The sequence below is a fragment of the Diplotaxodon limnothrissa genome, linkage group LG18 (assembly GCF_057381915.1).
Source record: "Diplotaxodon limnothrissa isolate DT_005_m linkage group LG18, D_limnothrissa_male_GT1.1, whole genome shotgun sequence".
NCBI classification, from domain to species: Eukaryota; Metazoa; Chordata; class Actinopteri; order Cichliformes; family Cichlidae; genus Diplotaxodon; species Diplotaxodon limnothrissa.
In genome coordinates this window covers 32,274,818-32,337,387 of record NC_140613.1, presented here as the reverse complement: position 1 = coordinate 32,337,387, position 62,570 = coordinate 32,274,818, and the positions used below count along the sequence as shown (strand labels likewise).

Here is a 62,570-nt window from a genome sequence, read left to right as displayed (position 1 = left end):
TTCAACAGGAAGAAACTTCTGGCAGAACCAGGCTCAGGGAGGGGCGGGGCCATCTGCTGCAACTGGTGAGAGAAGGAAGACAGGACAGGTCCTTAATGATCCTTAATAAGGAAATGCAAACTTTATCTTAGAAGCATTTTTTTTTACAAGGTGAGTTATTTTGTTCCTCTTGATTAACCACCTGCAGCTGAAGAATGAGTAACTTAATTTCAACACTGAAAGAGGATTTCTTAAAATCTAGCACCAGCACCAGTCATATAATTCCCTTGCAATCTGTGTCCTTAACCTTTTTTTATTTATTCATTTTCTTTGAAACATGGAGTTCTGTTGTTCCTGCTCAATGTCAAAATAAAAAGGACAGAGAGAGACAGTGAGAGGGTGAAAAAAGCCCAAACTCCAGTACAGTCAGGAGGTGATGTAGGAGGAAGAGGATGACATAAGAAAGAATGGCATGTGCAAGAAGGGCTGAAATATATCGGCGCTGGGATGATGGGATGGAAGTTAGGGGTTCTGGTGAGTTAAGGGATAAATGAGAGAAGGCAAGATGGATGAGGTTGATGAAGAGAGAGACAGAGTGAGAGTTGGAGGCAGGGGGAGTGGGTGGTGGGTGGATGGGGGGGGGGAGTGGTGGGGGGTGGGTGAATAGTGGGTACAAGGCTTTATTTAGTGCATGCCTGCAGGTGTTGCCTAGTAACAGAGAGGAAACAGATCGAGGGAAGAGCTGGAGAGCACACCTCCCTTTATCTTCTTCATTCTTTCTGTTTCTGCTCCTGGCCTTAGTCTGTTCCAAAACCCCAACACAGGCACGCACACAAACAAAGACACACAGTCGCTCTCTGTGTGTATGTGTTTTTCTCCCTTAGACACTGTCACAGCAAAAGCCCTATCCCTCATTAGCAGTCAGGATGGCTGCTGTCCTCCTGTCACGAAAGAAGACGAGGAAACGAGGGCAAGGAGAGGCAGGAGGAGAGAATTAAGGAGAAACAGACAGAGAGGAAAGAAAATGCAGTGTAAAACACACACACAGACACACACACACACACACATTCATCAAGGTTGTTGCCATAGCATTTGTTGCTCTGTTCCTCATTTTGCTGTTTGAAAGAGCGTTTCAGATGGGTGTTCTTCAGTTCAAACACTCGTCATATCTATCCAGCACGATGCGTCTTAATGAGTCTGTTTTATATTCTGCATGGTACTGGAGACCTAATAAAACGAGCGAGGAAAGCAGCTCAGTAGACTGATCGATGTGCAGTTGGATCTTCCATCCAATCATGGCTCTTTCAAATTATTTATCAGGGTTTGACCAGTCTAGCTACCTGTAGCCTTGTAATCGAAGCTGATCAGGTATAATGTGTTTAATGTACACACACACACACACACACACACAGACACACACACAGAAATGTGGCCACATATTTGAAAGAAGTTTCCTGATTATGTCTAAATTGAAAAATCACGCTCAGAAACACACAAATTGCAGCCGTGATGTGCTTAATGATCCAGGGATAAGTCTAATGTCTGGACTACTAATGAGAATATCCTTTTTTTTCTTTTTAAATATTACTTCAGTCTTTCAGATGTAGCGAAAGGCTACATCCTCTATGACTGTCTGACTGCCGTCTGCTGCTCATGTTCATGCATGCATGTCTTGGTGGCAGGGGAAGAGTGTGCTTTGCATTTTAACATCCCACCGCTCACTGCAGACATGTGCAAAATGCACAGTGTGCTATCATTTCTCTGTCTTTCTGATTGTCCTCTTGAAGACAGAGGCATCATCCTGTGTTAAATCCCTGAAGTGTTGAAACACAGCTCCTTAAAACGCAAACTTTATCTGCTTTAAAGCTCACACAGGCACATCCCGCCCTAAAAGACATAATTGAAAATCAATGTAACCACCGCCAGTGGAAAGCAGTCAGGATTGATTGAATTAATCAAGGCTCGACCTTGATGCAAATACACGTACGCGTGCAGAGTCAAACGAATCCACACCAAAAAGCTGTCTGGCTCCACAAAAAGCTGGCTTCTTGTGAATACGCCGAAAGAGGCTAAAAATACATTTTTCCCACATGCACTGTGCCATATAAAATATTTATAGTGAGTCCTAGTCTGCTAAGTATGGCAGAGATGCTACACAGAAAGAGAGGGAGGAGCTGCCAAAGCTCGCTGTAGCTTCCATCTCGGCGCCAGAGCTTACATAAGAGCTAACTGCAGTTTGAAAGAGAGGAGTAGAGGCTTTACCCTCTCTATCTGTATTTAACACACACACACACACACACACACACACACACACACACACACACACACACACACACACACACACACACACACACACACACACACACACTTGTTTAAACAGAGAGTGACTGAAAAAGACAGACAGGAAGGCAGAGGACTGATTCTACTATCTGTTTCTACAGGAATCTATTCTTGTCAGATCCCTTTTTATACACTACTATGCACGTCCTGATTTTGCCAAGCTTACAGTATGTGGCGTAATTCGTCACCCAAGGCCAAATATAACAAGGGAAGAGAAACGTGTATGAGAAGCATCCAAAATCATAACTTGGACTTTGTCATTAGACAAGAACTAACAGACTTAAAAACTCCTTTGTCCCACACGCCATCAGACTGTTTAACTCCTCTCTGGAGGGGAGAGGGAGGGGAAACAGGAAACAGGAGGACAAAGGAGGGGGGAACAACTAAGCTGTAGTGCCTCTTCACCTCACTGTACAATACCTTGTGCAATACTTTTTGTAAATAGTCAACAGTGCAATAGACTCAATACTTGAAATGTGCAATTCACTTGTATTTTTATTTTTTATTCCTATTTATTCTATTTATCCCCTTTGTATATTTTATTTATATTTGTCTCTGTATTTATATATATGTGTGTGTGTGTGTGTGTGTGTGTGTGTGTGTGTGTGTGTGTGTGTGTATATATATATATATAACAATTCTGTAACTGTAACTTCGGTCGTTGCTGTGCTTTTTTTTGGAAGTCGAATTTCCCAGAGGAACCCACCCGAGGGATTAATAAAGTTCTATCTTATCTTATCTTATCTTATTACTACATTATTTACATTGTTACATATGGATAACATCAAATCCAGGTCCTAGCTTGTAGCCCTGCACAGCAGAATATGCTGCTCTTAACTGTAATTTAACTGTAATTAAAGGTAGGAAAGGTAGAACACTACAAAATTACCTGACGATTTACACCAATCTACTTAAGTGTGTCTATTGTCTGGACAATAATGGGCTCCCATGCCTCATGAAAGATTACTCGTCAGAAACCTGACATGCTGGAATTCATCTAAAATAAAAGACCAGTATGCAGCTAGAAAGCTTTACAGTAGAAAACCCTTTTCTCCATTAAAAAGTATTGAATTATTTCAGAACAAACAAACAAGCACAACATGAAGAAGTCGAGACTTTCTGCCTCAAAGAGCCAAAAATAACTGAATCAATGACTAAAAGTGTTTTTCAGATGTCAGTTCAGAACAATCCAATCTCTGCTAATGTCCTTCTCATACTCTGCCATAATTATGTAAAACAATTGACACTGATATCGGCTGTCTCCTGCGCTTGTCAATGTCAGTCTGTGCAGATGGTCTCAGTTTGGACAACATTTATGCCATGACTAAACGTGTGTTCACACCGAACGCGATGGACGCGAATAAAACGCCCCAAACGCCCCTAATTTGACGCGTGCACATTCGCGTCTCAACGCGTGTCCAAGAAAAATCCATCACGCGTCAAAATATGATATTTTGACGCGCGTGAACCGGAAATGTGGGAGGAATAAGACAGGAATAAAAAGGACCCAGCTGCTCTCCAGAGCAGGAACAAGGCTGAGGAGGAAATGCTCCATTGGAGACTGGTGTGGCCTCTTCAGGGACACCAGGATGGCCAGCTCCACCGCCGATGGACCGTCCTGGGACCCGTCCCTCATCTGCCTCGGAGCCGTCCTCCCCTGTGGGCCTGTAAAACAGCACAAAACACAAAGAAATGAGAAGGCTGCTACTAGATTTTAATTTCAACATTGAAAAAAAAACAAAAAAAAACAATAACAGGATATAATCAGATTGGTTGTAGATATTTAGTAAAGGTGATCACAAGGCAATCCCACCGACTAAAAAGGTATCAGTGCTTGCTGTACATACCTGTGGGTGCAGCAGCAGGAGCTCAGGGACTGGGGAGCCAGGAGAAGCAACAGGGGATGCTCTCCTGCAGAATCAGTTGGCTCTATCAATACAGTATTAAATGTTAACAGGTTGAATATAATAATCGTAGAGTAGACAGTTGTCCCTCATTTATTGCAGCAGGGGTTCTCAGAATAACTAGCCCCTGGCTACACACTTTATACACTTTTTTCCCTACACACATGAACATTGGTCACAGTTCTCACAATTGATTCTCAAAGTGCAAACCTTTGTAGATTGCAAAACGTAAAAGTATTATTATGCCGCGGTTTGTCTTCATCTGCCCGCCACTTTCGTGCGCCTTTTTCCCTCGCGGTGCAGGTGTGTATTTCCGAATGAGGCTCATAGTTATGGGTGTTTTTGTGCTGTTTTTTCTATTGGACGTGATGGTTATCAAAACCAAACGTGATAAATTTGGCAAGCACAGGAGACACGACACGGAGCAGATTTGTCAATCAGGCTGCAGAATGCAGAATCCTATCCATACATCTGATACACTGACAGGGGAAACAAATCCATTATTTAACACCACATTACCAAGTGAAACACCAGTGTGTTGGACATGGAAGGATAATGTGTGCAGCCTGCATCAAATAAAATCCGATCTCCAGTGTCTCGGCACTGTAAAGCTTCATGGATGGAGCTGAGCATCACTGAATCTCGCTGTACCTCCTGCTATTTTTCCTCCTGCTGTGGAGGAGACGCCTTCTTCATCTTTTTTCCCCAAGAGATCATTACACCCTGTGGGAAACATGATCAACAGATAATATATAGTGTTTGATCTGTAAATCATTGATGCACTTCCAATAGTTCATACTTTTTGAAATCATGGATTGACTCACGTATGTTGAGGCAGAGGTGATCTATAATTCAAAACAGGCTTTTTGATGGCATCTCCCCGCAGATTTCTGCTCCTCTTCTTCTCTTTTCATTCTTCTAATTTCAGGCCCTTCCCTGCCTCTCTGGATCCTCTTGACAATAATGCCATCACTACTTCAGCAGCAAGTGTTTTTGTGCACGCTGATAGAGTTTGATGTACTGCCCATGTGCCTAATAGGGTGTATTTGTGTTCTCTCTCACATTCTGGGAAATTTACTCAGTACTGTGCGTCTGAGGATGGAGCAGAGGAAGTGGAAGAGGCACAAATCATATTTCATCTAATGATGCTAATATAATTGAGATAGAGATGAGAAGCCAAACCCCTACACTCCTGGCTGGGTGCCCTTGGATCACTGCTTAGCTAGATCGGATCAGCCTTAGGGACTGCGGCGACTGATTGTAAGAATTAGGGTAGGTTTGGTTGGACAGCATAGCCATCCCATCTTCTCTTATATCTCTTACTTCCTTTCTTGTTTGCAAGCCCCCCCCCCCCCCCCCCCCTTTTTAAATCATGCCATGCCATTATGTCATTTGCCCTGGATAATCCTCTTTTCTGTTACTTTGAATAATCAAAATATACAGAATAAAGTTAGTGTTTTTTAGTGTAACCCAAAATGAGTGACTGAGTCCATAAACTCATCAGAAAAGTGTTCACAGAGGTCAAGAATGAGGGCCGTCCCCATAGACTTCTAAATAACTGGAAGTCTTTTTGCAACCACAGCTATCGCCCCCCTAGTGGGCATGAAAACAAATGTGTGGGCTTCATTACTCAGACCCAGAAGCCAGGCCTATCTTTTATACCATCTATAGTATGGATCAGTCTAAAATCAGTGTGTCTAGTTAAAGAAAAAATGTTTTCATGTCTGTTTATTTTATTGGACCATGAATTAAAGTTGACCTTTAACCCAGTTCTTAGCTTGACTCCACCACTGAATAATTTGGAAAAATACTATAAAAGTTTGCCCGAGGCAGAGAGTTGGTGCAGGTAGAGGCTGAAGTGTGAGCTTAGTGCCATTATATAAACCCTGTGTGGTACTTTGCAAACTCTGCAGGTCATGCACCTCTTGACTTTTGTAACCCGTCACTTTGTGAGGTTGCTGCCACACTTGGGATAAAGAGACAACTGTGCTATCAGTCGGCTTTTATCCCTGTTTTAATTATAGATCAGAGAGATTCACAGATTATACAAAGGGAGATGTTTTAATGGTTTACGTGAAAAGGGAAAGACCATTCCTGAATCGAGGAGGGGGCCTAAGGGTACATCTGTCACCATCGTACAATGCTGTGATTGCAGCCATTCCCCAACTCTCTGTGAATGGTACTCATGGCCATTGATTAGTGGTCTTTGATCAGTGGTTGTTGATCAATGGTCATGAGAATTTGCATAATTATGATGAAGGTGACCTCCCAGCCCATTGTTCCTCAGTGGGCTGGTTTCAGTCATTATGTAAATGTACTGTTTATAAGATTGGAGAAACCTGCAGTCAGCTGAGACTGAAGAAGTCACTTGGATGAGTGACGAAACGTTTCTCCCACTGAAAACGCTTCGTCCAGATGAACAGAATCAATCTTTTAGAGTTTTAATGGTTTGTTAACAGGAGTATTTGTCAAAAAAAAATTGAAAAAATATGTTGGCTTCCCTCAAGTCAGAACAACTTGGAAAATCATCAAAACCAAAAAACAAAACCATACACGAGTCATCAAGTTGTTAAAGTTAGAGGCAAACACACTTTGATCAAAGTAAACTGGTGATAAAAAAAATGTTTAATAGATGATCCAGATACTTCATATGAGTGTAATTTAAATAATTTAATATGTGGTATCAGGTTAGTTGCAGACCACACAGAGTGACTTAAAACACTCTGCAAAAGTCCTGAGTCTACCCTCATTTTTTTATATTCAACTTCCAAGCAGTCTTTAACAATGGTTTTCCGGGCTTTTTGAAGACTTGAAGGTCTGAAGAATTTCTTTGGACATGGGCTGCTTCTTCCCCCATTTTCAGTCCAGTCCTTGTACCTGATCATTTCCAGGTGAATATTTTTGTTTGTTTGTTGAATCATTTCCTTTTCTTTAGATGAATCTTTGAAAAATGCAAAACATAACAGGTATTCTTGTGCCAGCAGGATGATTCCCAAAAATCTATTAGCTGAAAACTTGAAATATGGTGTGTATGATGTGTCCGTTAAAAATTTGGGGAAATTGAACTGTAAATGGTAAATGGACTGGTTCTTATGTAACGCTCTTCTACTCAAGCACTCAAAGCACTTTATACACTTGACATGCCTCATTCACCCATAGTCATACAAGACATTTTTTCTACACCTATGTGCTTTCTATCTAGCATTCACAGTCCCACAAACACATCTGAGAGCAACACAGGGTTCAAACATAGGTTTGTCTTGCTTAAGGATACTTTGGCAGGCAGACTGGAGAGGCAGGGATCACACAACCAACCATGCATTTAGTAGATGACTGGTTATATCTCCTGAACTACAGCCAGATGGACTAAAGAAGAAGAATGAGTAGCAGGCCTAAAAAAACTATCTACAGCAGTGAACAGTATCTTAAAAAGATAGAGCAGGTCATCTACTAATGGGAAGGTTGGTGGTTTGATATAGTCTGCATGCCAAATATTCTTGGGCAAGATGCTAACCCCAAGCATAAGATAGAGTTCCAGATGGGATGGCTAAGTCAGGACTGTGTGAGATCGAGGAAAGTGCAGTTTACTGAGTATACACAGCCTCTTCAGTTACACCATCAGGAGTGTCTACTGGTACTTGTTAGGTTTTGTATTGTTGATTGTCATTTATGCTTAGAAATATCTACTTATATAGGCTTAGAGTTTTATAATTAGTTGTAGATTGGTAGAGGTTTGATCCTTAATAGTCTGTAAACTTTGTGCATTCCAGAGCACTCTGGGAGCATGGGAGAGGTCGTACCTTCTCTTATTGTTTTATGGTAGGATAAACGTATCTATATCTGTTTTAGTCTAAGTGCCTTTTGTTTAGATGAACTGCTGGACTTCCAGACCAGCAGGTTTAGGGAAGTCATTTATGGGGTCACACTCTGACCCCACACATACACACTTACCCAACGCACAGGCAAGGTACTCTTTGTGTGTATGTATACGTCGTATGTTAATGAACCTATGCATATTCATGTAACCTCAATAAAAGAGCAGTGTTACGGGGGAGCGGACGAGAGCAACTGGGGTCAAGTGAAGGAACAGCGTTTGTCCGGTTCTCTCCCGTGCACGAGAAACATGAAGAACTTTGCCTACTTCGTGTCTTGCTTTGCTGTGTAATTAGATTGTCTTCAACGTTCCAGCGAATAGGTTCAAGCTACAAACCTATCATTAATAATGGGAGTGAAGTTATCAGATTAATGTCTGTGAAGGTTCTCAGTCATCCAGGTCATCATAGTCAAAGGAGCTTGCAAAGAAAAGCATCTGGACTTCTTTAAGTTGCTTGAAGACGTTTCACCTCTCATCTGAGAAGCTTCTTCAGTTCTAAGGTCAAATGGTGGAGAGTCCCAGATATAAACCTAGTGGGAGTATCCCCCCACAGAGGGACAAAAGGACCCCCTGATGATCCTCTAATCGCCTGAGCCAAGGTGTGAAACTGGGTGTGGGTCCCAATCAGCCAGAGTTTCGGGTGTGTTCATTGTGAAACCTGGCCCCACCTTATCATGCGATTTCCTGAGGGCAGATGGCCCAGGATGTGAGTGGGCGTTAAGGCGTCTGGGAAGGGATCTCAAAACTGGATTATAGATGGCAGAGAGTTGGTGTCGTAAACCACCGCCTCTGTTCAAAGATGGTCGCTCACAGTGGACATAGATGGCTTCTTTCACTCCTCTTTCAAACCATCTGTCCTCTCTGTCCAAAATGTGAACATTGGCATCCTCAAAAGAGTGACCTTTGACCTTTAGATGCAGATGGACTGCTGAGTCTTGTCCTGTGGAGGTGGCTCTTCTGTGTTGTGCCATGCGCTTGTGAAGTGGCTGTTTGGTCTCTCCAATGTAGAGGTCTGGGCATTCCTCGCTGCACTGTGTGGGCTTCCGGTAAACTTCGATGTTGAGGTTGCCATTCTCTTCAATGTGCACAGCGCAGTCCAGGAAAGGCAGCTTCTCGGATGGGAGGTGAAACGTCTTCAAGCAACTTAAAGAAGTCCAGACGCTTTTCTTTGCAAGCTCCTTTGACTATCAGATTAATCTTAATCTTCTTTCTTTTTTCTTTCTCTCAAATTAGTCACATAATTCATAACCCTCAACTGATACAGCAGATCATAATTGTAGTTCTATTTAAGATTATTTCCAGGAAGCATTTTTGCAACACAGAAAATATCAACCAAACACAAATTTCCTTACTTTTTGTGCTTAGTTTGCATAGCTGCTACTTCTATTCCTATACTGGCCTGGAAATTGATTTCGTGTATATATTTAGGTTACACTTATACATGAAGTATACATAAAAGAGCTTTAAATAAAACAGATAAAAGCCTTCTTCATACTGAGAAGCAAACTTTTTTTTTTCTAACATAACTATATTCCACTATCCTTATTGCAGCGATATATCCTCTTCTCCCACTTTATCATAAAGATTTATGTTCACACAGAAAAGCAAGGTAAACTAGTATGTGGCTGGACTGTTTCAGCAGTGTTACCATCACGAGAGAAACGAGAGAAGAATGGCGAAAGCTTGCCGTAAGGTCATAATGATGGTGAAGACGGCAGCACTAAACTGGCTGATACAGTCAAAGATGAAGAGCTGACCGCATTGCACTGCACCCATAAGCCTAAACAAAGCTGTGACACCACCCATATAAAACAGCTTATCACTGTGTCCTTCCTCCTATTAAAATCTCATTCAGACGAGTTAAACCATGAAAACAGCTGCAGCGTCCAGATTTTCATGGTGTTACTTTAGCTTGTTGCACGCTGCCTTTACAAATAACACAAACACCCCTCTCTCTCTTTCTCCTTTTTGTTTTGTCTCCGAGCTTGGCTGAGGTTGTTTTGAATGTTTTCTGTGTCAAGGTAACCTTCAGGGGATTCAGTCTTCTTGTCTCGCGGCTGAATAATGAATGTTTTTGTCTTTTTGTTTTTGTCACTCAAGCAGGAGTGCGCTCAAACACATACACGTACATTTTGGACGTTCGCGGTGTTAACTAATCAGAAAATTAAGCTCCTTTGCTCGCCTCTGTGTCCTCAGAGTATTCAGCATCGTGTCATCAATATTGTGCGAGCTCTCTCTGATCTGTGCGCTCCAATGTGTTTCCCTCAGACTAATGAGCAGTGGGGAAATATCAACCAGACAAAAACAAGAGAGCTGAGGGATCAATTAACCACTATATGTCAGTAACGATGATAGCAGTGTGTGAGTATAAGGCATATATGTGCTCATTTAGTTCTTGTCAATTTGCATAAATCAGCAGGTGTGATTTCATTTTTTGTGCTCTTGCACATCATGTGACAATTTGACACTTTGGGTTTTGTGTAATGCAAACCCCATGTTGGCAGGTCAAGCAGTGGATTGTTGGTTTCCTGTATGTCTGGATTTATGTTGGTGTTTTGTAGCCAGAAGTGGCCATATTTGGATGAAAAGATCACACAGACAAACATCCATGCTAATTAGTGTTTGGCATCAAAGTACTACCAGAATTCTGTGAAAATGTGTGGAACGGTCTGAAGGCAATATTACCTTGCATTAAAATGCTCCAGAAGGTACCAAGAGGTCCACTTTAGTGACTTCAATGAGCTGAGGTGAGACCCGGCAGACAGCTGTTTGGCAAGGGTGCCAATCAAAGTGGCCCTAAATATAAGCCTTATCAAGATCCAGACACACGATACTGAGTTTTAATGAAATGCACCCATATGCAGTTGTTACAAAGGGTGAAATTAGACATTATAAAAAATGAAATCTTGCTTGTGTCAGGCCTCTAAACATGTTTTGCAATATTGTAAAGTTGGGCATTTTAAAAAGGGAGCTATGGGGTCTAATTTGGTTTTGGAGCTAACCTCTAAGCTTCAACTAAAAACAGGAAAGAAATAAGGAAAAAAAAAAAGTTTCAGTTTTTTTCATACACGTTTGGTCCGATTACAATCAGGACTCGAAATCTAATGTTGCGTTTTTATAAATTCATACTTTACGTCATTATTCTGTTGATGGAGAATTGGCCTGCAGCTGAGACAGATCTAGGGTATTTCACTACAGATCACCTTGATAATGTACAAATTTTAGTGTGCTCTGCAGTTATTCAGGGCACCGTGTTCAACGCACAGGAATGCATTGTGGTTTCTGGAAGCATCATTGTTTGTCAATGTGCATTTTTCCTCTATGCTGTCCACTTTTATTGAGAAAGCATTTGTAACATGATCTTGGAAGTTATTTTGTATCTTTTGTTTTTTTCTTTTTCCACCAATCAAATTCTCACCCTGCTCAGTCTGGGGTCAGTTTTAATTTTATGGATATATCCAGGTTCACTAAGATCCGTGAAATGGCCTTTTATACTTCAGCTTGAACTTACTCCTCATTTCCTCAGATACCTCTCTGTTCTTTTTCTTGTACACAAAAACATATAGATACGCATGAAAAAAGATAGTTTCAGGAAAATTAAATATCAGTCTTTTCATTTCATAAATCACAATTGTTTTGATTTTCATATGTTTCATTAATTTCATCATCCCTCTGCAAATGCTATGTTTAGTTCACAGCATTTGTTTCACATGTCATTTGACGTAAATAGCTCACACGTAACTTAATGACATGACAAAGTTTTGTTTGACTCTGTCATGGTCCTGGGTCGGTGACCCAGCGCTTTTAGTTTGTTATCATTTTCTAGATGATTGTTTAAGTTCTGTGTTATTTTCGATCTGCCTCTGAGTCTGCGTCTGTATCTGTCTGTCTATGGTGTCTCCCCATCTGTTTGTGAATCTGTCTGTTTAGTTCAATGTCTTGTCTGGTTCCATGTATCTGAGTTTCCTGTTTTATTGTGAAGGTCCGTGTCGTATGTGAGTGTGATCAGTTTACGTTTCCCCTGTCCCGTCAGCCCAGATTCCTCCCAGCTGTGTTGCCCTCCTGTCTCTCATCCCCTGATTACTGGTGTGTGTATTTAAGCCCTGTGTGTTCTCCTGCCTGTTGCCGGTTCGTCTGTGTAACTCCGTGTCAGTCTGTTACCCTGTGTTCCACGGTGTCCTGTTCCTCGTCTGCGTCTCTCTGCTATTCATCATCCGTTGTCATATGCTCCCAGGTCTGTTATTTTTAGTTCTCCCAGTTTAGGTGTCTTTAGTTGTTTGTTATGCCCCACTGTTTGTTTGCCACTACACCTCTGTAAATAAAACCACCGGTATCTCATCCACTGCCTGCATCTTGGGTCCTCCTTCTAAATCCACACGGCTCGCCTCGGCAGCCGTGACAGACTCACTGCTAAATATGGAATAAATAACTGGCTGGTATGACTGATTCCACTTATATCTATCATAAGAATCCAGAATCCTCAAACTCAAAAAGCTAACTTGAATTCAACAATCATACATTTTACACCTGTGCTTTCTCTGGTCTGTCTGTCATGAGAAAAGTTAGTGCAGGTACATCAAAAGAAAGTCACCTTGGCTGTATCCCAATTCAGGGTCTGCAGTAGGGGTGGGTTTTTATAATCGATTCATCGATTAAAATCGATTCTGGCTTGGATAACGTAAAATCGATTCATTAAAATCCTGAATCGATTTTTTTTTTTTTAATATAAATTTATTTTGCCCGAAATGCCAGAATCTCTGGTGACATCTCACAAAATTTCAAGAACCACCAAACAGTTAAGACAGTAAATGAGAGCAGGTACACGGATTCTGCACAGACTTAAACACACAGCGCAACCCGCGGATCAGAATCAGTGAGATGTCGCCTTTCTCACGGTCGGGGCTGAAAGCCGACAGCTCGCTGATTCTGATCTGTCGGCGGGTCCGCGCTTTGTGTTCACGCCCTTTATGAGCCGATTCTAAAGCTGTTAGTTTGATCTCTCTCCAAACAATATTGACCGAACCAGCAGCAGAAGAAGATCCAAACGCTTCACATAAACATCGTCATGAATTCACTCTGACTTTTACTGTTTTGCTTCCACCGCGATGCACAGCTCTCTCTCTCTCTCTCTCTCTGTACTTCAAGAACAGTTTCCCTTTCTTCATTATTCGCTTGCTTGTTACACAAATGGTAAATGGTAAATGGCCTGTATTTATATAGCGCTTTTCTAGTCCCTAAGGACCCCAAAGCGCTTTACATATCCAGTCATCCACCCATTCACGCACACATTCACACACTGGTGATGGTAAGCTACATTGTAGCCACAGCCACCCTGGGGCGCACTGACAAGTCTACTGTTGTTTACAGCGCTGTCAGCCGCTGTTTTTTTCCCTTTTACATTCTTCCGAAAAGAAAACCTCATTTCTGCTGTTCAATACTGAATAAATTTAAACTTTTTAAAATTATTCAAAATGCAAAACGCTTAACCGTGTCTCTAATAAAACCGCTGTAACTTCAGAGGTAATGTTCATATGTTGATTAATGGTTTTCTTTCGTTTTTGATGTACTGCAGAATATTTTTATAAAATCCCAGGCCAGGAAAATCACCTTCATGTTTTTCTGTGTTTTATCTTCAGCTATACTTTGACACAAAAGCATCTGCTGTGACGCTCACACCTTTGATAAAGTCTTGCGAGTGTCAGCTTCCTTTTTATTGATACAAAAATATGTAAATGTACTGATCTGAATTATAATATTTCTGACTGTCAAAATTTCCCAGATTTAAATCGAATCGAATCGAATTAAATCGAATTAAATCGAATCGTGGATCGAATCGATTCGGGACCTTGTGAATCGGAATTGAATCGATTCTAGAAATCAGTGACGATACCCAGCCCTAGTCTGCAGCCTTAAAGGCCGCATTTTAAGACCGATTACGTCACAGCGACGCAACGAAGGCTGTCCCAATTTGAAGGCTGCTCGAAATGCGGCCCTCAAATGCGTCCTTCATTTCCCTGAATTTCAAGGACGTGGCGGTGTAGACTTCGTGGCCCAACATATCCCAGAATGCATAGCGCAGCGGTGGGTGTGGATAATTTTGCTGAAAAAAACGGTGGAAGAGGGGCACCCGAAGAGTAAACTTTAAGTAAGTACTGAATATTATGTCATTTATTTATGTGCAAATGTTTAATAACGAAGAACATTAAAACATTACTGTTCGCCACATGTCTGCAAAGTTGGCCCTTGAGGATCGTTGAGGCTGCATACTTTGAGGCTGCAGACCCTGAATTGGGATACAGCCATAGTTTAGTTAGCTGTGTGAACTCACATACTTCCATAGTTAAGATAATATTTCTAAATGTATAAATGCTAACGACTATGGCTACTCTCTGTATGATTACTACAATATGCAGTAAAAAAGCCAAGCGTGAAAGGCTATACACTTTTAATGGTAACCTCAGCTGCTACTATCTTGTCTACGTAGTGGAAATAGAGAGACCGCCAACCAATTTTCAGATGCAGCAGAAAGAAACATCTTCCTGCTGCATCTGGTACCGAAGCTAGCTAGCAAGCTAACAGTGACAAGCCTGTTTTCTGTTATTGAAGGTACAACCACACATTACACTGGGTTGGGTGTTTTTGTATTAAAATTATCATCTTCATTGTGGACAAAGTGAGCATCATGTGCAGTTAAAGGCTTGGCAAGTTGCAAATTTTCCCGAAAATCAACTAACTACCATGACAGTCAAAGTTCTGGTAATTGCAAAATTTGCTATGTTTGATTTGAAGCTCTACATAGTCAAAATACACCATACATGGTGTAGTACATAAAAAAATCTACTGAAATAAGTATCTGAATTGAAATACACCATGAATATTTATATAAAATTTGTGGAATAAATATTTTGAAAAAGAGTTGAAATCAGCTAAAATGAGTAACATTTCCTGTTTGTTTGAACTAGTTGTGCTGTATTAGTTATTGATTATTGCAATAGATCAGCTGTTTTACATGGGGTTTTAACTCACTCTTTTTAATTAATGTCTTTGCTCTGCTTAGCTGTGCTTTCTACGTTCTTTGTAAGAGAAAGTAAACGTGAACACACCAAAGATAGGAATGCTATTATTTTATCACTGCTAAGAAAACGTGGCTGCACAGCTACGATAGGTAGAGTACAAGAGGTCAAACCCAGGCAGCAAAATTGTAATGATAAGCGAATTAGGTCTGATTTTACGGTTAATTTGAATTTGGCTAACACTTCTGCTTTATGGTCTTACTGTCATAAGCCCAGAAGTGCAATTTCTGATCATTATCACAACTAATGATCAGGAATGAGATCCAGTGTAAAAAGTAAATAAATAAAAAGATTTTTTTAACCATCTCACCTTAAACAAACTTTGCACTGTCTTTAACACATCCATCTACAGATGTCCACTACCCGCCATATGCGGGTAACCACACTTGGCCATACAGAGGGAACACTGTGTCTAGGAACTAGCCGAGGAGACAAGGATGGGTGATTACAGTCTGTCCTTACCATGAATGTCAGCTGCAGTAAATGAAAGTAGGCCAATGCAGGGGCCAGGCTGAGGACACAGCAGATGGAAGTGTGTCTTTAGGATGTTTGAGAGCATAGCAGGGACATTAAGAAAGCTCCCAGATGTGACATTAGCTCAAAAAACAAACCAACAAATCAGCAGAGGTTGAATAAGCTGTAACTTTTATTGCACATTCCTGTTTGGTCTTGCAATGACCTTTCACCTTTTTGAACTTGTAAGACCTCGGTCTGGACTAAACACTCAAGTCAGAAGTGGGACGAAGTGACCCAGGGTAACTCATCACAGGTCAGATTCCCTTAAGAAGTTTGATTTGAAGCATAGGGAGGTCACACTGAGCTCCGATCTGTGACTCGTGGGACTTCAGATGTTTGTGTTGACTGCATTACCCACAAACCAAATCGCTGTTTAGAGAGCAGGATCAATGGGGAAAGGGACAGTAGTGACATCATGGAGGGCACCAGAAAGTATTCAAGGGAGCACCATGTCACTTTCTTGACTCCACTTTGACACACTCCCAAAAATACTCCCTTTATAATCTCGAGGCTTCACTGCCTTCTGTCCTTCTTTGCTGCCTGTACCCTCCACCCCAGCCCCCTCCCCAAATCTCTGATCACACAAATACATAGGCTATCATTCTTAGTAGGTTTTTTTTTTCTTCTCGTTTTCTTGTGACAGTACCTGCAACATGCTTCAAATCTTCATTTTGGCAAACCACAAATAAATTAAAACACAAACATTCATATAACACAATGTGACATTTTTAGGACGCTTAGAAAGAAAAGAAAAATACATACAGTACAGAACCAAAAAGAGAGAGAGAAAAAATATATACCAAGAAAAGAGAAGCATTTGCATTTTTTTGTTTTTTTCCCCATATTTTTCCTCACTTTTCTTGAAAAAAAAAAGAGATACAGTAGCTAGCTACCAATCACATCACATGCAGATATATTACAACATAATCAGTTCACCCAGTTAGTGTCTGCAAACTACCGATCTAAACTATATCACAAAAGTATTCTCTTGAAACCAGCAAACACTCAGCTGTTTGAGATATTTTGTCATAATAATTCAGTTTACAGTTTTCTCTGCTGACAAAGCCGAGAGATCACTATACGACCGACCCTGAAATGACTAGCCAAATTCAAAAGAGGACTAACGCGCTTTCGTACATGATCACATACCAGATGGTGATGGTGATGTTTCTGTTTCTTTATTAATTTTTTTTTTTCATGATGGGAGTGTGACACACATATGTGCTCACACGTGCACTCAAACCCAGACTTGCTGTCGACCGCGACTCGAAGGGAGCGTCGGGACGAGATATGACCTGATCCGAATCGCAGATGGCTCTGCGATTTTTGAAAATCCCATGGTCGAGGACCGCTGAGCTGGGAGCTGGCTCCAGTACCCCTCACCTGCCTGCCTTCACCTTGCCAAACCCCCATCCCTCCAAAAATTAAGGCAGGAGAAGAAAATGACAAAATGTCAGAGCCGAGCGGGAGCTCTGACATCGTCCATCCATGTGCCCTCGCGGTCTCCTCTAATGACGCTCTGCTGAAATGTCAGACCAATTAGCAGCCTTCCCTCTGACATTTAACTGGCGGCAAGCAAAACAAACAGAGCTCACTGGACAGAATGGAGAGATAGCTAGTCTGCGGCTAGCGGGCCCCCTCAGCTGATTGAGACCGACGCTGTTGCAGCCGTACAGTTAACAGTAGATATATACTAAGTCCTTTTAAAAAGGTTGGAGCTCTATGCCTCTTAAGTAATCACGGCCGTCTTCGGACATTTTCAATCCACCTGACATTTCCAAGAAGCAGGCGGCGGTGATCAAAGCTCTCGCGATTGCCTCCCATCCCTCTGTTCTCCTGCCTTCGGTCTCTTGCTTTCAGCAGACATCAATCCGGCGGGCTCTCAATTTAAAGCACCACCCCAGCACGCCATCCTGTCTGTCTTCATTTCTAGGTGTTACCGCCGAAGGCCGCAGGTGTACGCTCCAAGTGTGTGAGCTGTGCAAAACGTCTGGGCGAGGCAAAGCGTATTTTCTGCCGACCTTTTCTCCATCGCTAGCATCCAATAGAGAGACGAGGCTGTGTGCGCGCAGATATTTGGTCACAGCTACACGCGTGTTTTACGCTAATAACAATCGGGAGCTGACGTCGACGGCGGGACAAGAAGGCAGGTAATCTAGCAAAAAGCCAGCACTCCCTTCAAGTCTTAGTGTCATTCACAGTAAATCATATTTTTCTCTGTTAAGTGTTGTCTCCCTTACTCAAACGCGCACACATACACACACGTACTGAGGTCTAGCCTTCAGCTGTACCATCTGGTATCTAAATCGCGAGAATTATAGTCTTCATTCCTCTCCTAAACACACACACACACACACACACACACACACACACACACACACACTAACAAGAACATGAGAGAGAGAGAGGTGACTGAGTGTCATTCTATTTATCATACATACAGTAGTTACTGCATAAAGCAGCATGTGACTCTTTTTCTCCATTAAAAATCAATATCCATCTACGCAACAGTGAGCTCTAAATTTAGCCACAAGAGATGGAGAGAAGGAAACAAAGCGAGCTAAAGAAAGAAACAGATAGAGAGAGCGAGAGAGAAAGAGAGAGCACAGCTCCATGTAAATTACAATCTTCATGTTGCGTTGAACTGTGAGCAACGGCACAGTCAAAAGAAAGGGGAAATGAAGGTGCGAATGAGTGAGTTTAAACGTCAGTGCGCTGCCCTTCTATAAAACATTAACAGCTTCATTTATATGTAAATGACCCGACAGCTACAGAGAGAGAGATGGCGGGACGTAATGCCAGTTCAAGAGAAGAAAGGAATGAGGGATGGAAAAGGGAGGGGAGAATGGGGGCGGGATTGCAAGGACAGGAGAGGGAGATGAGTCTCCTTCATTCAGTAGTCTTTCACATGGGTGGAAAAGTCCACACTGTCCGATTTGTCCCACTGCACATGCATGCGTGTGCATTTCAAAAAAGAAAAAAAATCCACCCACAGTAGAGCACACTCCGATGCACGTGCACACACTCCCAGCGGATGTCCAATGCAGCGACACACACACACACACACACACACACACACACACACACACACACACCCCCACCCACCCACCCACCTACCCACCCACACACTCGCAAGCAAACACTGCCCTCTCAGGTCTTTCCTAAACAGGGGAAAGAATCCCTGGGTGAGAGGGAGGTGAAGCAAAAGTTGTTTTCTAGGTGTAGGTGGAGTGACGGCGATGAATGGATGTCAGCTCTTCTGGAGATGGTGATCAAAATCCAAAATAACAAAAATAATTAAATAACACATAAAACCAGAAAAATAAAATAAAATCTTGAGTGAAACAGCAAAAGGTGAAAATGAGAGATTGTTGAGTTAGCGTGGTGTGTCGTTTTGCGTGTCGGGGCTAGCTGGGTTTGTCCGGCTAGCGCGGGGGTCGGAGGGACGGTGCCGGGGCATTCAGCCGTCAGAGACGGGCGGAGACACCCAGCCGTACTTCTCGTGGGTCTTCACCAGGGATTTGAAGGTAGCCTCGGCTTCCTTGCGGCTGAAAGCTTTCTTAGATTTTCCGGCTTTCCTACATATACGGCCCTGCGACAGATAAAGAAACAAAGGAAAAGGAAAGGGTGGGGGACAAGGTTAGCTCCATGTGTAAAAGATTAGTAAAATACAGAAGCAATTAAACAGCCGACTAATGAGGAGTCTGAACACATGACGTTTGTCGTTTCAGGCATGATGGACACAGACATTAGTGTTGTGTAATTTAATTTCAGTGAGCGACACCATGATAGTGGTGTAGCAAAACTTTAAATTGTCTTGGTATTAGAGCTGGGGGGAAAAAAACTTGATATAGCATAATAACACAGTATTTTGTGTGGCTATTTTGTATACTGAGACACCAAATATCGACATTTTAATAAATAAATGAAAATATGCTGGGAACACTACTAACAAGGGCTCATGTCATGCACCAAATTTAAATAAAATTAACCGAAAAAGCATCCAAACGGGACACACTTAGCTTAAACATTACCTCCTAGTTTAGAGCTAATTGCTCAGTCACACAAGTAAAACAGGAAAGCAACATTATTGAAAAAAAAAAACAGACCAAACAAAAACCAAAAATAGCAAACCGGTGGCTACTGGTGATTTTATTGAACATTTTCACATTTTGGTATCAGTTGAAGCTGCAAGACAAGGCGAAACTCTGGCTGATTGGGACCCACACCCAGTTTCACACCTTGGCTCAGGCGATTAGAGGATCATCAGGGGGTCCTTTTGTCCCTTTGTGGGGGGATACTCCCACTAGGTTTAAATCTGGGACTCTCCACCATTTGACCTTAGAACTGAAGAAGCTTCTCAGATGAGAGGTGAAACGTCTTCAAGCAACTTAAAGAAGTCCAGACGCTTTTCTTTGCAAGCTCCTTAAACATTTGATGTGTTTTACTGACAGTGTTGGTATGCACGTCTGTCGCATTTTATATCAAAAAACTCAAATAACTTATTGGACAAAACAGATATTAAAACAACTACATATTTTGAACCCAAATCACAACATTTTCCTAAATCTAATCAAGCAGTTTTTTATGCCTACATGTTACCAACATGTGAAACCTAATTTAATCAATAAATGAAGGCAAAGTTGTGACTTCACCATTCCTCTAATTAAAGTAACTCAACGGAAGAGGATTTGGGCCTCTGGGAAAAACAAAGAAAAGTGGGCACATCTTTTTTTTTCTTTTCCAGAATTCTGAGATTAAAGTCAGAAAAAAGGGTCAAATTCTGAATTCGGACTTTTTTCTCAGAATTCTGGAAAAGAAGAAAAAAAAGACATGCCAACTTTGTTTTTTTCCCCATGGTCCTAATCCTCTTCCGTGTAACTCTGCCTTTGGCGCTCTTCAAAAGAAAACTACTGTGTATCTCTGTGATGCCAGCAGCAGTATTTCCTGTCACAGAATGAGAACATTAATATACAAGATATATGAGCCATATTTTAGCCATAATTGTGAACAGAAACAGGCTTGCTGCTGTTTTGTTTGATATTTTATATTAAACTAAGCTGCAGCCTCACACTGTATTTAACGTGTTCGTGTTATTTTGTGTCCCGTTTCACACTCAATGCCAAAAAGTAAATATTTATTGGTACCTGCCAAGATGTGCTTCTGATATTATTTTGTCATAAATGTAGACTATTAAAAAGGTGTGTCTTCAAATGTAAAGAAATTATAAATTTGGCAGTGTGGTGATTTTTTTAAATAGCGATATTGATTTACAAGCTGCTGGCAAAGGTTGCACTCATGTATTCACTTTCTGATGGCTAAAGTGCAGCCTCTGCCAAAGACACTACTTTCATGCAGTACATTTGTTTGACTGGCTCTCTGTCTAGAGGAAACACCCAAATTATGAATTCCTTTTCACTAAATTGGATAGATCCAGAGCTATAAAGCTATTGATTAGACGTCAGCCATGATCTAAATCTAGGATCTTTGCCATTAGGTGGCAAATCTATTTTTTTCCCGCAGTATAAAACTTACGGAGACAGAGGCTTTCTTCTTTCAATGTATTTTGATAGCTGCTATTTTTTTAAATAAAATATTTTCATGTTCTTTTTTTATGACAAAAGTTCTACATTACATTTTTAATAAGCATGCGCAAGCCAAGTGTAGTGCCACAAAACCAGCCTTGATGACACTGACGATAAAATTCAGAAGATTGTTGTAACATAATAGACATTTACATATTTTTTTTGACAAAGTTAAAAGAAAAAAATGATTTAAAGCTAAAAGATTTTCAGTTTATGATGACAGAAAATTTAAAAAAGCCGCGATTAGCAGAATGCAACAGTTTAATATGTCAGCAAACTAAACTCAACATCTAATAAATAATACACATAGGAAAAAAAGGACTTTTAGGAATATCAACAAAAATCTATGTGAAAACTGACGTAAACCTTTCAGTTTATTTCCCTCCAGCTGTTTGTGGTATTATCGCAAGTCCAATTCATTGCAGATGAAAAAATCCTTGATTTATGGTATAATTTTTGCCTGTGCACATTCATTTTGATTTTTAAAAAGCAGAATATAATTTTGCAAAACTTCAAAAGGAAGCACATATCAATACTTTGTGGTCTGGATATTCAACGTCAGATCAAAAGGTTCATAATTGTCAGCAATCTTGTCAAACGTTTTATGAAAACAGTTTTTTGAAATCTTTCCAAACCATACACAGAAAGACAGAAACGCAGCCCACACATGCACATGGATGAAGTTGATGGTGAATGCACAGCCGCAGGAGGGATGTTGACAAGACAGATAGTCTGAAAGCAGGTTGACCAACAACAGATCAATGTTTAAAGGCGTGCAAAAAAAAAGCTTTTAAGACGTCAGGTTCAATCAGAAGTAAAAATACACCCTCTGGTACTCGGAGAAATGAGGAGATAAGTGAGGAGCAGAAGCACCTATGGCACTAAATGATGAAAAAGTGTGTATATACGTCAGAAGAGCCATTTAACTGCCTCGTGCACAATGAAAAGCACTGTGATATCTGACTTAAGGATTTTCACCAGGCACCATGCTGCTGAGGCCCTTCCTCCTTCACACGACTAATAATAAATGTGTGTGTGTGTGTGTGTGTGTGTGTGTGTGTGTGTGTGTGTGTGTAAGGGAGGATATGGAGGAAAGAAGAGTAGGCGTCAACTGAAATGATAAAGCTGCCTTTTCTGTTACTGGCAGTAAGTCTTCCCTGAAGAAAGCTGTGTAGGAGGATGAATGGAAAAAGAAACAACTCACTTAATGCTGAAAAACAAATATATAGGGAGACATTCAATGCCATGACACCACAGCCTGGACAAAGGTGTGACTCATACCAGTGTCACTAGCTTGCAGTGCAGAAAAATTATACACCCATAGCCGGAACATTAATCCGTCAGGTATACTACGCTTCTGTGGAGTCAGTTTTCTGCAGTTAAGGACGGTTGTCATTGTTGTAGGAACATGACATCTGAGAGCCTGAACAAAGTGGCCGTTATCTTTTTTTTTCAGTATTCCTTTTTCAGTCTGCTGCTTAATTGAATAGTTTTGGGAATTGGGCTCGTTTGAGTTCTTTCCAAGAGTAAAAAAAGAAGATTAATACTTCTCTGCATACAGTTTGTGAAGCAACAGCTAGTGGCTAGCTAGTTTAGCTTAGCACAAACACTGAAACATGCTAACATGCATCTTTAAGACCTCAGAAACTCACCAATTATCTTCCTTTTAATTGGTACAAAACATTAATAGCAGGGGTGTCAAACATAAAGCCCGGAGGCAGAATCAGCCTGGTGAGCACTCCAATCCAGCCCAGTGGACAGCTTAAGAAAATGTGACGTGCATAGATTTTTGAAATTGTATTTTCTTGCCCACCCAACCCCGTTGCCAGTCATACTACACAACATATAAACAATAAAAATATATTATAAATGTGAATATAATAACTACAGGACAGTCTGAGCAATAAATTACCAGAAGTTAGAAGTTAGTACTTGCAATAAACAGTCATTTTTGTTAGGGAATATGTTAGGAGTTGGGCCATACTATGCCAACACTTCATAGTAATTTACCTACACAAACACACACAAACCCTCTATGAGTTGCTTCAGTTAATATGAGTTACATGATTAGTACTTGTGGTGCTTTTTTAACTTGTGTTAGGGGCGATCGTGGCTCAAGAGTTGGGAGTTCGCCTTGTAATCGGAAGGTTGCAGGTTCGAGCCCCGGCTTGGACAGTCTCGGTCGTTGTGTCCTTGGGCAAGACACTTCACCCGTTGCCTACTGGTGGTGGTCAGAGGGCCCGGTGGCGCCAGTGTCCGGCAGCCTCGCCTCTGTCAGTGCGCCCCAGGGTGGCTGTGGCTACAATGTAGCTTGCCATCACCAGTGTGTGAATGGGTGGATGACTGGATATGTAAAGCGCTTTGGGGTCCTTAGGGACTAGTAAAGCGCTATATAAAATACAGGCCATTTACCATTTGTGTGTTAGCAAAAAACATTGAGAAAGATAAGCATTCATTTTTGGAGCTTGCATTCGACATCGTGTTCCCATGTAGCACCGTCTTACTCAAGGAGCCAAAAGATATCAGGTCGTGCTACTTTTTCTGCCTCATCACCAGCATTTAAATTTAAAGGGGACCTAATGGACCTTTGGAACCTGTGAAAACGGTCATGTCCTTAAACAAGATGCTGAATTTAGGACTACACTTCTAAATTGCAAATCCAACATTAATTCTCAGCTCCCCTGACATCTGGTGAACCGTAACCGTGCGCCATGCATACTTGCTCGGCTATTCTGGGTCAATAAAGAATAGCTAAAAGGAGGTGAGGTGGTAACGCTGAATGATCTGGAGATTAGGGTTAGAGTTTCCATTCATGTAGCAACAGTGGCCTCATTTCACTGCGAGGCTTAGCGACACTCACTTTGCCTCTACGTTTGTCACTCTGTCTCTCCAGCAGACACGTTTAAAAAAACCTCGTCCGATTACTTTCATCAGTCTTGACATCGATCCCAATTAGAAATGTCCATTATGACAAGTCATTTAATCTCATATTGAAACACTTGAAATGAAGTCAGACAGCTGGAACCAAGGAGAATGCGGCTGATCTCATCTGAAGATTGAAGACAATCGTGAGTTTTAAAGCTGATTAGTGCTTTGGTAGAAGAAACTTTACCATCACGGTGAATTTTTTTTCATTCCACTTGTTTTGAAGAACTGAATGCATGACTCACCGGGTGACTCACTCAGATGAGATATTATACGCAATGTTGCCTTGGGATTTGTTTTCTGTTTCTCTTTTACTAAAAAACACACTTTAAAGGACATTCTCTTCTTTTCTCAGACAATGGATCAACACATCCTTTAAAATGTAAAACAAACCGACAGGGTTTCACCTGATCAGCTCTCCCTGAAACCTGCTCAGCTTCCCTCTGCTGCCAGAGGCCTGAACACAGATTACCCAGGCTGACAAGCACAAATAATGTTCCGGTTGGCTTCTGTCAGGGAGGTGAGAGGTGTTATTCTCTTTGAAATCACATGCAGACTCATTATCCATGCGTCCCGCCATATAGTTGCTGTCACCACATCAAAATGGCGGGTTACTTCCTTGGATGGATATGTTAAAGGAAACCGGCTATTGTTAAAGAGGTGAGATTACCATGGAGATCGATGGCAGAGCAGAAGCTATCCCAAAGTGAACTGATTGGCTTGGATGTTATGTGGAAGAATTTGTGAGCAAGTGAGCTGCTTTTGTGTGTCTGTGCGAGACGAAATAAAGAAAGTCTGCAGCCGCCAGCCTGAAATACTCAAAGCGCAAAGAGGAAGTCTGTGAATGGGAGACTGTGAAATGTACACTGGTGCACAAGCCTGTATTAAAGGTTTTTGACTCCAGTATGAAACGGAAATTGAGTATCAATTACCTCTATTGTGCTTGCAGTCATCTGGGAGAAAGTCACAGTGTGACACAGGCAACGATGGACGGAGAGAGGAAGTAAAGAAAAGTCAGCTCGTGAGAGAACCAGTGGGCAATCAAATGGGTGTGTGCCTGTCTGGGTGAGTGCCCCGGGCCTATGCAGCGCCATGTCAGTGTTTATCTATTTCAGCTAAGCACTCGCTCATTGAGAGAGACACACTTGTGTAGAGTGGCTGCCGCGTAATAGAGATCAGTCAATGGGCAGACCAGGGAAGGCCCCAGTGATGTTGGGAAGCAGCTTTGAGGCCTGGGGGGGGGGGGGATTACATAACACAGACATGTGCTAAAAAGTGTTGGGATAAACAAATGGGGATCAGTGCCATCAACATCATCCTCAAAGGGGAGCCCAGTGGGACTGATGGCGAGGTCAGTAAAGGGTAAATGATTGCTAGTTTCACCAGTCTGGGTTCCTCAATCTGCACAGAATCACACACTACGTAATGCAGGCAGCAGTGGAAGAGCGCAAATCACAGAAGACGGGATGTTTTAAAGGGGAATTCCCCTGATTTTACACACAAAGTTACGCTTTGTCATCACGGCGATGATGACGGATTCTGTGAAAACAGCATTTTCAGATTCCAGAGGGCTAAACAAACAACCTGGCGATGTCACCTGTGCTATCTGAGGGTTGTATAAGCCTAACACGGACAGCGGAGTAAAATATCTCTTGCTTGGAGAGCTCTTTTTCATAAATTATACATTTTTGTAAAATCCTGTGGTTCCCACATCTCTAGTAAAATGACATTAACAGTGAAACCGTTGGAATAGTCCTTTAATCAAGGTCTGCAAGTGAAGACTCTTATCATTTATCAATTATGCTTCAGTCCAATTAATTAATTGTCCAACCTTGACTGATTTAGTTAAAATAATGCAGGTTAAAACTAAATTTGGCAGCAAAATAACCAATCCTCTTTTCAAGAGCATGGAAACTGTGTAAAGGTAAATCCTTCATTCAACTGAAAAACCAGGGTGAAAAATAACAAAGAAATTCTCTAAACTTTTAAAAATGTATCCAGTACGTATGACCAGTACTGTGACACCCCTTGTTCCCCTTGTTCCTTTTTATTTTGTTTCCAACGAGCCAGAATTTCTTATAAGTTTTTAAAGAGCTGTTGAGCAATAGTTCTCTAGGATTTCTGAAGTTCGTTTAAAGCTTTTCTTTGAACATCGGCCGCTTTTTCACTTATTTTCAGTCCACTTCTTATATCCGACCATTTTCAGAGGAATGTTTGTTTTTTTGTTTGTTAAGACATCTAACACTGGCCGATATAAATGCACCGTCGTTGTGTCTAGAACCAGTTTTAAATTGTGTCCTTAGGCACTTTGCTGCTATTAAAAACACAGCAATTTGTACCAATTTTTTTTAGTTAATGCTATTAAAAAATACCAATGGTAGCACAGATTGAGAGGCATAAAATGCTATTTTTGTACCAACAAGGTGATTCCCAAAGATCTATTAGCTGAAAACTTGACAAAGTTTGTATTGTCCTTAAAAAAACTTGTGAAAACTGCGTAAGTAGAGGACAAAAGAAGAAGTGACGGGCCTAAAAGACTATCTACAGCAGATGAACTGTATCTGAAAGTCATGTCCTTAGAAACTGGAAAAAAAAATCCAGCAAAGACCTGACACAGGACACGAGGATTCAATTCATCCATCTGCTCTTCACTGAAGCCTGGTCGGAAATGGTCCAAGTGGAAGGTTTAGGCTGTCTTGAGGTTTTTTAAAATGATACACAAAAACAGTTCTGAAAATCAGTGAGAGCAGGTCCTATGTTGGTTCAAATCATCATCAACATGTACAGAGGTCAGGAGAGACAACAATGAGTCATGTGTAATTGTGGAGGCTCTGTTGTGGTTTGGGGGCTGCATTTCAGTCAGTGTGTGTTGGGAATCTTGTCAAAATTGGTGGAATTATGAATGTGGAAAAGTCAAATGAGATTTTGATTTGCGTTGCAATGGCCAGGCTTTCATCTGATTGGCAGTGACTTCAGTTTTCAGCCTGACAATGACCCAAACACACTGCCAGTGCAGTATAAGTATACCTTGATAGACAATGGAACAAAATCAGGTGTTGGAGCATATGTGTTGTTGTCCAGATTACATCCTTTTTCAGGAAAGGTTAAACGTGCCTCCAATCCACGCCTGTAGGTGTAGTTGGTTAACACATTTGCCTTCCACGTAAAAGGCCCCCTTTTTAAATAATGGGAGGAAACACCCAAGAGGTCACAGGTTAGTGTACTACTCGTCCCAGTCCCAAGTCTTGATAAATGGCAGGGTTTCATCGGGAAATGCATTTGCCATAAAAACTGTGCTAAATCAAACATGCAAATCCATCGGCTGTAGGGACCACTTGGGAAATAAAGGAGCAGCTGAAAGGACAAGGCTTATTATACAACAAAAAAATAAGGAGGCCATGAACTGCAGAGGAGCTGACATCTTCACTTTAACCAAGAATGGGAAAACAACGGTTCACTGTCAAAACCACAGCAGTTGTTCTCCCCAGTTCCCAAACACTTACACAGCTTTAAAAGAAGACATGATGCAAAAACTTTTTCAAAACTTACTGCTTGCTTTAAAAAGAGACATATTTTTTTAAAAAAACCAAAGTTCTCTTTTTATTTTTGTGTGTGCTGCATTTGGTTTTTCTTTACTTTTTGCACAGTGACCCAGAGAAAGAGAAAATTTGGTGGAACTGCAGATTTTCTTGCAAATTAAGAGTAAAGGCATGTCTGCTTTGAGAACTTGCAAGAGAATGGATTATAGTACTATCGGTATACTGCCTGAACTCTACTACACAAACAGCAACATATCATTTACAAAATTGGATGTCATTACAAAAACACCTATATTAAGCTCGATTTCCCCCCATCCCAGCTGGTGTGATGGTGTGTGCGTGTGTGTGTCTATGCTTCCTCACGTCTGCAGGTGGAGACACATGTATCTCTGTTGACTCTCAGCTCAGCACCGTGTCATTCGTGTATCCTCTAACACTAAAAATAGGGAGGAAGCTTCTAAACTGGCCTCATCACTGTTGTTACAGGGAACCGGTGGCCAAGGACAAATAAATATATCCTGTGTGTTTAGTTATTTATAGACACGTGTGCGTGTGTTCTGTCTGTCATGAGTAAGAGACCATTACACCTCTCTGAAAACTAGGACGGGGTACATGCGAGTGCCTGTGGAGATGTACAAAAGAGGAGAAGACACACACACACACACACACACACACACACACACACACACACACACACACACACAACCACACACACACACACACACAGGAATAATTAATCAATATTGTTTCCATTAGCAAGCCAGATAAGGAAGACACTGCACCATAATTAGGAGACACTGCAGAGCTGCAACCTCCTCTCATCAAGCAGTAAATCAAGATGTACACACACACACACACACACACACACACACACACACACACACTGCAGGCCTTTTTTTGACCTCACGACCTCTCTTCATGACAGATTCTAAATGACCACAAATGACTCAGGAATGACGTTTTGTTATGTCATCAAAAAGGGGTTAGGGCAGGCCAATGCAGTGACAGTTTACATAAGGTTTAATACATCAGCAATGCCCCACTGCTGATTCCAAAACAGCCCGAGTCAGCGAGAAGGGGGGGTAGAGTGTACAGATGAAAGAGCTGAAACGCATTAAAGAAAAAACCGAATCTTATCTGGGAGGAGAACAGAATATCTACTCAAACTAAACGGTTAGAGCAGGCAGATGCGTTTAGAGAAGCAGCCATTTCCGCTGGAATTGAAGAGCTGCTGCTGCGGTGCACTGAGGATGTAAAAAAAACCCAGATTTGACAGGATTACATAATCCAGACACTCTAAGTCACTCAGGTCTACTAGGCAGGCAACCTGCCGTCTCTGTTTTGTTCATCCACTTATCTTCCTGCCCACCATCGCGAACGATAGATTAGAAAAGCCTAACAGGACTGCAGAGTTGAGTTAGACCGCGTTAGAGCATGCAAAGAGACTTTTCCATCGCATGGGAGCGGGTCTTTGTTGTCAAAGGGTGCTATCACGGAGGTGATAAAAAAAAGGAAAAGGAAAAAGGGAGAGCACGGCGCAACTGCAGACGGAGAGCTGATGCATAAAGGAGAGACTGCGTGAAATGGCCGCAGGAAAATCACATAAAGATGAATAATATTGACAATGAGGGGTTTGCTCACAGCAGAGAGGAGGGGTGTGAGGATCTAAGACATCACAGCCATGCATTGACAGAAAATGACAGAACATGCTATAAATAGGCCGGATGTAGAGAATGAACACTATTTTTAAATAGAATTATATTGTAGTTCGGTGGGATGTAGTTCCACGACGCAATTAAAAGACAAATGTGCTAATTCAGCAATCTTTGTGACAAACATGCCTCGAGAAGCTGAAGCGGAGGCTGTTTTACGTTAGAAAACAAAGAATGGCCAAGAACACAGATTTTAAACTCTCTCTAAGTCTAAAAGCTGCTGTACCTGCGTGTAAAAGTGCCACAATTACGCACGAAACATCAGCATCAGTAATAGTAATAGATCTGCTACAGATGGTTGATGATATTCCAAGCAAGGACCCTCACCCAGCAGCCCCTGCTTCTCCTCACCTGTCCTTTTACGAGGCTGGCAGCAAATTGTCTCATGACGGCCTCCACCGTGTAGGCACTGGACCATCCGCGGGGGGTCAACAGCTCCATGCATATGGCCCCGCCGTCCAGCACGTAGCCGTTCTCCAACCGGGGCGTCAGGACCCGCATGAACGGCGGCGAGAAGGGGAAATTATCGGGAAAGGTGACGTTGAGCAGTATGAACTCTGTGCTGGTCTCCTTCATGTCCTGCCACAGCGCCGAGTCCTTGTCCACCTGATGCAGCTTGACGTTCCAGTCGTACAGGTTGTCCTCCACCAGCTCCACCGTGATGAAGTTGTCTCCTAACCTCCTGATCTCCTGCAGCTCCTTCATCAGCCGTCGCGTCCGGACCTGGGTGCAGTGTTGCCGATGAGGCGGCAGCGGTGGTATCGAGGAGGCACTGGTAGCTTTACTGCCGCCTCCTCCTACGCCTCCTCCTCCTCCTCCACCGCCGCCACCACCTCCTCCCGTCTGCTGCTTTTCCTTCGCATCCCTGACCTGCTTATCCTTGCCGGACGGCTTGTCCTTGCCGTGCTGGTCCAGCTTCCTCGCTTTAATCTCCGGAGTGCTCAGGATGTTGGTCTCGTTGGCGGTCTGACAGTGTTTGCTGGTGTTGTTTTTCTGGTTTCCTTTGCTCCCCTTTAACGAGCCCTGGTGGTGCTTTGGGTCCTCGGTGTCTCGGTCGTGCAGACGGATCAGACCGATCTTTCGCAGTAGGGTGGCCATAATTTTTTTTACACACTCACGTTGCTCCGCCGATCCCCCCGCACAGGGGCGAGATTCACCCTTTCGATTGTGTTCCGGGCTAAAAGAGACGACCTTTATTGATGCCGATTATTAACCTTCTTATACCGCAATCCCCCCTCCTCCGTTCACTGCAGCCTCAGGATGAACACAACCGGGGGGAGCCTGTGCAGTTCTCTCCTCAGTGCTTCATCTTCGACTAAAAGCAAAGAAAAACAGAGAGACAACAAATGAGTCCAGATGGACAATCGAATAAAACAGCTTTCCTCACACAGACCAGAGGAATCCAGTCATGTTTCCCACAAGTGGACGGACATCACGTCTGTGACTGCAGTTGTTCGGTGATAGGACGATGCGTTACGCAGAAGCACAGATGTGATCGTGTGGGATATTTTAAGAGAAAGCTGCATAGTATCCATATTACCATGTCAAAAGCAAGAGGCTGTATAAGGAAAATCAAAAAGCCGCAGAGAGCAGAGGTAGAAAGAAAAAACACGCCATTGCATTTCAAGGTTGCTATAACCTGATGTAATGGACACACTGGATCCCCACAGGACATGATATAGAATAGCGACTGTGGAAGATCAACACACACACACACACACACACACACACACACACACACACACACACACACACACACATATAAGTAAATATATATATATATATATATATATATATATATATATATATATATATATATATATATATATATATATATATATATATATATATATGTTGACGTAACATTTTCGCTATAGGGACGCACAAGCTGGTATAAACACTGTGGAATATGTTACCCCTCAGGCTAATTACCATGTCAACCAGATACAGGTCTCCATAAAGCCGAACCTGGGCACACTTAAAGTCCCGCACTATGCATAATAAAACGAATTTTCCTTTATGTGTGTACTCCTGCCCACAGACAAACCCGACACTGCACACACACACATACACACAAAAATTCAGCCTGTTCTTACCGTGGTCTGCTGAAATTTCCGTTTAATGTCCCGCTCTGTGTGCGTAAAAGAACGGAAGAAACAAAAATACCAAAAAAAGGAGAGAGGGTTATACCATCCAGCTGATCCGCTGTCTGCGAGAGCTGCAGCGAGGAGGAGAAGGAGAGCCTTTGATGTGTGTGTGTGTGTGTGTATGTGTGTGTGCAGCTGCGGTAGCTTCGGCTTTAATGCAGCCGAGGACGAGCCAGCCCCCGGTAATCCTTCTTCAGCCGGTCTGCTCTGCACCGGCGACGTTACATTTCAAAATAAAAGCCCAGCTTGAAGCAAACCGTGTGTGATCATGTATGAAGGGGTAAAGGCACCGTGTTCCAGCTGACGAGTGCCAGGTGCAACACAAGAAATCCGATGAACAACCTGGATTTCTTATAGTCCAGCTTATCTGCTTTTCATGGTGAATTCAAAAGCAAGGGAATAAGGTGTGTGTGTGTGTGTGTGTGTGTGTGTGTGTGTGTGTGTGTGTGTGGCAATCCGTTACAAAAATATAGGGTGGGGTTTGAGGACAGTTTTCAAGTTACTAAATATTCATATTTTTATTATTATATTCCAAATTTAGCCACTGTTATGCAATGCGCCGTATTTGTTATCACAATATTGCTTCTATTTTGATGGAAAATGGATTACTTCCTGGTTTATTCTGGCTAACTTGGTGTTGGTGCTGAGAGAGGAGAGGTTAAGGAGAAGGAAGATGCCAGGATGGTGTAACGCGCTGCGTCACTGGCCTTTACTTTCACTTTATGGATGCCTTTTGTCCCCAGCTAAGTCAGCGCCAGGGTACTTTTACTCTGGGTAAAATTGCCCTAAGCGGAGCTCAGTATTATTTCTGAGTGTAATCAGAGAAGACGAGAGTTTTTAAACAGCTTTCTTTCGCTGTCTTCCTTTTTTTGTGTGTGTGGAATATCTGGATCATGAGGTCATAGTGAGGTCAAGAAGATTCTTGTTCTTTCGCAAAAGTTTTAGGACCACAGATTCTGCATCGATTTGTTGAATGTGGTCAGATCTTTATGTAAGGGTTAGTTTTAGACAAACCGCCTGAGTGATCAGTGACAGCTGATTCTGGAAAAAATTAGTGAACCTCTGTGCTAATGATTTCTCCCAAGGCAACTTGAACTCAGGTGTTCCAGTTAGAAAGATGAGATGAGCTTTTTTGAGAAGCTCAAGTGTAAAATGAAATTAAAGACTATTACAGTGAAACAGAACAGAGCTGTTTTCAATGGTGTTAATGGTGTTGGGATCACTGTCTTCTTCTTCTTCTTTTGGCTGCTCCCTTTAGGTGTCACCACAGAGGATCATGTGGCTCCATCTCACCTCATCCCAACCATCTTTTTTTTGTCACACCACCCCTCTGCATGTCCTCCTTCACTGAATCCACGAACCTCCTCTGTGGTTTTCCTCTTTTCCTCTTGCCTGGCAGCTCCATATTCAACATCCGTTCTCCAGTATATCCACAATCCTTCCTCTGCACATGACAAAACCATGTCAGTTTTCCAAAGAAAATTATCCCCTATTATCCCCTGTTCCACTATTGGGATCACTGTGAGGAGTCAGAAGTATGAATTTTATAGGTGCATCATAAATGAAGACATTAAAAGACTTAATCGGCTTAAAAGAAAATCGGCTCAAACCACAGAATTTCTGTGACAATATTCCGTTTACAGATGAGACAAAAGTTTGTTTTTATTTGTTTGGAAAAAAATGCACAGCCCTTTGTTTGCATGGAAAAAAAACACCTACCCCAAAACCTCATCACCACTGTGACGCATAGCGGAGGTAGCATTGTGATTTGAACTGCTTTGCTACCTCAGGAAGATCTGCAAGAAGTAATAGCCATTTTTTAAATGCTTATTATGGGGCTAACACAAAGACACAGATAACTACTCACACCTACAGCAAAGTTCGAATCACTAACAAGCATGTTTTTGGAAGCAAGCTGGAGTACCCAGGGGAACACATGCATTCACAGGGACAGAAAGCTCCACACAGAAAGGCCCCAGCTGACTCCAGGAAAGGCTTGCTGTGAGGCAGCACTGCTAACTGCTGTGTCAGGCTATTTTACAGTGGAATAGAATGCACAAAATTGAGTGTGAGTCTTTCTTACCATTAAGGAACTCTCCTATGCAGTAACAGGAAATGTTTTAAGAGTTTGTTGTTCCTAAAGACGGTTCTCTGTTATTAAAGTAGTGAGCTAAATTGCTTTTTCCAGCCTGTGCTGTGAATACTAAATCATATATATGTAGATTGATTTGATTATTATTATTTATTTACTTTGTATTTTTGGATACCTGGGATTTTGGTATGTTTGCCTGAATATAAAGTACTTTGGGTCAGCTATTGTTGTTTTAAAAAAGGTGCATCTTTTTTGTTACTTTCAGTACCAGAATGATATGACACAGCAAAAGTACACCTGATTATTTGAGAAAATCTACAGCAATTTCAGTATACACTGAGCTGGGCAGGTACAGTATGAACAGAGGACATTAAACATCACAGAATACACAGCACTACGTGCACCGAGTAAATGTTGTGTTTACCTAGTAGTGTATAAACTGTTTAAACTCCACTAAGATAATTCATCTGGTTTTCCTCGACAAAGAAGCTAGTCTCGCGACACTTTGACGCTTTGAGCGTCATTAAACGACAGTCTGCCATTGGTTGTTACCTAGGTAACGGAGCAATAGCCGCAGCGATTGGCTGAAATACAGCCGTAAAGCACTTCAGCGTTGAGGATGTTGTAGAGTTGTAGCTAACAGTAAACAGAGGTTATCTAATAAAGACAGTAATTTAAGCGGAGGCATTTTATGTGACATTTTGGTGGTTTGGTAACGATTAATTACAATGGCGGAAAAGTTCGATAACCTCGAAGAACACCTGGAGAAGTTTATCGAGAATATTCGACAGCTGGGAATCATCGTGAGCGACTTTCAGCCTAGCAGCCAGGCAGGACTCAACCAAAAACTGTGAGATGTGTTTCACTTTGCTGCTTCCACCGCTAAGATTTCGCAAATAAGCCCCGTGTTTACGTGTCCGGTCGTTTTTCTCTGCAGAAATTTCATGATATCTGGGCTCCAGGACATCGAGAAGTGCCGTCAGCAGCTTCATGAGATCAACGTACCCCTGGAGGTCTTTGAGTGAGTATAATGTGTGCCTATATTATTGTGTATGTCACCTTCTGTTACGTAAATATCTGTATTTTCGTTATATTTATGTTACTTACGGTGCAGTGCATACTAGGTGCCGACCACCGAGCTTTAATATCGCCGTTTTTGTAACTGGGCCAAACCCTATTTAAAAAGTCCTTGATTTTTAAAATGTAATCAATTGGTTGTATTTTGGTTTGCCTTACATGCTTCATATGAGTAATTCGTTATTGATGAGAGCCCCTTTTACATTCGGCATAATCTTTAAATTATTTTTTCAGACCCATTGCCACAGGTGTATAAAGTCAAGCACCAGCTGTGCAATCTGCCTTTACAAACATTTGTGAACAAATTTGTCATTCTCAATAGATAGATTAAACGTCTCCGTGGTCAAGCAGGTGCATGCAGGCCTTACATCAGCAAACACAATAACAAACATCAGGTGAATTGGTGTACAGCACTTAGCCACTGGACTCCACTGTAGCAGTGGAAACATGTTCTGTGGAACAAATCATGCTTCTTTCTTGCAGTCGTATAGACATCCTGATTTTGGTGAATGCCGGAAAAACAATACCCAGCCTGATTGTTTCGTGCCAATTGTAAAGTGTAGTGGAGGAGGGATAAGATTGTGCGGTTGTTTTTCTTGGATCGGCCTGGACCCCTTAGCTCAAGTGACAGGAAATCAAAGTGCTTCAGTTTACCAGCATATTGTGGACAATTCTCCATTTCCAGCTTTGTGAAATTTTTTGGAGAAGTCCCTTTTCTGTTCCAGCATGTCTGTGCCCCAGTGCACAAAGCCAGGCCCTCTCATCTAATATCCAAATCTGACACACTCCAAAATCCTGATGGAAGCCTTCCCAGAGGAATGGAAGCATCCATAGCTGCAAAGGGGCACCACCTCCATATTAATACCTGTGGATTTAGAATGAGATGTCATAAAAGCTCCTGTAGGTGTAATGTGTAGGTGGGCCAGTACCTTTGTCCTTATAGCGTTTCAGTTCTATGCATTTGTTTTGATGCCGCTCTAATAACGAGGAATTTTTGATTACTAAAGTAAATACATAAACAAAAACATCTCATTGCGTCATTAAAAATGTGTCACATTTATTTGGCAAGTTCCTGGAGTTTTATCAAAGAAGGCTGATATATTGTATTTGTATTTGCAGATACATTGACCAAGGTCGGAACCCTCAGCTGTACACAAAGGAGTGTCTGGAGAGAGCCTTGGCGAGGAACGAGCAGGTCAAAGGGAAGATAGACACTTTGACGGTAAGAGATAGTTCCAGGGGCAGTGAGATTCCTCGGCCAATGACTTTTCAAGAATAAGCAGAGTCATCAGCACGTTTCACTGATTAAACAAGTGTGTTTAGAGTGTTTTAAAGATAAAGGTCCCATTTCATTGTACAAACAACCCTATACTTGTTATACTGCTGTCTGTTAAGGCAGCCTTGCTGATCGTGATAAAATGATATCCTTGGACAAAGTGCTTAAAAGATTTTTTTTTTCTGCTTCAGTAAAAACTCTGTCCCAGTTATTTGTTCACATAAAAAGACACGAGACAGATTTACTTTGGACAGTACTTGTTGGGTCGTAACTCACTAGTTATTCTTTATACATAAAGTATTTATACATCAACACTAAAGCAACTTCCACTGTCATATTTCTGTTTTATTACAGAAGTTCAAGAGCCTTTTGGTTTCCGAGCTCAGCAAAGTTTTTCCAGAGGAGATGGCCAAGTATAAGGCTATACATGGAGAAGATGCCCCCTCCTAGTGACTACTGTACCATGCCAACCCCCTCCTCCGACCGCCGACCTGTGACTGTTGAGATGAAAAGCCGGAGTGAAGATTTAACATGCAGGATGTGGCTGCCCGCATGAATGCTAATTGTTACTTTATGTATGATGTGATGCTGTCACCGATCCCGAAGGAGAGGGTGTAATTTTTGCTCGGCACCTTGATTCAGCCATTCCCCGTCCTTTCCTTACATTTAAACTTCACATTACAAATCAAAGGCAAGGGGAAAAGAATCAGTTGCTGCAAAGGTACACATTTATTCTCAAGCCTAATATTTTTCCAGGAAAAATAAACACACTTCCAAACCTCCTGCCTGACTCTGCTTTAGGGAATTTATCCCATCAGATGTACATATGGTCTATTTATACTCCAACTCTCTATGTTTTACAATGCATCCTAAACGTTGTTCAACATCTCTTTGTACCACACACAGTTCATGATGATTTGTATTAAGCTCAGGTTTCTACTGGCCGTGATAACTGAATGCAAATGCAAGGTTATTCTATGCCTGATCACTTAGGATGGTCAGAAATGAGTCTGCTCTGTATTTGTAACTTTGTATAATAACATTTGTAAATAAATGATCCTTTTGGATTTTTCGTCTTTTGTCTGTTTTGTTAGTTTGAGACATTTTGGGTTATAATTTTGTAGAAAATGTTGGAGCAAATTATGTTTTTATCTTTGAAATAAAGCCATCTTTATTGATAAATTTAAGTGTCATGAATACATTTTTTTTTTAATTGAAATTTTCTCATTAATCTGTAATCAATCAGCTTTGTGGAATTTGTCTTAAAATCCTGGGACTGCAATAAAGTACTAAAATGTGAGCAATTGTGTCAGTGGGACACGTGTGTGCACCTGTTAAAGTATCAGTGACGTCTTTGGAGTCATATCAAGTATCACTTCCAGAGCATCTTGTGCAACTACATGGCCTGGATAGGAGTGTCTGACACACGTAGACATGCTGTAGAAGCAGACGGGGTGTGTCATGTGGCAGGTCGCAGCCCGACACGCCTCCTCCTGCTGGGGCTTAACCACAGCGTCACACCCTTGTGCCCCTGGAGGCCAATACTCTGAGGCTGAAGGAGTGAAATGAGCTCTGCTATTGGTTTGTGATATATGCTGCGGGGTAATACTGCCAGCCCTCTTTCTTCGCCAGCCATCCCTGCAGATTTTTCAACACGTGTCTCATTTACTCAGCCTCCACCTTTTCAGGGCAGACAGTATTGTTATGCTGAGAACCCATTTCTGTTTGGTTTCTCAGCTTAAGATTGTTGTATTTACTGTAAGAATGACTATGCAAAATGCAATTTTCTCATCGCAAATAATCATTGTTAATTCAGTTCAGTTCAGTTTTATTTATATAACACCAAAGCACAACAACTCTGTGATCTAACACTTGGCAACAGTAGGAAGGAAAAACTCCCTTTTAACAGGAAGAAATGTCTGGCAAGAACCAGGATCACACACGTTTGCTGAGGATATTGTAAAAACAGTAACATACGACGAGAATACAAAGGAAAGCATTAGTCACTTTATGCCTTGTTTAGCCAGTATTAACACAACAGTAGACAGATGATAACATAGTAAACTGTGTTGTTAAACAGATCCACTTATAATTGAGAAATGAATGTGTCCAAGGTTAGAAACTGTTATTACAGGTCTTTTATTTTTTTACTTTTTACATTTAAATAAAAGAAAAAATGTGGCTAAGGGCTTAATTCCCATGTAATTAAATGGAATTTCAAGGCATTTTATTTGCAATTTAAGTATAATTACATTCACCTACACATGCTTTTTTTTTTTTGACCTTTTTGACCTTTGTCAATTTTATTTGATAGATACAGTGGAGAGAGGACAGGAAAGCAGGGGCAGAGAGAGAAAGGGGAAGACATGCAACAAAATGCCACGGGTCGGTTGCTCTCAGCCATATCACTAATATTAGTTAAAATTTTAAGTAATGTCTAAGTTACTATACATGCATAAGTAGTACGTTTTGCATAACTTAAGATATTTAACAGGAAAGGAGACACAAATTCTTGATTTCTTCTATTTTTGAAGAAAAAACAAACAACATTTCCCCATCTTACCTGGTAAGTACGCCGCAATATGAATCTCGCACATTTACATCATTATTTAACATTCGTTACTTTAATGGTAGTCTCGTTACTACTTTATAGTATATAGGGGCGATCGTGGCTCAAGAGTTGGGAGTTCGCCTTGTAATCGGAAGGTTGCCGGTTCGAGCCCCGGCTTGGACAGTCTCGGTCGTTCTGTCCTTGGGCAAGACACCTCACCCGTTGCCTACTGGTGGTGGTCAGAGGGCCCGGTGGCGCCAGTGTCCGGCAGCCTCGCCTCTGTCAGTGCGCCCCAGGGTGGCTGTGGCTACAATGTAGCTTGCCATCACCAGTGTGTGAATGTGTGCGTGAATGGGTGGATGACTGGATATGTAAAGCGCTTTGGGGTCCTTAGGGACTAGTAAAGCGCTATATAAATACAGGCCATTTACCATTTATAGTACCCATTTAGTAAGTAAATTTACTTAAATGTACTTATAGCATAATTTTATTTTTGTTTCTTGTAAAAACCTGAAGTGTTACCTACTTATTCTACTGTACTACTACTGTACTTTTGTAGGTAAATATAGTTAAATTTTAATTTCAAATAAAATCAGTGAAATTTGATTTAATTATAAGGGAATTACACCCCACATCAGGGCCGTATTATAAAGTGTTCATCTATTGAGTTTATCCAAACAGGCCCAGATTCAAAACACAGTCCACTTGAACGCCACCAATCAGCGAGCAGCCAAAGACCCAAACAGCTGAAACGTGTCCCTCTCCACAGTTCACACTGTCTTCTTCCCAATAATGAATATTTCTCACCACATGATCACAGCTTGTTCTCATATTATGAGATATGCTGAAAGCAAGTCCTAGGACCCAGCCTATCCTAACGAGGCAACACCTTCTCATCCCCGGATGTCACATAATGCAGTTTTGTCAGATGGTCCTGGCGGGGTCACTTCTGTTTGCTTTCACTTTCCCCCCCAACCTGCTGCTTTGTTTCATTTTCACTTGCTTTTCAGTTTGGCTTTCATTCTCTCCTGAGGTTTTAGCACCAATAACTACTTGATTAGGAAAAGGCTGTGTAAGCCCTTTGCACCAGTAACCACTTGTGGTGAAATACGAGTCACACACTCCTGTCACTCCTGCACATCATGCACTGCTTCCTCATAACAGAGACCTTATTCATAAACTGCATTTCTTTAGGATAAGACAAAAATGAAATTTGGCCCAAACCTGGCTTATCCCCCAGGCTTTGTCTCAGTAACCCAAATGGACATCAGAAAACAACAGATTTCATCAATACAATGTATAGTAACTCCCTTTTCCCTGTAATTATAAAACCAAGTAGAATAACAATTGATACAGCTACATTGATAGATAATATATTCACAAATAAAATTGACTATGAAATAGTAGGTGGACTTCTTGTAACTGATATAAGCGATCATCTTCCTGTTTTTGCAATTTTTCAAAATTATTTTGGGATCAAAACGAAACAAAAGAATCAAATATTTGATATGATACGACATAGAACAACAAGAGCCATTGCTGCCCTCCAGATGGACTTAAAGGAACACAATTGGAAGGAGGTTTTTGCAAATGAAGATTCAAATGGTGCATATGATGCATTCCTATCAACTGTAATTTCACTATATGAAAAACATGTCCTTTAATGAAAATCACTAGAAAGCATCACAGATCAAATAAGCCATGGATCACAAAGGGGATAGAAGATGCATGTACAAAGAAAAAAAAATCTATTTAAGAGATTCATAAAACAGAGGACAAAAGATGCTGAAATAAAGCACAAGTTATATAAAAATAGATTAGTAAATATTATAAGAACAAGTAAGAAAGAATATTAACACATTATTGGAGCAAAGCAGAAGTAACACACAAGAAACATGGAGGATATTAAATAGTATAATCAAAAAGGGCTCAAAAAATAAGAATTATCCAGATTATTTTAAAAAAAGATGAAGATATTGTGCTTGATAAAGCTAAAGACATTGCAAATGGATTTAATGATTTCTTTGTAAATGTTGGCTTTAATTTAGCAAAAGAAATTCCAGAGTCAAGAAATAATAACGATCTAAATAAACATATTACTCAGAATGTGTCCTCCATGTTTATTGGTGCTGTAACTCATAGAGAAATAATTAACATTGTGAAGACATTTAAAAATAAAAAGTCCACTGACTGTTATGGTATTGACATGATATTAGTTAAAAGTATTATAGAATATATATAGTGCAACCTTTCGCATACATTTCTAATCTGTCCTTTCAAACTGGTGTGTTTCCCTCACAAATGAAAATAGCAAAAGTTATTCCAATCCATAAAAATGGAGAGAGATGTCAGTTTACCAATTATAGGCCAATATCAGTACTCCCAAAAGTTATTTGTTAATAGACTTGATCGAGAAGCATAATCTCCTAAGTGATAACCAATATGGCTTTAGAGTGAAAAGGTCCACTTCGATGGCAGTGATGGAACTTGTAGAAGGGATATCTAATGATATAGATAATAAGGAATATACTGTTGGTGTTTTTATAGACTTAAAAAAGGCGTTTGATACAATTGATCATTCTATATTAATGAATAAACTAGAGAGATATGGCATAAGAGGGATAGCAGACAAGTGGATGAAAAGTTACCTGGATGACAGATATCAATATGTCGAATTCAATAATGTAAAATCTAAGCAGTTGAAGGTAGCTTGTGGTGTTCCTCAGGGCTCTGTGCTGGGCCCTAAATTATTCATATTATAGATAAATGACATATGTAATATTTCCAAACTGTTAAAATGTGTATTGTTTGCTGATGACACCACTCTGTACTGCTCAGGTAAAAACCTAGAACAGCTTCTGACTACAGCGGAAAAGGAGTTAAATATATTAAAAACCTGGTTTGATGTAAATAAGTTATCGTTAAATATAAAGAAAACAAAATTGATTATTTTTGGCACTAGACAAATGAAAAATGTATCTAAAATAAGGGTTAATGGAATTGAAATTGAAAGACTGTACAAGAATAAATTTCTTGGAGTGATAATTGATGATAAGCTGAGTTGGAAGTCTCATATAAACCACGTGAAAACAAAAATGTCAAAAACCATTGCTATTCTCTATAAAACAAAGCATGTCCTGAACAAGAAATCATTATACACACTTTATTGTTCTCTGTTGCTTCCATGTATGACTTATTGTCTGGAGATGTGGGCTAATGCATATAAAACAAATACTGTTCCTATTTTCAAGTTACAAAAAAGAGCTATAAGAATTATAAACCAATCAAACTATATAGAACAAACTAACATTTTGTTTATTAATCTGAATACCCTGAAATTTTATGATTTAGTTGAATATAAAATGGCACAGATAATGTGTAAAGCACAAAATAACTTGCTTTGCCACAGTACTCAGAAGCTGTTTAAAGTCAGAGAGAGTCAATGTGACTTAAGGGGAAGAGATTTCTTTAAAAAAAACAAGATAAGGACAAATATAAAGCAGAGATGTGTTTCTGTTAGAGGAGTTAACCTGTGGAATAGTTATGACAGGGATTTAAAAAGGTGGAGTTCATTTTCCTTGTTTAAAAACAAGTTTAAAAATAAAGTATTAGAAAAATATATAAATCAAGAATGAAAAGAGCAAAAATAATAATACTGGAACTCTTGATTGTTTTTCTTTGATGTAGTTACTTATCTAAGGTGGAAAGTTTTTGTTTGTTTGTTTGTTTTTGCTTTGCTTTGTTTTATGCTTTGCTTCGAGCCCTGTGTACAGGAGCTGCATGCTAAAAGATGTTTTGTTAAAGCGTAATAAGCAAATGCTTCAGCCAATACCTTTTGATTAGCCTTGTCTTGTGCTTTCTTGCTTTGTGGTAATCTTTATTCTGTATTCACTGAGATATTTAAATGCTAATCAATAAATCAATAAATCAAATCAAATCAAATTAAGTATTCATAAAGGTAATCGGAGCACTACTTATATAGTGTTTATTGATTAATTCTATTTATGCTCAAAGTCACTAGAGCAGACAGAAAAGCCATAACTCTATCTGTCAAGTGCAACAACCTCAGGTGCGTCACGTTAATGATGTTCAAACTGTGTCACTCAAAGCACGCTGATCATCACTGAACAGCCTTCAGCTGCCTGTGTTCCTCCCCTCTTTGCTTCAGGCTTCTTCTTCTTTTTTCCCGCCCCACTCTCTGTGTGCACAGATGACGAACATCCTCACTGCAGTGGCTGCGGTCAAGGGCACCTTTTCAATCCAATAACGAGGCAGTTTGGAGAGACGAGAAACTAAATTAAATGTTTTTTTAAAAAAAAATCCAGTTTGTGTTTGTGTCTGTGCACCTTGACATCTCTTTCATTGGGTGACACTGTGTGAGCGTATGCGTGTCGTGATGCTTGACTAACCAGAAAAGGGGAAAAGCAGAGGCAGAGACTATTGTACTGTAAATATGTCTCTGTGAAATACTGATGTGTGTTGGATGACTCACTGGAATTGACTTTTTCTCCTTTTTCTTGCATCAAGGTCTTCTCCTGCAAAGGTCTTCCCTCTTTTTCAGCGGACACTAGTTTTTGTATTTTTGATGGCTTGACTTTCTGAATTAGCAGAGGAGCAGCTGTGTGTCTTAAGAGTATGAGAGGGGTTTATTGAAATGATTCATGTGGAGGTGGATCCTCTTCCTCCGTTACCATGTGTCATCTCACAGCCTGAAATGGTACTTTAACACTGAGGACATTGCTCATGTAGCACTCTGGGTGGAGTAAATAGTGTAATTGCCTGTGATATTTTATTTTGTCTCCTGGAAGAGCCCTCAGCTCTCCAATTTCATGGTGTAAATAGGATGCTCAACAAACTGCCTTCGAAAAGCTAAGAGGTCAGTGCTCCGTGCCTTTGATTTAGTCCTGCAGGTATCACATTGTTAGGGTGTTTGGCATATCACATTCTCTGTGGCCTTTGCAGTCTGTAAATACTTAACTTGGTTCCTTGAAAATCTGAATGTTGGTCAAAGTAAGGTGTTAAATAATGACGCAGAGTCAGTGATCATCACAAGATAAAGCAACAATTTCTTAAAGTCTGCAGCTGTGGTCGGAGGCTTATATGCACTCATCATGAGCGTGAATATCATAGTAATTTAGAGCCTTTAATAATCTATTTGAAGAGCGATCGTACCACATACATCTTTAATGACTTTAAAAAAGAAGAATTTGGTGTACAAGATTTAATTTATTTAAGATTTTTTATTATCCACACAGGGTCAAACTATACCTACAGGCTCAGCTATACACATACACTGAGAGTAAGTGGTGCTGAGAGTTCTACACTATCTTTACTTGACAAGGTCAAGGCTATCATAGGTCAAGGGGATCATGATTGACTACGACTGGCAGTTTCTCTCTGTAAGCATGAAAAACTTCGATTTGTTTGACAGCACTAACTGGATTAACCAATACTCAGAAGAACAGGTAAGTCCAAGGAACCCAGTGAAGATATAAGAAGAAGAACGTTCTCATTTCATTACTGCGTAAATGAGAGAAAATCTAAAATAAATTCAAACTGACCCAATTCATGTTTTTTAAGCCATTAAAGGCCATTAAAGGTGGATGTTGTACAGTCATCTCGATTAGCGCAGGTCACTGATGCGGAGCTCTTCACTGTGTTAGTGGTGTTAGTACCCTTTGAACAACAGTCCATCCAAAATATTCACACTACAGTTTTATTCACTGTAAGTATTATTAGTATTTAGTCTTGTCTTGTCTTTGCAGATGTACTATATGTTAATGTTACAAGGGGCAGCGTCAAAAATACACGGAACAATCAGTAATGTGGGAGGATCAAAGAACGTAGGAACCGTCACAGTACTGCAGCCAGGCTGAGCCTTTTTTAGCCTCTCCTCGAGCCTGTTTCTGCTGGAGGTTTTCTCCTGTTAAAAGGGAGTTTTTCCTTCCCACTATCACCACACCAAGTCTTTGCTCATAGGGGGTTGTGGGACTGTTGGGTGGTAGAGTTTAAAATAAAACGCCTTGAGATGACTGTTGTTTTGCAGTGGCCCCACATAAATAAAAATGGTGAACATGGTGAACTCATGGTCATCTTGCTTAAGTCAACTTTTCAACCAATCACTAGTCAACTCTTATAAAGTGTCATCAACACAGGAATTGTGCTTTTTGGCTTTTAAATCCAGCTTTATTGTGGAATACCAGATTGTTTAACCTAAGCAAATTGTTTGGATGACATCACATTTCTGAGTATCTGAATCACAAATAGACAAAAACAAAGCGATGCAGAGTCATGGTAAAAGAATTTTGTCTTATCAGGAAACAATAAACACTCATCTGAGCTTCAGCAGATCTTCAAACTACATGAATAGAATTTTAAATGAACTACAGAACATGACACCATTGTCATTATTTGTTTTAACAAAAATCAATCCAAAAGAAATTAAGAGGAGCCATGTATTGCTCATCAAATCCACTCGGTTAACTCATTATCAGCAAGTGTCAGCAACTCTAAAAACTGCTAAAAACTGAAGCTTTGTTTGCAAGCCTGAAGCGTTCATGTGTCCATTTACATAATCAAATCAAGGAGGAAAGACCTCACAGCGGTGGAGGGTGATGACTTGGGAACCTTGCAGTCGTTGAGGTTACCATGAACTCCTATAGTACTTTAGAGTCAAATATGGGGCCATCTGTCCAACAACTAAACCTTAACCAGAACTGGATAATTAAACAAGACAATGATCCCAAACAGCCAATCAGAATGGCTGAAAAAGAAAGGAATCAAGTGACCATGTGTAAGTTGAAATTTTAGAGATTTTAAAATCCATTTTCCATTTCTTCATCTTAATTCGAATCACTTTTCCATCTTCTTCTGTAGAACATTTAGCATCTGTTGTGCAGCCCTTTCCCTTTGTACCTGTTGACTGTTGAGGCCTGCAGAGGCTTGGTTGTGCTGCATCATTTCTGTAATGTATCACATTTTTCTCTTTTGCTTTGTGTGTTCAGGACTGGGAAGGCAGTTGAAATGTAAAATCCTCCTGTGCCCTTGAGTTGGTGCAGAAAACACAAAGGCGGAGGCTGCTGCCTTTGATGCTATTAGCATAATGTCTTTCTGATGCTAATGCTAAGTGCCTCGGACTGACCGCCGAAGCTTACACGCCCCACGGCCACGATGAGCTTACATGGCTGTTGATCGCCCTCTCCCTCGCTCTTCTCGCTGCTATTGTGATCACTGCCTGTCTTGCCTCAGCTTAGAGACATTCACCTCTCACCGAGGGTCAGGAGGCGGATCCCCTCTTCCTTCTGTCGCCCTGGTCACCATGGAAACACCCCTCCCATTTGCCATCACCCACCCTGTGCCCCTCTTATCCCTGGACAATGGCCTTTGCGAAGCGTGCGCCAGCGCTGTATGCTAAATGTTAAAAATGTGTACTTGTGCTGGGGGTAATAAGTCTTTCGTCATCGTGGCTGATTCATGCCAAAGTCCTCCAGAGCTCAGATGTGAACTGCAAAACACAGCGGGACAGCCACGCTCCTTCATACCGCTTTACGAACATCTCTTAACTCCACGCAGACACACAAATACACACACACACACATACAGAGTGTGAGTCAAGTTGAGGAGGTGAGCGAGGCCTCATTGTGTTTTAGATTGTAAAGAGACGCAGCAAACAAAGGCTGCAGAGGAACACGACTACTGAGAATCTACAGAGATTGAGCTATTGCTCATAGTGGTATGAGCACCGGCAGCCACACTCAGGGGCTGCCAGTGTCTGCTTGAATGTGCACATGTGTGTGTGCATGTGTGTGTGCGCATGTGTTCAATTATGGGGCTGTAAAGAGACCAGATGAAATCCATAAAGTTACCCAGTGATGTGTGCTGCATGACACTGTCACTCATTGAATTATTATGCTATTAAAGATGGAACTGAATAGATGGAGAACCTTTCATTTTTCATTCATTTTGTGTCCCAATTGCTTCTGTGTGTCCATTAAGGTTTTTTCTTTTTTCAAAAGAAATTGTGGCAAGGTTGATTTGCTAGCAAGCAGGAAGAAGCAGAAAAAAGAGCAAGAGAGAAGAGAGGGGAGGAGAGAATTTAGAATTTCCCTCTGGTTTAATTATCTGAGCCAACACCCCCCCCCCCCCCCCAACACACACACACACACACACACACACACACACACACACACACACACACACACTCTCCCCTGCTGTTAAATGTTAGAGGTGAAAATACGAGCAGCGTGTGTGTAAGATGCATGTGTGTGCGAGCGACTTTTCATTTCCCTGTGTGTGTGTGGCACGCACAACAATCCGCCGGGCATGGCAGCAGTGCAGAGCAGGGAATAAGTGTCATCCCACTGTAATGTTTAAATGTTGCTCATTACACTCTGAAAAGAGCAAATCAATCAGTTTCATCACCTGCTGTCAGCGTGTGATTACTCAACTCAGTGAGCATCATATTCATGGTTCAGATTTACAATCCACTTGTGTGAGAACCCCTCCCCACCCCAGTGCACCGTTTATCGTATGAGTGGAGCATCTAAAACTGTTCTCTCTGTTTAAACACGGCATGGGAAGACTTTCTGTGGAGATTCTCACACCGTCGCGATGATGACCATTGGCAGAGGCTGTTTTAGCCTCGGGCTGTGAATTTTCAGGATGTTGAGGAAAAGCTCTGAAGGTTCTGTTTATCATAAACTGTGTGTTTTGCAAAGGGGTGGCTGCATTAAATTGATAGAGCTTACCTTTTCTCACAGCAGACATTTTGGCTCTTGAAGCAGCACAGCTGTAGGCAAAGACATCAGCGAGGGCACAGTCCAATTAAATGTTCCAGTTTGCCGGCGCACGGCACGCCAGGATCTTTGAAATGGCTAACCCAAATGCACCTGTGCTCCTTCTGTGACATTACAGTTTTTACATTTTTGCTGTGAAAAGGCTTCAGAGATGATTTCTGATTGATGACCAATTGTGCAGGTCTGGAGAGTCTCGATCCATCTTTTGAAATTTTGAGAAAATAACTCGATATTTTGAGCTAGCTCTTCCATACAGGAAGCTCTGTGAAGGAACGCCATTTCTTTGTTACGCAGAGACAGAAGGTGGAAAGCATCAGCTGTCCAACAGTTTCATATGATTCAATACCTTTTATGCAGTTATCGTTAACTAGACGATAAAAGTTCAATAAGGAGAGATTGTTAGGATGGATGGATGGGTTAATTGATAAACAGAATTCAGCCAAGTTATTTGGTGATTGAACTTTGATGGCCCATCATGGCTGAATGGATTCTGCTCTGATTAATGTGAAAGAGGTGGAGATGGGCTGCTTGAGGGAGTCTGCAAAGGAGAATGACAGACGAGCAGTGACAGTGCTGTGGAGTGAAAGCTGATTGGCCTGAAGATTGGTGGGCAGAAAGATAATTGGATTAGCTTGGACTAGAGCAGTGACGTTAGAAATGAACTTGACAGTGTGGGAAAGTGGAAGTGATGAAAAGTGCAGACTAGCCATAAACACCTGGGTATCAGACAGAATTAGCTTCAAGATGATCCTTCTACCATACCTTTATGACAGAAGACAGTCAAAGCTGGAGAACCTGGTGCCCATTTGATCACATTTGCTAAACCTTGGGAACTCATTGATGCTGTCGCAAAGCGATTTTGAGTGCACGTGTCTTCAACATCTGCTTCTGGGTAACAAGGAAATAACGTTTCTTGGAGCTTCCTGATTGGCAGAGTTAACTCTAATATTTCAATGTATCAAATAAATATTTTGCGTTAGTAAGTCTTTTTTTTTTTACATTTTGAAGCTTCCATGGAAAAGTTTGTAATTGCAGCAGCGGAAGTTTCCTTTGGTCTTCTGGTCTATGACTTTGGTAACATTTCTCTCACGGGTTTATCATCTTGAGTACAAGTTTTGAGTCTTCTTTAGCTGAAGATGGAGCTCATTTAGTAAATTAAGGTACCACGTAAAGAAAAATAGACAAAGTGGGGTATGATTATTGTTGGGCTTTCTTGTGACTGACATTATAGTGACATTTAGACTATATGGGTCAAGTACTGGGCCATTGACACATTACACAGGAGCTGTTTGGCCATGAAAACCATACCATGAAGCTTCCAGCCGCGTTACGTGCCTCAACACATGGTGACTGGGCTCTGTAATTTCACCCAGTCTGTCGCTGTGTGGCTGAGTTGCTGTGGTTCCTACATGCTTCCACTGTCTTGACTGACTTGTTATGAACGATCTTGTTATAATAGTGGTATCCTATTACAGCACTTGAATTGATGCTATGTATGTATGTAATAATGGTTATATTCACCTGTAGCTATACACTGTAAAAACTGTGACTAGAGGTTACTTAAAAAAGTTATGGCAACAAAGTGACACTTGAAATAATTAAGTAGATTTTAATTTCAAAAGATTTATGTAAAATGTAGAGAAAATGTTAATTAAATTCAAATAGAAAACAAAAGTAGATATTAATAGAATTAAACTGTAAATATGTGTTGGATTTAGGGTCAAAATCTCAAACTGAAGGTTGAAATTGCCCAACTTTACCAAAAAAAATAATTGATATGAAATAAGTCTCTGAGAAAAATTACTTTGAATTTACTAACTATCTGGCAAAGGTTTAGTAAAAACTTCCTAAAATATCCATTACAAAGAAATGAAATCTTCTTGTTTTTCAGTAAAACTCAAATTGGATTCAATAATTTTCCAAATAAACCTTAAAAATAATGACTGAATAATAAGAGAAAATGAAATGAATTTTACTTATTTTCTGAGTAAAATGAATCAATTTCACAAAGAAAACATCAAAACAGTAATTTGTTTTATTGTGGAAAATAAAACACAGTAATTTATAATATAACATTTTTCTGCTCGTATACACTGAATTCTCATCAACAATCTCCTGATCTCCTAAATACATTCCTCTGCTGTAAATTTGTTTTAGTGTCATAAACAGTTTATCACACAGCTTTGTGTACAGAGCAACAGCAACATAAACTGCATGAATGTAAACCAGTTTTGTAAAAAAGAAATTAATCTTTAGACTGTAATATCAACATGAACCTGAAATTTGAATATCCTTTACCGTTTCCTTTATCTCTGTTACTTATTTATGATTGACTAACAAAAACTTTAGTTTGTCAATCTTTTGTTAAATTGAATCACTCAATATAACTGTAGAACAAAGGTTTTTCACTCATGTACATGGAATATCAATAATGTAAATCAACCTTTTATCCCAATTTGGATGTTTAACCTGAGAAAATCTAAGACACATGTAAGAGGAAGTAACATTTCTACAGCTACAGGACTGCACTTCTGTTAAATTTTAAAGTTGTTTTAAACCAATGTTTTATAGTAACATACACTATAAACAAAGAAAAGCTTCACTAGTGATTCCTCCAATTTGCTGCCTTTCAAACAGAATATTCCTAAGAAACTTGTAGGTAATAAAAAACAAAATTAAAATGAAGAGCACAAATACAGCCTGACACATTGCAGGTCATTTGGGTAAGATATGAATAAGATGAAATTAACTTAAAAACTGAAAAGATAGCTGCATCTAACAAAGACAAACCAAAGGTTTTCAGTGAGCTTACTTCCCTTTCATTCTTTCAGAGTCCTCGTTTAAGCCAATAACTTGTTCTTGAGGCTGTTCACTTTTGGTGAGAGCTTAGCACAATCCAGTTCAAGGAAAAGTTTCTGGAATACTTCCAAGGTGTATTTTAGCTCTTTGGGATAGGCAAGATCGACTGCATATGTCAATCCAACCAGCATTGCGCATGCTCTTGGAAAATTGCCCAGAGCAGGCATAACTCTCACACCCTCCAGCACAATGCCAATGTCATCCTCCTCAGATCCAACAGCCTTGATTTTGTAGATTTTCATCCTCTGTTCAGAAAGATCTTGTGACACACCATCCTCATCAGCATCCTGAAACAACAAACACATGGGTTTTCTGACTGTAGTTGCACACATGAAATATTTCCTGGACACATCCTGTAGCTGAATGACAAATAAAACATGATAATGCCTCAAATTATTTGAAACTTGACAAACACATATGAATAACAAAAACAGAATAATGTTTCTACTTCAACACTTACACTGTACTCTTTGATCAGTTGATCAATGGACTCCCCAAGGTACACCATCAAGCACTGAATAACCAGATTTCTGGTTATGTTATTGCTAGGATTGCTTGGTGACTGAAAATGAGCAAGAATTCCAAAAATTACCATCAGATAAGTGACCATTTATTAAGACAAAACTGTGAGAATTGGCAGTATTAAAAAAAACTGTTAAATATCAAATTATCATCACATGGAGCATTATGTGCGATAATTAGCTGATGTTAATGCACATGCCTGGGTGCTGACAGTCAACACAAAGGTATTGTCAACATGCTTGACAGGTTCAATCTTTAAATGTGTCGTTTTAGTAAATTACATTAATTTAGTCATTTAGTTTTTTTTATCTAATTTAGTTTATGTTCGTCAGAAAGGGTTTTTCCTTCTTGGGACAAAACAAAAACCCAGCAATACCTGTACTTGTGTTTTTTTGTTTGTTTTTTGTTTGTTTTTTTTTTACTAAGAATAGACATGTATTTAAAATACAATTAAAACATGAAACCCATAATTGTGTTGTTAATTATATCAGTGACGTCCTGGCGTCCTCTTGCACTGACAAAAACATGCAAACAAATTAGTGGAGCTGTGCACCATGCAAATGAAATTTGACAAAAAAATTCTTTAAATAAAATTCCAAGCTGAAATGTCTGTGGAAAATACCTTGGCTATGATAGCCTGCAACTTCAATCCCATGCTGATCAGGTGAATTTAAGTTGAGGGATCTTCCATTACCTGAAAGGAAAGCAACATTATCATTTTTGACGTTTAGTCAGCTGTGTAAAAACCAAGGAGGAACCCACCCGGGGGATTAATAAAGTTTTATTTTATCTAATCTAATCTAATAACTTTAATCTCAGCCAAACCGATTTACTCACGAACAAATAAAACACTGAAAAAAACCAAACAATAACATTTTTAGGTTGTCTAAGTGACTTATACATTACGTTTAAACTGAGTAGCGAAACCCCGCGGTGATCTGAAAATGATGTGCCGGGAGTTGTGCCGTTCTCAGCGGCTTCAGTGACCCTCGAGCTCCCGGCTTGCTATCGAGCTGGTGGGTAGCAGATGCTCCGAAAACGTCGAAGCACTTTTGCAAACATGCGATATCTTGATAAACCGAGCAGATATTTGATGTTTACACAGCTACTTTCGCGCCTGAAAATATGTTAAAAGTTTATTTTGTGACCCAGAAAGATTACTAAGAGTAATTTTAAAACTTAGTAGCGGCCGCCATTATTGGAAACTGGAGTTCGAAAAACTGACTGTGGCTGACAAAATCACTCACAACTGACCGCAAAACCTTTTCATGAACTTTTAAACGTGGATGAAAGACGTTAAAACTCATCGGAATATACCGTTGATATTTTTTAATACGGTAAAACATGTGGTTAGTTAAAGCTGTTCAGTAACACAGTCGTGAAGGCTTGGAAAGTGACCTTGTGCTAGCAGTCCACTAACTGCCATTTGTGTAAAAATACGATACTATCATTACAGTGATGATTATTAATAAAATTTCGACGTATCATACTGTTTAAAACCTTTACTCAAAACCGATATACGTTATTGTTTAAACCGTGTCTTATATTTGAACAAATTAAGAAGTCTTACCTCTGACAAAATGGAGACGTCCACTCATGAAGCGCGTGTGTCCTGCACGTGGCACAAAGGATTATGGGCGGAAGTGTACAATGATTAAAATGAAAATGCTTTCATCAGTTAAATCTATTAGATTTCTTAAATTTTTTTAGTACTCAAACATTTTTTTTAAATCTACTCAACAAACCATTGCTGAATTTACCCCAAACAAAACTGTGTAAATTTAAATAACTGAACATCTCAAAATTGTTGAATTTTGCTTAGATTTGATTAAAACTACTCATACACGTTTTTACTGAGTAATAATTACTATTACTCTCCTATTAGATTCTAATTAACCCCAATCACAGTTTTTACAGTGTAGAGCTATGGTGGGGTGTGGTTTGTGGCTCATCTGCAGGGGAGGGGTGGAGCAGTGGGTTCAATGGACAGTGCCAGGGGAGGCTGGTGGGCACAGCTGTTATGCATCACACTAACTACGCCTTGCCTGTTTCAGCAAGAGTGCTGTGTATGATGCAGTGAGCAACACAAGGCAGCTGCAAAGCTGTGCACGGTCTACAAAAAGCAGAACAGTACAAATAAACATTACTGCAACGCCATGTGCGCCAGGTCCTGTGTGCTACAACAATCTAAACTAACCACAAAAATGTTATTTGATCCATTTTAATCTAAACAAAAACTACTAGGCAGGGGCTAAAGTGCCCCAGAACAATCTGGAATTATGTTCCAGCACCTTCAGTTAATGAGCAATTCAGTCTGATAGGCAGGTTTAATACATGCTGTCCAATAAGATAATTTTTCATCTGTTTCCAGCTGATGGCGCAGAGATGCTTGCTCAGTAATAAGAAAATAATGACATCCCACGGCCTGCTTACATCTTCAACACATCGTTTTTCCTTCTGTTATGGATCACTAGCGCTGCTGTTGTTTTCTTGTGCTGTGCGTGCATTTAGGTTTTGACTTGCTCCTGAGTTCACAAGCCCTGACGATACATGGAGGACACGCCCGTCCTCTATTTCGCTACCCAGCCTTTGGGCTTGATCTGGGGATCCTAAAACTGTGGATCTCGGAACCCTAGCTTGTGTTACATTCACTTCGCTGTCTCTCTGGTTAGGTTTAGACCCTCCAGTATTACATAATACTAATTTACTTACAACATCCTTCTTCTCACTTACAAATCCCTCCCATCTGTCTGACTTCTTTCACCCATACACCCAGTCTCAGACCCTGCAGTCCTCAGCCATGGATCTGCTTTTTGTCCCTCCCAGCATACAACCACTCCAAGTTGTACCGCCATAACTTTATACAGTCTGGGGACCTTTCACACCCCTTCTCTAGAAGCTGTCTTACAGCTTTTCCTGCTGATAAGGACCATTCATATATATGCAGCAAAGTAATTATGTAAAAGATAAACAATAACAATTAAAACAAAGAAAAGTTCCTATTTTTTCCATTATCTACTGTAGAAAAGGACATTTTATGTGAATCACAGTGAGTCACCAGAACTTTGTATTTATATGGGCTGAAAGATTTGTTTTATTTACTACAGCAGCATTTCTATATCATGTAGTTAAACTGACATGTACTGTAGAAATTACGTTTCGTCTTTATGATTTTAAATGGGATTAAATATGCAGTTAAACACCTTTACACTCCCAGAAAGGGACAGTTTTGCTGGTCCAGCCCACTTCAGACCAGAGTGAACGTAGCCCATGCTGTATAATACACTCCTGGTTTATAGGGAGACCATTTTCATTCCCATTTATGTGACAGCTGTCTCATAGTACAGCTGCTGATGGACACCATCAGCCATAAACAATCGATAATACATTATATTGCTTAGAAAATCATAAATAATACAAACATAAGCTACAAATATGTCATTGGTGGAGTTGGTAGTGTCTTTGCTATAAGTGCGTGGCTGCTTTTAGCACTCCCCGAAATCAAAGATATATCAGTAAATGTGCGGCCAGCAGGGCAGGAAACAGCAATCACTGCTTTTTGTGAGCAGTGAAGATGAAGCATTTTAGAAAATCCGGATGAAACGCAGCTGTATTATAACAGTATGTAACACAGAAGCAATATACTGTGAGGAAAATATTTTTAAGACGGCTGTGCGAGATTAACAGGAAGCGTCCCAAGTGGTCGAGTGAAATGTTAATTTGTTTCTTGAATAATTTCTCCTGTAGTCAGCTGCTACACATAACCTCTGCTGTCCTCAGGGTGTGTCTTTCATCCCTATGGACACACACACACACACATATGCCAGGCGCCATAAAACTCGCAGCCACGCCCCGCCTTTGTTTTAGCATTTGGCTTCGACTCCGGTCTTCTGATGTGACCCCTGCTGAGGTCATCACATAAATGAATGCCAAGCAGGGTGACCCCTTCTTCTGTACGCTAACGTACTCCACAAATGCATGTGACCTGGGCACATGCACATCAGACAAACTTTCACCCACGCACAGCTGACTATGAGCCAGTCAACTCATCCAGAGAGGTGAAGAGAAAAGAATTTAAAGACAGGAAGAGAACAGAGCTGTTTCCAAAAAACAAATAAATAAACAAAAATCCAGAAGAAAGTGCACTGACACCAGGATTAGTATTCACTGAATTTAACCTTTAGCTCTTTATAAGATTGTAATGAGCCGAGATAAGTTCAGCTGAAACCAAAGTCTAGGTCAAAACCAAAAAGTGATGTTGTCATTCTACACTACAGTACAATCATTCGGGGGAGGGGGTGGGTGTGCGTTATGACAGGGCTCAGGTGTCAGTGTGTGTGTAGAAAGGGAGGTGGTTTGAGGACAAACTGAGGTTGCCACTAGCATAATAAGGGCAGAAGTGTATGAGCGTGTGTGCTTTAATATGACCGGTCACTGTGTAATGAGCCAAATAGTCTATATTGTTTTCGTCTTGTGCCGAAGTCCTCGCGGCAGCAGATGTTGTGTTAAACAGCAACACAGCAACAACAAAAGCTCATTAATCAGTGTCTGTGAGGGGTGTGTGTTCTTACCCGGCAAGATTGTTTTGCATTTATGCATTTTTTTTCTGCATACCTCCTCAGTGCGTCCGTGTGTATATATGTTCATATTTGCAAGCACAGCCACTTGTCGGTAGTCTGATCCCGTCGTGGGCTAAAGAATGTAAGTGTGAAGCAGCGTGTGAACTCCGCGGAGCTCTTGTGTGCCTCTTGGGACGGGGTAGGATCCTCACGTTGGTCTAATTCAAAGCCTAGTTGGGGGTCTATTACAGTATGTGACACTGGTATCATAAAACAGCAGTGGCAGCTATCACTACCCATTGATTCTGCTCACACACAATACACACACATATACACACTCCTCGTTTCGTAACAACACACTCACACATTGTTTTCAAAGCTGGTTGAAGGCCCTTTCTCTGGTTTCTACAATTACGTGAGCTATTTGATAAAGTCAGAGTGTTTGGTGCCCACACATTACACGCCACCTCGCAGATGAGTCAAACCCACACTGCCTGGACCCACCTACTACCTCCACTTGACTTAATCCATAGCAGTGAATGGAGATAGGAATCATAATCGTCCCCCATCCTTCCTCTCTATCTCCCACTCTTACTCTCTGCCTCTTCGTTTGACTTTTTTTCTCTTCACACAGTGATTGAATGACACACTTCTAGCTTCATCTGCGTTGTACTAGAATATATATAAAGGATGAACATAGCCATCGTGATATCACAGACTGGTTAGCGGAGTCCTGCTGTGAAGCCTTCAGCTGTTTTGAAATGAGACATGCAAGAGGTGGAACTGACTGAGAAACTGAGGGACACTAACACGTTAGTTTCATGATCCCAAGCTTAAAATATTACCTACTTTATCATCTTTGTTTAAATAGTAATTTACAAAACAAACGTGGTTTTTTTTCCACTAAAGCCTTGAATGTAGTGACCAAAATCATAAGGTCACTGAGATCAAGTGAACCAAATAATCGTTTCCCGTTATTTAAAACAGTAGATTTTGTTTTGTTTGTTTGTCTCACTGGACATCGACATCCGGATTCACTTTTCAGATGCTTCACCCTCTTGTATGATTAACCACACCAAAACACTTCATAAAACTAATCGATCTAGCACTCCAATACAGCTCTGTTTTCATTATGAACCTCACCTCAATCCCACTGCTAGGCTCAAGTAGGTAAGAGTTAAATGTTTAAGAGTCACATTTCTTTCAAAAAACATTTTTATTGCCTAAGAAGTCACTTTTTAAAAAGATACTGGGTGTATCTGTGTGTCTGGCCTCTGTTAGTTATGTCTTATTTAGGCAGTAGCTGCCTCCTGTGTCTTCAGTCTGGTTCTTGTTTCCACTTCCCCTGATGTCCCCTCCCCCGCCTGTGTTTGTGTAAATATAGCTCCAGTTTTCCCTTTGTTCTTGTTGCGACATGTTGTATTACCCGTGTGTTTCCTGACAGTTCGATTCAGTTTGCTTCCTCTTCACCGGATTCTGTATTTTGAACTGCTTAATAACCACAATTCACCTTAACCGGTGTTGGCTTTTCACTTAAATGTAACCATATTACGTAACATGTGTGTTTAGCCAAAAACACACAAAGTCTTCAAGTGATCCAGACTGATTGCTTTAATACTTTTTTCAGTGTTACTAATTTGAAGTTGATTTGTCGACTGCAATATGTAAAATTTAATTATTCAAATAAAAAATCTGACAGATAACATTGGTTTCTAGAATTTGGGAAATTATTGTCATGGTACTGGGTTTGTGTGTTGTCTTTGATCTCAAATATCAAAGACAAATAACAGCTCATTTCAATCATGGTATGTAGAAGAGGCACATCATATTGAACCTTGAAGCAGATGGGCTACAGCAGCAGAAAACCACACTGGGTGCCATTTCTCTCAGGAAATTGAGGTTGCAGTTCATGTGGGCTCACCAAAATTGAACAATAGAAGATTGGAAAAATGTCGCCTGGTCTGTCGAGTCACAATTTCTGCTTCAACATTCTGAGTGTAGGGTTAGAATTTGGCATAAATACCATGAAAGCACGAGTCCAGCACCTTGTTGAATTCATGCCACAAAGAACTAAGGCATTTCTAAAGGAAAAGGGGTCCAGCCTGGTATTACCAGTCTTTTTCTCAAATTTTCTGGACTTAGTTATTCTTTAGTGCGACCTCTTAGTTCTCCCTCCAGCTGATTTCTGACACACTCTGCAGTACATTTGTTCTTTAAATATCATGTTCCTTGCAAATACAATCAAAGCATTAATTCCTATTTGAGCACTGAGTTGTTTTTAGTAGCTGTGTAGAGTGCAGATCGATGCAGAAATAGAATGTTTTTTGGGAGGACAACACCAAGAAGAGCTTAGTCTGGAATCAAACCAAGACATTCAGAAATGCAGCAGCTTAGGGAGGTAACACTGCTGCTGTCACCATGTCACATAATAGTATCACCGGAGATGCCCAACAGACTCAGGTGCCAACAAACACCTAAATCCTGCTGCGCGTTACCTTCACGGAGGATGCACATCGCCCTCCACACCTGCTGTTATCCAACCCCCCTCGGTACACTCTTACACTGTGGCTGAAGCCCGAGTGAACCTACACCCAGAGTAAAACACACAGTCTCCAATCAGCCCCGAGACACTGCTTTCAGTCAGCGTATCAGCTAAGCCTGTCGAATTTAGACCAGTTAACTTGTGTTCGTAGGGCAAGCAGCTTATTGGCTTGTCCTGACTGTCAGACCATCATTGGCGACACTGGCGGGGAGTTACATAACATCACATCACAGGGCTGGATGTAGCCTTTCTCTCAGCCTCACAGCTGGGAGACCAGTGTTTTTGGAGCTGACGCATTTAGAGTCATAATTCGTATGTTATGGTAGTGTTGAGCGCGTGGACGAGTTAATCTGGAATTAAGATCTGTGATGCGAAGGAACCTCTGTGAGCTCCGAGGTGAAATACAGCCAAACTCAGTTGGACCTGAGAAAAGGCGTTTAAGAAAGGGTCATCGAATATTTAAGATTATTTCATGTTAGTTGCACTATTTTCACATTTTACGCCCAAATCCAAACACTCTGCAGAGAGCGCATTCACTCGGTTTCATAAATAAGTTACACACACACGCAGGGCTGCAGATTGGAAATGGTTAAATGGGTATAAATTATTCCTGCTTCCTGAATGTATGGCAGCGGCTTTGAGAGCGTTTCCATGCTGCCTGGAGAAAGTGATGACTGTGAATTAGCAAAGCAGCAGAGAGAAGGAGCAACACCTGTTCACGGTCATGATTCATGCCCGAAACAATCTTTTTAGACAAGGATGAAAGTAGGCCTCGATGCTGCCTCACATGGCTGCTGCACACCAGTCACCTCAGTGCATTAAAATGAGAGATTATGCTTGTGTGTGACTGTGTGTGTGCACGTCGCTGCAGCTCTGACTGCCAGGTCTACCTGTGTGACAAAATTACACGGTGAGGAAATTTATAATTGCCTAGTTGCTCGGGCTTCGGTCTCTTGAGTCTCACAGTACAGCGAGATAGGTGGGCGTGGGGACGGAGAGGAGGGGGTTACATTCAAGTGCGCGGTCGTGAGTTGGCCATATTTACAGACGTCAGCTCTTTGTCTCCAGAGGGGGCACGAGCAGAGAAAGGTGAGCAATGAGGTGGTGTAAGGTAGGTCCCTGTGGGTGAAGCAGATTTTAGAGAAAAAAACCCCATCAAAAACATGCTCATTAAATTTTACTCTAAGGGAGAAAAGAGAATTCACCTGCTTTTGAAGCATAAAGGTAAGCTGATTGATAGTTAGCCTCTAGAACTGGTATGTCAAAGTCATTTTACAGTGTTGGCGACATACTGTTTTGATCTTAAGTGGGCCTGACCGGTGAAACTACATTATATATGTGTAAAATTACAAAAAATGTTATGGTTTAATTACAGACTTCCCTATAAATACAACATATAAAGTTTTTTAACTTAGTTTTTTAACTGAAAGAAAATGTGCTTTTTTTCTGCGCACCCACTGTAAAAAAACAAAAAAAAAACAAACGAAACTAAATTCATATAGTGAAAATTGAAAAAACAGGAACTTTCTGTCATTAAATTTACTTTGGTGTAGCTCCTGGCGTACTCCTTCAAATTTTCCAGAGCCGTCCACTGGGCCAGATTGGAGTCTTTGACGGGCCGATTCTGGTTGCTGGTGCTTATGTTTGACACCCCTGCTCTAGAAAACAGCTGTGTAACACAAAATTTGTAAAGCATTACATTTAGAGTGGCGAGATGTTTCTAAAACTAAAGCTACTGCCACACTAAGGAAAACAATTGCAGCAGTTAACAGTCATAACAGAGCAAAAACTGCAACCCTGTCACTCTCTACGGTCACAGAAACTCACAAATAGAAATTCAACTTAACTTCTTCCATTCAGAGTCCGGCCAGAACATCATAGACTTTAAAATGAAATTAAGAATTTCTTCCACAAATATTGACATAGTTGATACAGGATGCCAATTTATCTGCAAAATGACAGAGACGCTTGGCAACCTTGCTTTTATATAGGGATATTGCCAGAATGCAACCATTGGCAACCAGCCGAGTCGAGCCCTACTGTGTCATCAGCTCAGGCTGCCTCGGACTGACTGCAAAGGTGTCGGTAATTCTGATTGTTTAGAGCCAGGTTGCCTTCCACGTGTGCAAATGCTTTGTGACTGAAAGTGGTCGCCCAGAGGTTGAAGGTGTTGCACGCTCAGTCTCTGGATAACCAGCTGGTCACCTGAGCTACTTGCAGTTGGTAGACTTGTAGTCAAGACCGCCTAAACCAAGACTAAGACAGACTGAGTCAAGACCAAGACAAAGTTGAGACAAGACCGAGACAAAAAAGTCTTTAAACTGCAGCCAGATGCTGCTTCATTTACAGGTCTCAGCCATATTTATGTGTTTTTGCGATGCAATTGCACAGCCCTCCTCACGGCTGTCTACTGTCTCACTCACTTACTGAGAGGACAGACGCACTCTCCACCTGACTGTCGCGTCTCTCACCCTCTCTGTTTTTCACATAATGATCCATCCATCCATCGTCATCCGCTTTGTCCGGGGTCGGGTCGCGGGGACAGCAGCCTAAGCAAAGAGGCCCAGACCTCCCTCTCCCCAGCCACCTCCTCCAGCTTGTCCGGGGGAATACCAAGGCGTTCCCAGGCCAGCCGAGAGATATAATCTCTCCAGCGTGTCCTGGGTCTGCCCCGGGGCCTCCTCCCGGTGGGACATGCCTGGAACACCTCACCCAGGAGGCGCCCAGGGGGCATCCTTGTCAGATGCCCGAACCACCTCAGCTGGCTCCTTTCGATGTGGAGCAGCAGCTGCTCTACTCTGAGCCCCTCCCGGATGGCCGAACTTCTCACCCTATCTCTAAGGGAGAGGCTAGCCACCCTTCGGAGGAAGCTCATTTCTGCCGCTTGTATCCGCGATCTCGTTCTTTCGGTCACTACCCACAGCTCGTGGCCATAGGTGAGGGTAGGGACGTAGATCGACCGGTAAATTGAGAGCTTCGCTTTTACACTCAGCTCCCTCTTCACCACGACGGACCGGTGCAACGTCCGCATTACTGCAGCTGCAGCCCCAATCCGTCTGTCGATCTCCGGCTCCCTTCCCCCATCACTCGCGAACAAGACCCCGAGATACTTGAACTCCTCCACTTGGGGCAGGAACTCATCCCCGACCCGGAGTGGGCACTCCACCCTTTTCCGGCTGAGAACCATGGCCTCAGATTTGGAGGTGCTGATCCTCCTTCCCGCTGCTTCACACTCGGCTGCGAACCGTTCCAGTGCGAGCTGGAGGCCTTCACCCGATGAAGCCAACAGAACCACATCATCTGCAAAAATCAGAGATGAGATTCTGAGGCCACCAAAGCGAAAGCCCTCCGCCACTTGGCTGCGCCTAGAAATCCTGTCCATAAAAATTATGAACAGAACCGGAGACAAAGGGCAGCCCTGGCGAAGCCCATCACCCACCGGGAACGAGTCCGACTTATTGCCGGCAATGCGAACCAAGCTCTTGCAACGGTTGTATAGGGATCGAATGGCCCGTAGCAATGGGCCAGACACCCCTTATTCCCGCAACACCTCCCACAGGACACCCCGAGGGACACGGTCGAATGCCTTCTCCAAGTCCACAAAACACATGTAGACTGGTTGGGCAAACTCCCATGCACCCTCAAGTATCCTGGAGAGGATAAAGAGCTGGTCCAGTGTTCCGCGACCAGGACGAAAACCGCATTGTTCCTCCTGTATCCGAGGTTCGACTAACGGACGAACTCTCCTTTCCAGCACCCTGGCATAGACTTTCCCAGGGAGGCTGAGGAGTGTGATCCCCCTGTAGTTGGAACACACCCTCCGGTCCCCTTTCTTAAAGATGGGGACTACCACCCCGGTCTGCCAGTCCACAGGTACTGCCCCTTATCTCCACGCAACATTGCAGAGGCGTGTCAACCAGGACAGCCCTACAACTGTCAGGGCTCTGTGTGCGGGCAGGCAGAGAGGAGGATCCAAATGCAGGACTCGGAAAACGGAATGCAACTCAAAAACCTCAGCTTTATTGCTGGCCAGAAAACAAAACATGAAGTGAGGACTGAACACCGAAACCAAAAACACACAGGCATAATCTGAGGGTACGACGCGACACTGGGCATGGGAAAACACAGGGCTTAAATACACAGGGTAGTAATGAGGAAATGGGCCACAGAAGGGAGACACAGCTGGGAGAGATCAGGGCTAACGAGACATGGGGAACAAAGCTGCACACACTAACATAAGACAAAGTCTTTCACAATAAAACAAATAAAACAGGAAACATGAATCACAACTCAGAGACATGGACTCAACACAGAGACAGAAAATGAAACATGGAACTGAACTATACATGAAACCACCATTCCTAAAACATGGATAATAGAAACATGAAACTCTAATAATGATAATAATAATAATAATAATAATAAACATCACAACAAGAGAATGAGAAACAATCCAAAGCACCAAGATAACTGAAACACAAAGTACCAGAGAAACAAAGAATAATCCATGATACAAAAGTGAACCAAAACATAATAAACTCAAAATACTGGGTCCAACGGACCCAGAACCGTGACAGTACCCCCCCACAAAGGGCTGGCTCCCGACAGCCCCAAACAAAAAAAGCACAAAGCACCAGGCCAGGGCGGGCGGAGGGGGTCCAGGACGGAGGGACAGAGACCAAACAAAAAACAAGGAGCTCTAG

The 62,570-nt window shown here is 41.3% G+C and overlaps 2 protein-coding genes across 3 annotated transcripts; one reads left to right on the top strand and one right to left on the bottom strand.

The window, feature by feature from the left end:
- Positions 1-19,146: 19,146 nt before the first annotated feature.
- Positions 19,147-30,545, bottom strand: ube2ql1 (ubiquitin conjugating enzyme E2 QL1). 2 transcript variants are annotated; one of them, XM_085378806.1, is made up of 3 exons: positions 30,281-30,545; positions 29,799-30,238; positions 19,147-19,278 (listed from the first exon to the last, which is right to left on the bottom strand). In XM_085378806.1, exons 1-3 carry the CDS (start codon positions 30,543-30,545, stop codon positions 19,147-19,149), a joined length of 837 nt encoding a protein of 278 aa, XP_085234932.1. The 2 variants fall into 2 exon arrangements, with proteins under 2 accessions (XP_085234932.1, XP_085234931.1); XM_085378805.1 differs by having other exon boundaries at positions 29,799-30,545.
- Positions 30,546-34,299: 3,754 nt separating this feature from the next.
- Positions 34,300-36,981, top strand: med10 (mediator complex subunit 10). The gene is made up of 4 exons (XM_085378039.1): positions 34,300-34,536; positions 34,624-34,707; positions 35,883-35,985; positions 36,394-36,981. Exons 1-4 carry the CDS (start codon positions 34,415-34,417, stop codon positions 36,487-36,489), a joined length of 405 nt encoding a protein of 134 aa, XP_085234165.1. The 5' UTR covers positions 34,300-34,414; the 3' UTR covers positions 36,490-36,981.
- Positions 36,982-62,570: the final 25,589 nt, after the last annotated feature.

Bases quoted from the DNA above. Each gene is read 5' to 3' on its own strand.
- med10 (XM_085378039.1), top strand. From the start codon at position 34,415: ATGGCGGAAAAGTTCGATAACCTCGAAGAACACCTGGAGAAGTTTATC. The intron at 34,537-34,623 runs GTGAGATGTGTT...TTTTCTCTGCAG, and splicing joins GCAGGACTCAACCAAAAACT to AAATTTCATGATATCTGGGC. The intron at 34,708-35,882 runs GTGAGTATAATG...TTGTATTTGCAG, and splicing joins GTACCCCTGGAGGTCTTTGA to ATACATTGACCAAGGTCGGA.
- ube2ql1 (XM_085378805.1), bottom strand. From the start codon at position 30,545: ATGGCCACCCTACTGCGAAAGATCGGTCTGATCCGTCTGCACGACCGA. The intron at 19,279-29,798 runs GTGAGGAGAAGC...TATCTGTCGCAG, and splicing joins CCAGCCTCGTAAAAGGACAG to GGCCGTATATGTAGGAAAGC.